The sequence below is a fragment of the Onychomys torridus genome, chromosome 12 (assembly GCF_903995425.1).
Source record: "Onychomys torridus chromosome 12, mOncTor1.1, whole genome shotgun sequence".
Lineage (NCBI taxonomy): Eukaryota > Metazoa > Chordata > Mammalia > Rodentia > Cricetidae > Onychomys > Onychomys torridus.
This window is the reverse complement of record NC_050454.1, coordinates 17,771,219-17,843,307: the sequence shown is the minus strand read 5'-3', so window position 1 is coordinate 17,843,307 and position 72,089 is coordinate 17,771,219. Positions and strand designations below refer to the sequence as shown.

General features: G+C 42.3%; 2 protein-coding genes across 3 annotated transcripts; one reads left to right on the top strand and one right to left on the bottom strand.

Annotated features, from left to right (window-relative positions):
* Nucleotides 1-22,879: 22,879 nt before the first annotated feature.
* On the bottom strand, nucleotides 22,880-43,330 carry Lrrc58 (leucine rich repeat containing 58). The gene is made up of 4 exons (XM_036203518.1): nucleotides 42,701-43,330; nucleotides 29,381-29,509; nucleotides 28,027-28,304; nucleotides 22,880-26,001 (listed from the first exon to the last, which is right to left on the bottom strand). The coding sequence occupies exons 1-4, from the start codon at nucleotides 43,183-43,185 to the stop codon at nucleotides 25,793-25,795; spliced, it is 1,101 nt and encodes a 366-aa protein (XP_036059411.1). The 5' UTR covers nucleotides 43,186-43,330; the 3' UTR covers nucleotides 22,880-25,792.
* Nucleotides 43,331-44,941: 1,611 nt separating this feature from the next.
* On the top strand, nucleotides 44,942-63,070 carry LOC118594062 (butyrophilin subfamily 2 member A2-like). 2 transcript variants are annotated; one of them, XM_036203847.1, is made up of 7 exons: nucleotides 44,942-45,187; nucleotides 50,211-50,322; nucleotides 50,749-50,902; nucleotides 52,628-52,680; nucleotides 55,701-56,102; nucleotides 57,539-57,823; nucleotides 62,743-63,070. In XM_036203847.1, the coding sequence occupies exons 4-7, from the start codon at nucleotides 52,629-52,631 to the stop codon at nucleotides 62,769-62,771; spliced, it is 768 nt and encodes a 255-aa protein (XP_036059740.1). In that variant the 5' UTR covers nucleotides 44,942-45,187; nucleotides 50,211-50,322; nucleotides 50,749-50,902; nucleotide 52,628; the 3' UTR covers nucleotides 62,772-63,070. The 2 variants fall into 2 exon arrangements, with proteins under 2 accessions (XP_036059740.1, XP_036059741.1); XM_036203848.1 differs by lacking the exons at nucleotides 44,942-45,187; nucleotides 50,211-50,322; nucleotides 50,749-50,902 and having other exon boundaries at nucleotides 52,577-52,680.
* The last annotated feature ends 9,019 nt before the right edge of the window (nucleotides 63,071-72,089 follow it).

Below are 72,089 nucleotides of genomic sequence, written 5' to 3'. Positions count from 1 at the left end.
CAGAGTGGTGTTGAGGATGAAGACTCCCTCCCCACTACCCAGCCTCTTATCTCTGGTTTCTCTCATGCTCCTTATTCTTTGAAACTTTTAAAAATAGACACAAAGCAGCGCTTTTATTAAATTTAAAACAAAAATCCTAAGTGCTTTATTGTACTAGGACATTAAATGAAGTGAGTTTTACAGCTCTTGGCAGTTTTCATTATATGAAATAAAACCACACACTTTTGATATTAAACCACAAAAGGGCCCGAAGAGAATCCTAGTTTAATTTTCTTCTAGACCTTGTATAGGCAAAATTTTCCTGTCCTAACCACCTGCTCCCAAATAACCAGCAGCTGCTTCCCAAATAACTGACTTGGAGACTTAATATTAATTATAAATTTCAGCCAATAGCTCAGGCTTGTTACTAACTAGCCTTTACAATTTAGCCCATTTCTGTTCATCTATGTGCTGCCCCAAGGGCTCGTGGCTTTTACCTCTATCCCATTTTGTACCGTCCAACTTGTTCAGCGTCTGGTTCCCTTGACTCACCCTTTTTCATCCCATCCTTCTCAGTTTGGCTTTCCCACCTAAAACTTTATCCTGTTCAGCTATTGGCCAGTCAGCTTGTTTATTAAACTAATCATAGCAACATATAATTGCATAGTGCACAGAAGGATTATTCCACAGCAACCTTGACTATTTACAACAATATCAGAATTAGCATTTGGCCACTGATACTCAGCTATGAGTACATGGAACCCTGGATCGTATCCGAGCAGGATCTGAAAGTACCATTCCAAGCTTTTTTACAATTGATTGGCTAATCTTTCTCTTTCTGTTTTCATTTTGATAATTTGCATTTTCACTAGGAAATTACCCACTGTCTTCAAAATTCCAGTTTGTTGGTATAGAATCCTTACAGTTTTAATCACTTCTCCCTGTGGCTCACTTTCATGGATCACTTTCACTCAGTCTTGTCCTGAATTTGTACATGAGAATCTTGTGTCCACAAATAGTTTTCTTCTTTTCTGCTATAATCACTTGCTTTGTTTTCCATTCTTTGTTGTTTTTAAAATTTATTTATGAAAAAACAAACTGTGTTTTATTTTCTCTTATTTAACATTGAAAACATTTATGGCACACATTTTTATCTTTCGAGTACAGTTTTCACTGTGGCCTTTGGATTTTGGTAAAAAAATATTTTCTTTCTGATTGATGACAAGTACTATTATACTTTGAATTTTTCCTCTTCACATGATTTTGATCATTTTAAAATCATAACTTTGTGTATGTATGCAGTTTTGTGTGTGGGTAGGTGCCTATCAGTGCCAGTTCCCCAGAGGCCACTGGATCCTCTGGCTTTGGAGTTACAGGTGTTTGTGAGCTATTCAGCCTGCATGCTGGGAACCAAGCTCTGGCCCTCTCTGAGAGAAGTACAGTATGAGTACTTAATGGTTGAACCTTCTAGCCCCAATTTTGGTAATTTCTATATTATCTAATTCCAACTTTATTTGAGTGAGATCAGGAACTATGTCTAAGGACATTTCCCAGTGGTGCAGAGAAAAGCAGAGAGCCTTGGGTGACAGACTCATCATCATAAATAAAGGACCAGAGAATGTAGCTGTGAGACTTTGTTAAGAATGTTTTTGTTTTGTTTTGTTTTTCAGGCAGGTTCTCACCATATAGCCCAGGCTGGCCTTGAATTCATGATCCTTCTTCCTCTGCCTTCTGAATGCTGGGTTTATAGCCTGATCACTTCAAAGATTTATTCATTATTAAATATATCTGACTTTTGTAAGTATTCTATGGATACCAAAATATCCTTTCATTTCTTTTTGTTTGTTTGAGAGATGGCATATTTACACATAGGCACCCATTATATCATGTTATTCAATTCTTTTATCATGCTATGCTGAACATAACATGTGCTCAAGGTTTGCCCAGTTCTGAAATCAGCATTTCGGAATCTCTGGGTATAATGATTTTATCTACTTCTTCTTGTGTGTCTTACAGTTTTGGCCTTATACATTTAGCCCTTGTGTTCTTTTTTGTGTGTGCTTATACATCCATGATCTGTCTTTTTATCTGTGTACCTCTATTTCTTGGGTTTAGTAGTTTATCTTTCTCTGAGGATTTCCAGTGGTAGGGGATGGGCATTTTTACCTGTTTTCTCTATTCTGAGACTCCTGCAGAACCCACAGCTTCATTTTCATTTATACACTTAGAGGCCTGGTGGCCACTGACTTAAGATGGGCATCCCTAGTTGGAAGGGTCTGTGCTCCAGTTACCATTTTCCTAGGATTCTAGTTACTGACTGCTGCTCAGCCTTGGAAGTTAAGACACAGCATTTCCTTTACAAGTAGTTGGGAGAATTGTGCTTTTTTTTTTTTTTTTTGGTTGTTTTTTGTTTGTTTTCGAGACAGGGTTTCTCTGCGTAGCTTTGGTTCCTGTCCTGGATCTCACTCTGTAGCCCAGGCAGGCCTCGAACTCATAGAGATCTGCCTGCCTCTGCCTCCCGAGTGCTGGGATTAAAGGCATACGCCACCACCACCTGGCTCAGATGTAGCATGAATCTTAAGTGTTCTTATTAATGAAACTCAAACCCGAGGCCAGTTATTGGGGTGATTGCTGGAAGATCAGAGACACAGAACAAGCCACAGCTATCTCACCTTGCTAGTTCCTCAGGTGATCCTGTTTCCTCAGGCTGGAAGCTTCTGAGTCCTCCTCCACATGTATCTCAGCTGAACTGTGTTGCTCCAAAGCCTGAATGCTTAACCAACCAAATGCTTAACTAACTGCATGTTTTACTCCTTTAGTTCCTGGTCCTCACGCCTTATATACCTTTCTCTTTCTGCCCCCACTCCCTGGGATTAAAGGTAGGGTTTCTGGGATTAAAGATGTGGGTCACCATGCTTAGCTGTTTCTAAAGTGGCCTTGAACTCAGAGATTCGGCTAGCTCTGCCTCCCAAGTGCTGGGATTAAAGGTGTGCACCACCACCGCCCAACTTCTGTTATGGCTTGCTCTTCCCATTTTCTAGCCACCATTTTTGGCTTTGTTCTAGTGGCTGTCTGTTCTCTGACCCCAGATATGTTTATTTCGGGGAACACACAATATTTCAGGGAACACAATAGCCACCACACTCAGACTTGTACATTCTTATCAGAATGTCAAAGAAGACAATGAGAAGGGAAAAAAGCAAGCAGGATAGCATGCCAAGAGAACTTCTGTGTTGTTGCTCTTTTGATGACTGGTTCTGAATTCCAAAAGATTTCTTAAATTAGAGTCTCCTCTGTTAAATTAGTGCCCACTCTGACCTGCCTTCAACTTTCTAAGTGCCCAGTTTTATGAGCATGTACACCAGTGGGGTCTGTATTTCTGGATTTAATGGTTTTATGGCAGATCAACCACTTGGCCTTTGTTCCAGGATGGCTTTGTTCCCTTACCTCTCAAGGGAGAAAATGGAAAAGCCATCTTTTAACACAGTGGTCACATAAGGGCTCCTGTGTCATCATTTATATCCTGAGACTTGTTGAGTGAAAGTGTCATATACATTTTGCTTTCTGTGTTCAGTAATTACGTTTCCATCTTTGGGTGTGCACACATATCTATGTGCATAGGATTCATGTATGTGTGCACGTGCATGTGCATACACAGACAGACAGACAGACAGACACACACACACCCCTACATAAGACTTTGGGCTTGTCTAAATGTACCTACTGAGCCCAATTTAATTGCTTTGTAAATAGTACCTGAAGCGATGATCTGACCTAAGAGTTCCTAATGATACCAAAAGAATGAGTGAAAGAATCCTCTCTTTGTGGTAAGATTATAATTCATGTGCACATAGAGTCAATCATGAAGACAGTTCACCAATGGGGTCTGGAAACCAGTTGGCCCCTTTGTCGTCCTTCTGGACACCAACCCCTCTGTCTACATTAGTCTGACAACTTAGTGTGAGGTTGAAAGCTTCAGTCAAGAGCTTCTCTTCCCAGTCATAGTTTGCCATTCAGTCATTGCAGCTGGACCTATGACTTATATGTATATAAGTGTGTGTGTGTGTGTGTGTGTGTGTGTGTGTGTGTGTGTACATATATATGTATGTATAAGTATATCATATATACATATATATGGTGCTGCTGTTCATGTTCTCCTCTTAGCAGGTGTACAGACACAATGCAGGAGCTCTGGGAACTGCCATCCCTGTGTGTGCCAACTTCACAGTGATGAGAAAGTCGCTGAGGTGTGGCAGTTTCATTCTGTTGTTGTGATAAGACAGGCTGACCAAAACAGCAACTCGGTAGTTGTGGGGAAGGATTTATTTGGCTTTTACTTCCAGGTCAAATCTGTCATTGAGGGAATTCAGGGCAGAAACTGAAGGAGAAATTTGAGGTAGAAACTATGGAAGACCACTACTCGCTGGCCTACTCCTTGGCTCATGCTCAGTCAGCTTTTTACACAGCCCCAGGACCACCAGCTCGAGAAAGAGGGTCACCCACACTGGGCTGGACCCTCTTCCATTAATTAATAAACAAGATAATTCCTCATAGATGTACCCATAGAGCAACCTAATCTAGGCAAAACCCTCAGTTGAGGTTTCTTCCGATGACTTCCGGCTGTGTCAACTGACATGTAAACAAGTAAGTACATAGGCTGTTCATTGTACTCTTGCTGACATATTTAAACTGGCCAGCACCCATCAGAAGAACCTGAGGAAACATGACATCTGAGACTCCCTGAAGAAAAAGTGTCTGAGCTGTTCAAACATAGGTGCTCTTCCTGATGGCTGGGCTGTCCCTTGCATATGTGAATACTAACATCTTCTCAGGCCCTCACTGGTAAATCTTTCATTCATTCTGTGATTTCTTATAATTAGAAATTTCCATTGCACACCAGAATAAAAAAAAATGTATATATTGGGGCTGGAGTGATGGCTCAGTGGTTAAGAGTACCAACTGCTCTTCAAGAGGACCCTGGTTCAATTCCCAGCACCCACATGGCAGCAAACAACTGTCTGTAACTCCAAGATCTGACACCCTCACACAGACATACATGCAGGTAAAACACCAATGCACATAAAATAAGGATAAATAAATTGTTTTTTAAATCTATATATCTAATATATATTATAATTATGCCACTGGCTCCCCAGAACCATAGGGTTCACTCCTAGCCATTGGTCAATTACCACATGCCTTTCTTTTATGGGATGCAGAAATAAAAAAAAAAAAAAAAGATGATTTGTTTCAAAGCCTCTCTCTGCCATCTGCCATCTATTACACAGACTCCATGGAAGTGACATAAAGGGTAGAATTTTAATTACAGATGAGGGTACTATTCTCATTAGCCGGCTGACTAGGCTCCTGGCTGCATGTGCATTGGCGTAGGAGGGGAAATTAAAAGACCTAAATAGGGGTGATTAACAGGGGCATCGTGAGGTGATAGAAGAATTTACAAATATTTGAAAGCCACACTCTCCCCCCCAAAATGGGAAGGAGCATTTGCACATGGGTAACTGTAGACTCTGAAAGTTAGGAAGAACCTCAGATATCATTGTTAAGGTTACAAAGGTTTTCAAACGAGCAACAAAAAATTCTAAAATTGTAGAAGCCTGACCGCTGTAAAAGTAAGCTTATTTTCTAAGAAGTTCAGACTAATTTTACAGACTTATTGACTTCAGCTTTTAAAACTACCAAACCAACATTTTAAATTTGGTCTTTATATGAAGGGAAAATACATATCAGTAATGACATTTAAGAACGTTTTCTTTTTTATAGAGTTCCCATGACATCACACACAACTTTTCTTTTCCATTTAAAACTTCCAAATATCCACAGAAGTCTTTTAAAAATAAGACCATTAAGAATATAGCTTATAGCTAGGTTTAGTGGAACATGCCTTTAACCCCAGGACTCAGGAGGCAGAGGCAGGTGGACCTCTGAGTTCGAGTCCAGCCTGGACTACAGAGTGAGTTCCAGGACAGCCAGAGCTACACAGTGAAACCATGTCTCGAAAAAATTTATGTATATAACATTTTTATTTTATGTGTATGAGTGTTTTCCTGCATGTATGTGCACCACATGTGTGCCTGGTTCTCATGGAGGACAGAGGAGGGAGTAGAATCTTCTGGAACTGTAGTTACAGATGGTTGTGAGCCACCATATGGGTGCTGGGAACCAAACCTGGGTCCTGTGTAAGAGCAGCCCATGCTCTTAATCATTGAGCCAGCTCTTCAACACCTATTTGTGCCAAGTCTTAAGAGGATATTATTGTTCTGATTTAAACAGTAAAAGAATTATATGACCTCATAGAGCCTAAAAGAAATGAAGGCAAAAACCAGGCGTAAATTTTTAGTTGAACTTTTCTTACTGTGTCCTGTCATGGAAATCTGTGATTATGGGTTAACTATAGTGGATAGCCATCCCAGCATTTGCCTGGAAGTTCTGGCGCTCATATGGGGCAAATTCCAAAGGCCTAGGTGGCTCCCTCCTTCAGCCTCCTCCCTAAATCCGCCTGCAAAGTTCCATTTAACCAGGGGATGCCTACAAAGTTCCATTCCCAAAAAAGGGAACAGCTAGTCTGGTCTCAGTTCCCTAGCTTAGCCCCTAGACCAGCGAAAACGCTGTGAGTGAGGCATTCCCACTCCTCCCTGAGTGCTGGCTCCCTGCTATCTTGGCTCCTGCCTTCAGCTGCCGCGGCCAGCCAAGGTCGCCAGCAGGCCCTGCTTTGGAACTATACCAATGCCTCCTGCTGCCTGAAAAGTGCTACTGCACCCCCCCAAACCACGGAAAGGTAAGCTTATTTCAAGTAAAAGTACTTGATAATTTTACACCTTAAAACTGACTAACAAATTTTGAGTAATTCTTGTAATATGGCTGACAACATTACCTCACAAGAATTTAAAAACCTTTTTGCCTGTATGATAAATGACATTTTCCTGGAAATATACAACCTCCCTAAGACAGATCTGGCCTGTACCATTTTGACATTCATTGTAATAATTCACACAGTGTTCAAACACTGGTTTAATAGTAAGAACAAAGATGAGTCATTATTGGGACTGATACAGGCTTTAAAAGATAGCAAAGAAGGCTTACAGAAAAAGATTCTCTTTCTGGAATCTGCCAACCAGGATTTACAGGCTTTAAAAGATAGCAATGAAGGCTTACAGAAAAAGATTCTTTCTATGGAATCTGCTGACCAGGACTTACATAAAAAGATTCTCTCTCTGGAATCTGCTAACCAGGATTTACAGGTTTTAAAACATAGCAATGAAGGCTTACAGAAAAAGATTCTTCTGAAATCTGCTGACCAGGACTTACATAAAAATATTCTCTCTCTGGAATATGCTAACCAGAATTTACAAAACAAGCTTGTACCCAAAATTGCTTTTATTGATAATAAATATGAGTATTTAATGGATAGAACTAACTCTCCAGAGTGAAGTTGTAGCTACTCAGACACTATATAAGGAAGAAAAATTATCATGATGTGATAAGATAAGGTCCATGGAATCATGTGTTTCAGAAGAAAATAAAAACTTCCATGATTCCTTGAAAAGTCTGGAATCCCTTACAAGAGAGGAGGTTTACTCCCTGGAACAGACCCTAGGTGCTCGTTTACAAGCCCTGGAGGAAACTCTCAATAAACATGACAAGGGACCTAATAAGAAGAAGGGCAAGACCATACAGGTTGTAACATCTTCAAATGGCTCTCATACAATGGCTTATCCTGTTATCATCCATGAGAATCCAGCAGATGACACATACCCCGAGCCATATACGACATATACATTACAACCAATTTCAACAAGGGACTTTAAAAATATAAAGGAAGCAGTAGTTACATATGGGATACACCCCACATATGTAAAACAGATGTTAAATTCATGGTCTACCTCACATAGAATCATTCCAGATGACTGGCATCAGTTAATTTCAGCTGTTCTAGAATATAGCCAGCAGTTACAGTGGAAAAGCTGGTTGAGAGAAGAGGCAAGAAATTTAGAACAAGGTAAACTCAGAGGTTTTGAGATCTCCCAAGATCAAATACTTGGTGAGGGATGTTTCGCTGACAGGAATGTACAAGCCATTTATGATGAGCATACAATATCCCTATGCTGTACAGCAGCTCTAAACGTTTGGGAAAAAATATCACAAAGATATTTCAGGGACCGCACGAACCCTTCACTGATTTTTTACAAAGGCTGAACACAGCTATAACAAAAGCTGTATCAGATAAGGAATTAAGAAAAGTATTAACTGAGTCCTTGGCATTCGACAATGCTAATGCAGAATGCAAAAGAATACTTACACCATTAAAGATCAGATCAGCTCCTTTGGAAGAATGGATTCAGTATACTAATAGTGTTGAATCTCTTAACTACAGTAATGAGGCTTGGATAGGAGAGACAAATCCCAGAGGTGAAAGAAGGCCCTGTGGTACCAAATATTTTAAATGTGGTACACCAGGTCATATAAGTAAAAACTGTACATAGGGTAATCCTAGAAGTAATACTCCTTCTAGGAATAGCCTAAACAGGAGACCCAAACCACCTCCTGGATTATGTAGACGATGTGGCAAAGGCCGACATTGGACCAGTGAGTGCAGATCAAAGATAAATATACAAGGCAACCCTTTACTGGTGAGAAACTCCTTGGGGGCCTCTTGCAGGCCCCCAAATCAAATGTGGTAAGAACATTCCCAGCCATTGTTGAAGACATTCCTCTCCAGGACAACTGAATAAACCAATGCCTAATGTAAAAACCAATACTGCAATGGATGATAAAACAGCTCTGATAGATGAATCACAGTTTACAAAGAACACAATAAAACAAATATTTTGGCAGACTTCCATAAATGAACAAAGCTTAGAATTCAAATTAATGGCTTGGTTCTGGAGGGCCTGGTAGACACAGGTGTGGACGTGACTATAATTACACCAAAATCATGGCATCCAAATTGGCCTCTTCAAGAGGTAAATGTCCAACTTTTAGGAATTGGCACCCTATCTCAGATAAAACAGAGTTCAAGATGGGTTGAATGCATAGGGCCAGAAGGACAGAAAGGAAAGCTGAAGCCATATGCAGCAAATGTAGCAGTAAATCTATGGGGCCGAGATCTGTCACAACAGTGGAATACCCAGATTAAAATTCCTACACTCTCAGAAAAGGAATACAGGCCAATGCATGTTTCTAGGAATAATATCATAACATGCTATAAAAAACAGTCACCAACTATTCTTGCTCTACACAAACAGAGTACAACTGCTCTTGAACTCTCAGAAGTACCAACTGCCTTACCTTTAAAATGGCTAACTAATAAACCTGTCTGGGACAGTGGCCTTTGACAAAAGAGAAGCTACAAGCTTTAGAACAGCTGGTTCAAGAGCAGTTAAATGCTCAACACATTGAAGAATCTACCAGCCCTTGGAATTCTCCTGTATTTGTTATTTTAAAAAAAGTCTGGTAATTGGAGAATGTTGACAGATCTGAGAGCTATTAATAAAGTAATTCAGCCAATGGGCTCCCTACAGACTGGGATACCCTTGCCCTCTCTGCTACCCAAAGAATGGCCTATAATAGTTATTGACTTAAAAGACTGTTTCTTTACCATACCCTTACAAGAAAATGATAGAGAAAAATTTGCCTTCACAGTTTCTAATTATAAAATTCTCAGCCAGTCAAGAGATATCAATGGACGGTCCTCCCATAGGGAATGTTAAACAGCCTTACATTATGCCAATACTTTGTGCAAAAAACATTGGAGATAATTCGTGTAAAGTTTCCACAATCCATAATTTATCACTATATGGATGATATCCTATTAGCTGATCCAAAGTTAGACACATTAGAAAGCATGTTTGAAGAAGTAAAAAAAGTTTTGCCTTGCTGGGGACTGCAAATTGCTCCTGAAAAAATACAAAGAGGAGATTCTATTAATTACTTAGGATAGAAGATAGAGTTACAAAAAATTAGACCCCAAAAGGTACAACTGAGGAGAGATCAATTAAAGAATCTTAATGATTTTCAAAAGTTGTTAGGAAGCATTTCCAACTTATTGGGTATCATGGGAATACCCAAAAATGGACTACAAAATTTGGCTAATACTCTAGAAGGGGACAAAGAATTAAATAGTCCAAGAGAATTATCAGCTGAAGCTGAGAAGGAATTGGCTCTAGTAGAAAAGACAATTCGAGAAGCACATGTGGATCGTGTGGATCCAGAACTTAAATGCAATCTTGTCATATTCCCCTCCAGACATTCCCCCACAGGTATTTTGATGCAGAGGGAAGATATTATATTGGAATGGATATTCCTACCACATAAACCAAATAAGAAATTAAAGACTTATATAGAAAAGATTTCTGATTTGATTCAAAAAGGTAAATTAAGACTTCGTCAGTTGACAGGAATGGACCCAGGAGAAATTGTAGTACCTTTAACTAATGAGGAAATTTCATCACTATGGAAAGATAATGAATACTGGCAGAGAGCCTGCAGTAACTTTTTGGGAGAGATTAACAACCATTTTCCCAAAAGCAAGAGGATAGAATTCATAAAGAAGACTGAATGGGTCCTTCCTCACATTGTACAACACAGGCCAATTTCTGGAGTCCTCACATTCTATACTGATGCAAATAAATCAGGGAAAGCAGGATACAAATCAGGAGACTTAAGTAAAGTGGTACAAAGTCCATACAGCTCTGTACAAAAGGCAGAACTGTATGCTGTTCTTATGGTACTGATGGACTTCACAGAACCCCTCAATATAGTCACTGACTCTCAATATGCAGAGAGAGTTGTTTTACACATTGAAACTGCTGAATTTATTCCTGATAATACAGAATTAACTTCATTATTCATACAATTGCAGGAAACCATCAGAAACATATCAGATCCCATACAGGTCTGCCAGGACCTCTAGCACAAGGTAATGATGAGATTGATCAGTTACTAATAGGAAATGTGCTAGAACCCTCAGAATTTCATAAGAAACACCATGTAAATAGCAAAGGTTTGAAGAAGGATTTCTCCATTACTTGGCAACAAGCTAAGGATATTGTGAAAAAATGTCCTACTTGTTCCTTCTATAACCAGACTCCATTATCTGCAGGGAGCAATCCAAAAGGTATACAAAGAAATGAAATTTGGCAGATGGATGTGTTTCATTTTGCAGAATTTGGAAGATTAAAGTATGTACACCATACCATTGACACCTATTCAGGATTTCAGTGGGCAACTCCTATGAGTTCTGAAAAGGCTGATTCTGTGATTACACACCTATTAGAAGTTATGGCCATCATGGGAATACCTGTACAAATTAAGACAGACAATGCCCCAGCATATGTCTCCAATAAAATGAGACAGTTCTTTGCTTATTACAATATAAAGCATGCTACAGGTATACCACACAATCCCACAGGCCAAGCAGTCATAGAAAGATCCAATCGAACTTTAAAGGATATGCTAAATAAACAGCAACAGGTAACAATGACTCCTAGAAATAGATTGCATAGTGCTTTATTAACCTTGAATTTTCTCAATGCTGATGAGAAAGGAACAACAGCTGCAGAGAGACACTGGACGACAGACAAAACTCCTGAGCTAAACCAACCGGTTTATTTCAAAGATGTGTTGACCTCAGAATAGAAACCTGGATATGTCCTACGTTGGGGAAGAGGTTTTGCTTTTGTTTCCACAGGAGAAGCAAAGCTATGGATACCAACAAAATTAATAAAAATTCGATTTGAACAGGAGAAACCCCTTGAGGAGAAGTAAAAGATCATCCACCAATGTGTCATCTCATCAGGTTGTAAGAAAAATTTAACAATCAAAGGTTGGGGTAGGGTTCTGTTTTTGTCTTTCCAGGATAATGGAAATACCCATCTTCCAGAAATCATAAGGCCTTGGATATCCGGATGTTTATAGCAGAAAGAAAGAATCTATTGGTACCAATCTACACAGGGTAAGATATCACTGTCTAACATCTATATCTCTATCAATCTAGAATAGTTGTGGTTCCAATTTAATTATAAACCAAGCTGGCTTTGGAGATGGAATTGGCTCACTCCTTCTCTAAACCCAAGCATATTGATAAAAGAAAAGGTTGAGAGATTCTTCAGTTCCATAACAGAAGAGCCCTCTGGTGTGAGACAGAAGGAAATCAATTATAAGGGACCATTATTTTCAAGATTCTAATTCTCTCCATGCTTACTCTTGATTTCTTGGAATCCTTGCTTACATGTCATGACATCTTTAAATCCAAACCTTTCATTCTGATAAAAAATAAGTTTTTTCCAATAGCAATCTCTGAAGTCTCCAGAAATCCCCAACAACAACAACTCTACCCAATCCAGAATGATGCCACGGTAATCATCATCATACTACACTTCTTGCCAGAATTTCAGACAATCTTACCCATTACTCTGAGAGTTGCTGCAGAATCTACAGTTAGTCTAACTGAGATTTAACTATCTGAGCTTTCTCACAATACCCAACAGAGATACCATCGCCCTCTAAACAGCAGGAAGCAATTCTAAGAAAACGACACCCCTTATACCTAAGGTTTCATATTTCTCAGGGTTATGGATAATGGTTCTAGGGTTGGGGGGGTGGAAGAAACTGTTAAACTCAGTACTCTCCTTAAGGAAAGAAAATATGTCTCAAAAAACAAAAAAAGGGAAAAGAAGAAATGGAATGGATAGGTATAAGATATTATGGTAGACTATCATATACATTAGTAAACAAATTTAGTAATATAGCAGCCTTTGCACTGTTATGAATTCTTACATGTTGATACAAATATAAACTTTTTATATTCCTATTTAAGATAATTTGTATATTGATACAAATACAGAACTATGTTTGTTATATTGTACATATATTTTTACTCTTATGTGAAATATTTGTATATTGATACAAATGTGAATTTATATCTGTCATACTGTATGTATGTTCTACTTCTGTTTAAGATATTCTGTATACTGATATATATTTAGGATTATTATCATATTGCATATTGCACTATACATTCCTACCTCTGTTAAAGATATTTTGTGTATTGTCACAATTTAAAGTCATTGTCCTTTTACTGTACATTTGCTTACAAACTGTTTGCCTTATTTACAGGAAGCCTTAGTCCTTAGGTTGTTTAGGTAGATAAGACTTATAGAGTTATTGTCACCTATGCTTGTCATCTCTATAATTATGTTAGTTAGGTTATCCAGATTTATAAATACATAGGTCAGATGGACAGGTAATCTTCAAACACTTCATGGACCTAGAGAATATGGCATTTAAATAACTTAGAATTCTGTTGACGTGAGACACAATTGCTCCTGGCAGCACCAATTTGATCCTGAGAGAATGTTGGGCTTCTAAGACATTTCCATTTGGAAGTTTGTCTTCTTGGCACAAAATGGCCTACTGGGCAAAGAACTGCCCTTGCCTCAACTGCTGACAGTACAAATGCTGTCCTTTCTGGGCAAGCAGGACACAAGGAAAGCGACCACCATACTTTGCCAAGACAGGGTAAGATGGTCTTTCAGAATTCCTGCTTCTGAAAATGGTCTGTCAGATACTCTAGGCCTGTAGCCAATTTGAATGCACCAACGATGCTGAGAAACATTAGGTGACTGTCCAGGCTGCCAGCTGTCTCTGTCTATTCTTGCAAGATTCCCGAAAGTTGCTTGCGTCCTTCTCCCATTTCTCAGGTCTTTGATGAGGTTGAAGATTAGCAGTTATAGTTACAACTTAGTATATATACATATATAATATCTTAGATAGAATATATTATGTATTAGACTCAGGTTCTTTAGGATAGGACACCTTTTGGAATGATCTTTGTAACATGCCACCTACCCATGCTCTAGACTTCCCTGGATTTTACTATGTGTTTTTTGCTTGATATTGTTTGCATTTATTATAATTCCAACTTATCTAGGTCATTATCTCTCATTACTCCTGGACAATATTTGTTAACCATCTCTTTGTATATAGTCTTGTATTAGGTTAGAACTTTCTTATTTAGACAAAAGGGGGAGATGTAGTGGATAGCCATCTCAGCATTGGCCTGGAAGTTCCAACCCCCATTGAGGCTTTGGTAATGGTCACGCCCACAAGGCAGGGCGGAGGAGGAAGCAGAAGACCCAGGATCGAGAGGAGGTCTCTCTCTTGGTTCTGGGATGCGGGACGCAGGAGGTAGACCGAGCAGAGTTCTCCAGAGAACACCGCCAGACTGCGCCATACCTTTGCCAGACCCTACAACCTATCCCTTCATTTGTAAGTTACCCCACAAAATAAACCTCCCTTTTAACTACGTGGAGTGGCCTTAATAATTGCACCAATAGTTAACTACAATGTCCACTAGGCAGATATATTTCCTATGACTTTATGGCTTTAAATTAGCCATGTAATATTTTTATATGCAGTCATCATAACCAGTGGATGATTTGACAATGTTTTTCTCATACAAGGAACGGTCACCTGTCTTGTGGCTAGAACCTGAACATTTAAACAAGCAACTGTTTCTTTAAAGTTTCTGACCAATCAATCTGTTAGCTTACTGTTAGTTGCAGAAGGTTTCAATATGGCCATTCCACTTGAATATGACCTTTACAACCTCAAAACATTTTCAGTTCAGAAAAAAAAAAGTGACAGACAAAGAGAAACATTAGATTAGCAACCAGTGCCTAAAAAAGGCATCCAATTTTAAAGTTTTTAAAAAGATTTATTTGTATGAGTGTTTTGCTTGCATGTATGTATGTACGTACATATGTATGCAGTGCCTGCAGAGGCCAGAAGAGGTTGTCAGATCCCCTGGAACCAGAGTTACAGATGGTTGTGAGCTGCCATGTAGGTGCTGGGAACCAAACCTAGCTCCTCTGTGAGAGTAGCAAGTGCTTTTAATCACCAAGCCATCTCTCTAGCCTGATTTTTAATTATGTGTATGGGTGTGTGGGCTTGTGTGTGGGTATGTGCACATGAATGCAGGTGTCTCAGAAGCCAGAAGCTGCCTGAGGTGGGTTCTGGGTACTGAACCTCAGACATTCTTAACTGCTGAGTCATCTCTATTGGGGAATAGTATTTTAAGGTGTTGTGTTACTTTTGTTTGTGTTGCATTTGTTTAACTCTGTGAAGCTGTGTTACCATACCTGTGTAAAACACCTGATGGTTTAATAAAGAGCTGACTGGCCAATAGCCAGGCAGGAGAAAGAATAGGCAGGGCTAGCAGACAGAATAAATAGAAGGAGAAATCTGGGAATAAAGAAGGAACAAGAGAACTTGGAGAAGAGGAGGACTCAAGGTGCCAGCCATTCAGCTACCCAGGCAGTCGTGGAGTAAGAGTGAAAGTAAGATATACAGAAGTAAGAAAAGGAAAAAGCCCAGAGACCAAAGGTAGACAGGCTAACAAAGTTAAGAACAGCGAACAAGAAACAAGCCAAGCTAAGGCCAGGCATTTATAACTAAGAATAAGCCTCCATGTGTGATTTATGTGGGAGCTGGGTGGCAGGCCCTCTAAAAGAGCAAAAACAATTAACAACAATCTTTTCAGTCCCTAATGTAGGTTTTGATAGATTCTAGTGCCAGCTCTGTAACTATCTAGGGGAACTTAGGCAAATCACTTCATCACTTTGGTCCAACTTACATCATCTCTTAAGAAATACCTTATTCCTTCAACCTCAAGTTGTCATAAGGGGAATTTTACAAAAGCATTACCTGTTATCCTTGGTAGGCAACCATACCACTTACAGAGAATGTGTATAACTAAAGGGACCCAAATCTACCACCCTCAGGGATCAGGATTAAATTGTTCCAGGGATGAGGTCCTGCATGCTCCTATTTTCACACTTCCCCCTGTAATTTTATGTAAGAACAGCTGCCCAGGGGAAAACCCTTTTTCTCTCTGAGAAAAGGATGGAAAACTAGCCTGTTTAGATGGGCAATCTAGAAGTTACTGGTTCAGATTTCCTCACAGAGCAACACTTAGGGGTTTAAGGTTCAATCTGTTCTGTTGACTGTCTGCTCAAAGCAATCTATTTTCATCTTCCCAGTAGAATACCATCCAGGGATAGGTGTAGCTAGAGATTTCTCCAGTCCCACCGGGGCCCACAGTCAAGACAAATCTCTCTCACTTGCCAGTCCTGCAGCCACTCAGACCCAAATAAACACACACAGACCAATATTATTTAAAACTGCTTGGCCATTAGCTCAGGCCTACCACTGACTAGCTCTTACACTTAAACTCAGGCCATTTCTGTTAATCTATATGTTGCCACGTGTTCTGTGGCTTTACCTGTGTACCTTTTACATGCTGCTCCCTGGACGGTGGGCTGGCATCTCCTGACTCAGCCTTCCTCTTCCCAGAATTCTCCTCTCTGCTTATCCCACCTATACCACACTTCCTGCCTGGTTACTGGCCAATCAGCATTTTATTCATCAATCATATCAGAGCAACACCTTCAAAGCATACAGAGCAATATCCACAGCACTTCCAAACCTTTTCTTTTTTAAAAATGAAGGTTTTAACCTTAACATAGTAAAATGTTGCTCTGTATGCTGTAAATCTGTTGCTCTGATTGGTTGATAAATAAAATGCTGATTGGCCAGTAGCCAGGCACGAGGTACATTATAGGCAGGATAAAGAGAGAGAATTCTGGGAGGTGGAAGGTTGAGTCAGGAGAGGCTGCCAGCCACCACTGCCATGAAAAATAAGATATAAGATACTGGTAAGCCACGAGCTACATGGAAAGGTATAGATTTATAGAAATGAGTTAATTTAAGATATAAAAACTAGATAACAAGAAGCTTGCCAAGGCCATACAGTTCATAAGTAATATAAGTCTCTGTGTGTTTGTGTCTGAGCATCTGCGAGCCTGGGCGGAACTGGAGATAACTCCAGCTGCAGATAGGGGAACTGTAGAGGAAGCCTGAACTTTTGATCAGTTACAGTCTTTTTAAGAATGTAAGCAGCTGAATTCTCTTTTCATAAAGCTGGTGTTTAGTAGATCTCTATTTTAACTACATGTCAATTCTTTTCATTGGTTTCTAGTGTTAGCTTAGTGTCAGGTAGATTAAATAAGGCAGGCTCTTAATGTCTTTATAGTTATCCATGTTTCCTCTTCTCCAAGGTCTCCCATCAAATTTCAAGTCATGATTACATTGAGATATAGTGTAGACAGCAATCACTTCCATACTGTAGCCCAATTGGAATGCAGTTCCAATGCTAATCTCCTACCACTGCATACAAAATGAAGCAGTACTCTACAGTGGAAACTGTGTTTACTTGCAAGTCCAGAAGCTTAAGATCAGTCCCAGGGAGTCTTGAGAAAGTTGAGATGAGAGAATGGAAAGGGGAAATTGCGGGGGCCCAAATTACTGAAGGTCAGAGAATCTGAGCTTGTTTTACCCAGCAGGGCTGCATAATGGGATACTTGGCCATGGGCCTGGTTACCAGATGTTTTGAAGAGTCTACACTTGGCTGTATGTTGTACTTTGATCTTGAAAAAGGGAGGGTTTTTTTTGCCTCTCCCCTTGGCATTGTATAAAAAGCCTTTTGGAATAAACTTTGAGGCAACTAGGTATTGACCTAGGGCCTTCACGAAGCTATCCTGTGTCTCTGTCTTATCATCTCTTTCTATCATTTCCTCATTAGTTATCCTATGTCTGTTTTTCTTATCATCACTATCTTTCTAGCTATCATTTCCTCATTCCTCTATCCTCCCCCCAAGAACCCTCTGACAGGTTGGAGCTGGATGCACGCAGACTCCCACAGGAAATTTAACAAGTCAGTATGAAGAAGCCATATGGGTACTTATAATCTGGTAACCCAGTTAAACACTGAAGAGAGATACAACATGCACAGTTTGATAATGCAATGCCTAGAAGCAGTGGGTTACTAAACACAATTCCCAGTGTTAGGTGTGGGATACATCTGTAAGAGTTGATCAGGAAGCTTCTCAAACAATATAGGCTCTTCTCAGTTCTTTTGATTGTTCACCTAGAATTAAGGTAAGACTATATTGCCTGTGACTTCAAGGCCAGCCTGGTCTATATAGCAAGTTCCAGATCAGCCAGGGCTATACAGTGATACTTTGTCTCAAAACAAAAACAATTCTATTGCTAAGACATCACATACTTTGGTTGCAAGATAGAGAGAAAACAAACTGGAACTGAGCTGGAAACTTCCTCCCTCATGGCTAGCTTTCAAAGAGTAGGAATGTGCAAAGCAAGATGCTGGGATAGTCTTAATCAGCTGTGATTGATTCCTACCAGCTACAAAAATAATCTTTCAGGCAACATGTGCAGTAGTGGCATGGCTGTTATGGGAGCGATCGGCATTTCAGATTGGATTTGAGGCCTGCTCCATAGGAGTGAAACCCATCTCTAGTCAACAATTCATGCCTAGGCTGGTCATAGGCCCAAGGTGTGTGGGGGTAGGGGAACATGGGGACTAGTTCTTAACTAAGGTTGACTAAATTGGCATACCACCAAACTACCTTCTAAATGTTTATACCATAGACAAAGACTCTCAGCTTTAATCAGAGAATCCTCTTTGCAGTGAAAAGGGCTCAACGCAGACTAATGGCTGTCAAAAATGCTCAGAAGTGATTGGACATCTAACCCTAAACATTTATAACCTCCTAAGGCTCAGGGAAGATTGCAGAAGTAGTGGGGATAATGTGGTAGCAGGAAGATAGGAAGAAAGGCTGTGAAATGCCATCCTGTAGGCATGACACAATCATTGCAATCATGAACTCACAGCAGCAGCTACTACTCACTCTGGGTCAAGGCTGGCCCTGTCAATGTGCATGGGGCCCTACTTACAGCTGAACTAGTTGTTACTGATAAGTTTTGTTTTCAGTTGTGCATCTACTGCTGAGCCCACCATGCTCCAACACATGGCATGTTTACATGTCACAGACAGCCGTGGAATTCTCAAAGGAATGTGAGAAAGATTTGTAGGAAAGATGAAGCTAGACAGAGAGGGAATCAAAACAGAGTAGATGAGAATAATTAGCATGCATTAATACAGTGTATGAAACTGTCAAGAACTAAAAAGGGTTTTGTGGTGGTCTAAATAGGTATGGCCCCCATACTCATGTGTTTAAATGCTTGGCCTATAGGGAGGGGTACTCTTAGGAGGTGTTGTCTTGTTGGAGGAAGTGTGTCACTGTGGTGGGAGGTGGGCTTCAAGATCTCCTATGCTCAAGCTATGCCCAATGTGGTACCGTCTCCTGCTACCTGTGGTCAAGATGTAGAACTCTCAGCTCCTTCTCCAGCACCATCCCTGCCTATATGCCACCATGTCCCACCACAATAACAGATTAAAACTCTGAAACTGTAAGCCAGCCCCCCAATTTAATGTTTTCCTTTGTAAGAGTTGCTGTGGTCATGGTGTCTCTTCACAGCAACAGAAACCCTAAGACTTGACTTCCAGCTCACTCCTGAAGTGATTGTGGTGGTGATAGATGGGACATATGTAACCTGATATACCCTTGAATGCTTTGGCCATCTGATGCCTACAGAATTAGGTGGACGATGTCTTCCTACCACTACCTCTAGGGAGTGTAAGTTTTATCCAGGAAAGGTAAGATAGACTAGAATTTCAAGTTTTTTTTTCCTTTCCTTTCCATTCCTAGGGCTGTTTTTGTAAGGAGGTTTTTCTAGATAGTAACCAGAGATGCAGTTTCTTCCATTTCAGCAAATTTGAAGCATTAGCTGGTTTGCAAATGTTGTCATTCCCAGCCAGTGTTTACCCAGCTCAGAGCCAACCAAAACATTCTTCCACATTGTGGAATTTAAACATCAGGTATTCTTAAGAGCAACATTATGAAAGCTGGGCAGTGGTGGTGCACACCTTTAATCCCAGCACTCAGGAGGCAGAGCCAGGTGGACTTTTGTGAGTTCGAGGCCAGCCTGGCCTACAGAGCAAGATCCAGGACAGGCACCAAAACAACACAGAGAAATCCTCTCCCCCTCCCCAAAAAAGGGACATTATGAAATGTGGGACCATAAAGTACAGACTGTATCAGTTTTGGATTCTGGAATAAACAAATGGAGATTGACTTTGGTGGCAAGATGGTTAGAGTCTATACCCACAGGCTGGGGTGGGAAGAAGCAACTCTCATGGAGGAACAGGTTCTAAATCTATTTTCTCTTGTATCCAGTACACACAATAAATGCTAATTCACACTTAATTTTTGGAGTTGTTTATTCAGTAAATTCAATAAACAGATAAGCAGTGATATACCAAATACAGGCATTATAAAGTTTTCTTTAAAATAAATGTTTGTTTAGAATAAAATGCTGTCACAAAAACCAGAATTGGAGTCTAATAACACAATTTAATAAAATGAGGCACAATGTTTAAGGCAAAATTCATGAAGAAGGTATATAAAGTTAATCTAAGATCATATTTTTTCATGTCCTTTGGAGGAGGAGGCACAAGAATTTAAATAGTTTAAACATTCTTTTTAGAATATTAGCCATTATAAGGTAACATAAATTTGATACAATAGGACTGTATCTTTTCCAGAAAACAAACTCCATTATTAATTCATATTTCTGAGTTACATTTTAATTATGTATATACTTATACATATATTTCTAATACACAAGACTTTAAGTACTGAAAATTAAAGAAGTCAGAACATACATAATAATTTGACCAAAGTAACATCTTTTCAGCATCTTTTGTTGGTATTTGAAGTCCCCAACTTTATGAAAAGCTAAGGATGGTTATGCAGAAAGTCTTTCCCAATATGTCCTGTTTCTAACAAACACCAAGTGGGCTCAAAATGTAACAAACATCAACGTAAGTCTGCTATGACTGTTAGAAAGTGACTACTGGGTCAACAGTGTTTCTCAGGAACACCAATGCTGAGCATGTGAACTGTGAGAACAGGGACTCAACCATCACTGTACACAACACCAATCTAGTTATGGTTCCAATAACAGCAATGCCAACCTCCTCCTAGTTTCTTTCCCCAGCTTAAGTTTGAATTATACAATTTTATTCAATTTATTTATGGTCAAAAGAATCAAGTATGTTCTAGTGAATGCAGACAGTTCTCTGCATGTTAATAACCTTCACTAAGCTACTAGATTTCATACATACATAATACACACGAGACTTAATAGTATACCAATGACTGAGGCTGACTAGTGCTAAATAAAAGCCTAGCAGCACCCATCAAAACCACCTTCTACGTGTTCAACTTTTGAGTTAGTGGAATGCTTCTGAATCCAATCCTTAGTAAGTACAGATCAAAAAAAATGTAGTAAGAATGGTGGCACTTAGACATATTCAACTACCCCACTTTGGTCTATAGGAAAACTAGTGATAAAACATGCTAAACCTCAGTGACAATATTTTCCTACGATGATATAAATATGACAGCAGTGGAACGTCTGCTGTCCTTTGTGGGAGCATGTACATTTAAGTAAAATACTATATAAACGGCACACCTTTCTTCTGGGGGCAGGGTGGTGGTGGTGGTGCTTGATCCTTGGTTCCAGAGGGCTCTCATCTCCTGGCACAGTATGATTAAGATTCCCTCCCCAGAAGCCCTACACACACAGTAGGCCCTGTTGTGGGCAAAGGAATCCCTCAGGATTAGTTTTTCTCTTCAAGTCAATGCAGAAGATCACACAGCCATCACTGACAATTTACCATATAATATACGTTCTTTCCCATAGTTCGGGTTAAATGGAAAACTTAAGGCACTTACTTTCAGACCACAAAGGATATTGCTACCCACTATACTATCAAAAGATCACACTATGATAAAAATATCAAACTGCATGCTACTGAACTAATGTTATATAACATGAAGTGCTCAATATACAGACAGTGAAGGCTAACCTAGACACTTTTCTAAGCAACGGAACAGAACTATGTGCTACATGTCACACTGCCCAAAGCGTACACAGGGGTTACATGCCTAGTCTAACTAAAAAATTCAGTATTTTGGACTAAATGGAGAGCAATATTTATAATAAAATCTCTACTTTTAGATGAAAGGCAAGTCATTTAGGTAAAATTAGGCACTTCAAAACTAAATGCAGCTAAATAATTTTACACATATACTTTTACTAGTAAAGTTGTATCTACAAGTACTCACATGGAAACTCACATGATTTTTTATGTAAATAGTCACTACTAAATACTTGAATTGCACTAAAATAAACAAACAAACAACCCCCCCCACACACACACACAACAAAAAAGGTAAACATTTACCAAGGCTACCTGCTGTATTATAAACCAGACCAAAGAAGAAACACTTTGCAACTCTGGGAAAGGCAAGGCTGAAAACAGGCCTACAGCTTGCTGGCTCTGCTTTCCCGGGAGCAAACTGAACGGCAGAATAGTAACAATAACAGTGATAAACTCGGTGATAAGGTTTTTAGACGGCAGCAGTAGGCCACTTTGCAAGTCAGTTGTAAAACAATTCCTTATTACTCTACAGGGCTTCACTGGCTCAGGGATTCCCTGGTGCCTATGACTTATCTTTCCCTCTCCTTTGCTGCTTTTCAAGATTTGTTTTACATTCTAGCCAAGAGCCTCTTCTCGAGTCTTCATTTAAACCCAGTATTTCCAGTGTCTGTTAGAACTGCAGTACCTACGTGTTGCACTATTGAGGGCTGCCTTTTATTTTTATTTGTATCATACCCAAATATCTCGTGTTTGAAGTCAACTTACAATGTATGTTTATTTTTAATATTGGCAACAAAATTTTAACATGGAGATTTTTAGGCCAAGAGGCACCTTTGGCACATTTCCATGTAAAATACTGAGCTGGGCTCGTGGTTTACACTTATGATCCCAGCAGCTGGGAAACTGAGGCAAGAGCATTACAAGCAGGCCAGACTGGGCTACACAGTGAGTTCAAGGCTAGCCTAGGCTACACAGCCAGGCCCTGTCTTAGAAAACAAAACAACCGTATTATGAAAATTAGCGCTTGCTGATTCTGAAACTCGAAGAGTTCATTAGCTGGATATACATGGGGCTTATAACTAGTGACATAGACTACCGCTTACAATACATTCTGCTGACTTCAGAGGATGATCATATTTCTAGATGGTCAATTCCTATCTCACCAAGTGAATGTCTATAATTGGTTTTTTTAAAAAAGGAAAAGTATGAAAAAGAAAGAAGAAAATTTTTTAGCAGTCTCTGGCAGTAAAGCAGAAGGCCAAAGATGAGTAAAAAAGGAAAAACAAAAAAGGTCAAACAGCTACAAAAGATTTCATTAAGAGCTATACATGCTATGCATGGACTATAGCTTGCTCAGCATGCACAAGGCCCTGGGATCCATCCCTATAATCCCCACCCCTGCCAAAGAGACAGCTGCACACTGATCTGATATACTGTTCACAGAGTTTAACTATACACATAAAAAAACCACAATAAACACTTTGTTGAAAGAATATCATAGGATACATCTATATGCCACAGGCTGGAATATTTACATTTATGAAAGATGAAACAGTATACCTTCTTTCTAGAAGGCTGGAAAGGGTATGTATGGTTAGATGCTCTATTTACAAGGCTATTTACAACAAGTAATTTCTAAAGGGCTACTCAAGCTATTACTTAGGTCAAGATAACTATTACAAGTATTTAAACCAGAAGAATATGGTCCCATCAATTTGAATGTTTTCCATGAAAACATTCTATGTTGTTTAACTAAAGTTATCTAATTACAAAGATTTACAGTTTGATACTTGGGTACTGCCCAAGCATCTGTGCCTTTCCTAATCTTGCAGTCTACAGCTTACAGTTGCTCACTAGGTAAAATATAAACTTTATAACTTCTATTATACAATTATGTTAGCAGTAGAAACATCACTTCTATAAACACAGGAAGAAAATTTCTAAATCAAAAAAGAAAAAATAATCTTACTACACTATTCCGAGGGAAAGGTAAGGGGACTCACTATAGCAGTGTTTCACAACTGCAGCCACGAAACTCTCGTGTTTCATGACGTAACAGAAACACACACAAACCCTGAATTACCCTATAATCTACTAATATAGTTTACTAAAATAATCTACTAACATAAACATGATATATACAGGAAAGCTAACATGCGAATATCTTCAGCACACGGCTGGCCCCTAACACAGCACTCTCTAAGAGACCACCTGACCCCCTAATAAACATGATATATACAGGAAAGCTAGCATGTGAATATCCTCAGCACACGGCTGGCCCCTAACAAAGCACAAAGAGGCCCCATGACCTCTAATGCAGCAATCTGAGACTACCTTTAGCACCTTACCAACCAGCCTTCACACTGTTACAGGTTGCTTACTTAATCATCAGTAGTGAGAGCTAAAGATTTTCTAATGTCAATTTAGAGTTTTCATATTAGTAGTTTTTATTGCATCATCAACTAGTTAGTGAAATTTGTTCATTTCCAATGACAATAATTTGTTAATATTTTTCTCCTACACCTTAAGGATGCAACGTTTTATTAGGGCTTTCTTTTCTGTTTTATTGATACCTTTCTCCATGTTCAATGGTTACACCAACTTTGTGAACTAGTCTATTGTGGATGAACAAAATGAGCTCTACTTCTGACTCTCTTCAACTGTCATGCTATCTAGTTGTAGTTTGTCTTTCAAATGCAGAGAAAGTTTTGGTTTAGTATACAACACAAGCAAAGGTGACACATTTGACAGTTAAAATCCACCCCACTCTAACCCACCCCCACTATGAGACAATTTCATGTATGTAGCCCAGGCTGGCCTCAACTTCACTATGGTGCCTAGGCTAACTTTGAACTCCTGACCTTCTGCCTCTACCTCCCAAGTGCTGGTGTGGAGGTGTGCACAACCATGTCCAAATTTTCCTCATTTAGTCCATTATTAAAAAGCAACTTTTCTTAGATTATTTGTCATCTAGATTTTTCTATCAAGAATGATTATTCTATCTTTTGGCAGATAGGTGGATCCTGACTGTAGCCTTGCTTACATGAGATCACTACAGTTAACAAAATGAAGTTAAGATAGCCATGGAAGCAGGTGGTGGCGAACACTTTAATGCCAGCATCAGGAGGTGGAGGCAAGTAGATCTGAGTTCCCGGCCAGCCCATTCTACATCAAGAGTCCCAGGCCTGCAGGACTCAGGGATTATCTATAGGGTTTACTTAGTCTGTGAAAGCGCATTTCCAAGTGTTTTGCATAGTGTCAGGTTGTAGGTTGCTCTGAAGTCATTTCTAGAATAAGCTTCCATATCCTTGCTAGGATTAAGGCACTGTAACACATCACAGCTAGACTGCATAAGGTTAGTAACAATCACACAAAACAAGAGCTAAAGTTTAAACAGTCCATTGGAAAGTGATAGTCCTTATACTGTACCAGTTAGTTGGTCAGAAAGGCTCAAGTCAGGGGTGACACAGGGAAGGGCTCATTCTACTTATGGCAGAGTGTTCAGCACAAACCAGGACAACTGTCATCAAGCCTTACTTTAGTCAACCCAACTGCCCCAAGTGACACCACTCCAGGCTGATTATGACTGCTCTTCAGGGTTTACCATTCTGCTAGTGTTTCATTAAAGACTTAAGTGAAAATTGTGACCAACCAGCTGAACTGAATTTTGAACTGCTATTCAGAATAAATTACACTCAAAGAATCTAAACATGGAACTGGACTTAATCTTGCTGAACATATGGAATGCAAAACCTTTTACATCATTGCAACTCTTACACGGACATTCAAGATGAAAACACTAAGGTTTCCATTTTCTTTTTAAGTATCTTTGCGTAGTGTTCAGTATTTCTCAACACCCACTGCTGCTCAACCAAGAAGAACTTTCTGCATTCTGTGTGCAGCAACACTGGCTTCATCTTCTGAGTCGGACTCACTCTGGGATGTGGAGCTGTGTGAAGCAGAGCTACAGGGGGAAGAGCATTCTGGAGAACATAAATAGTGCATCAGGGGGAGGCGATACTTCCCACAGAAGTCCACAAACTTAATCTGTCTGACACAGCAGTCAAAATAGACTCCTAGAAGGAAGAAGAACATAACAAGTCAGTACAAGCAAAGAGCCATCGTTTTTTCTAAAACAAAACCAGAACAGAACAGAACAGCCCTTCCCAGCATTCTGGAGAAGCTTGACCTCCTGCTCCTCCTGCCTCCACCTCTCCCAAGGGCTTAGGATTAACACATGTGCACTACTACCACTGGGAGAGCAAAATGTCATCTTACATTTTCGCAGGCTCTAAGTCTGGGATTAAGCTGATGATCTCACTCAGCACATACAAAATCAAATACACTTTGGTAGATTCAAACTGGTAATTCCCTTACTTGTTCTTAATTCAGTGCTCCTGAACTATTCCCTCAGCAAAGCAGAGCTACAACCAGAGCTGAGAGGAAAGCAAAGGTCACTGTGTCACAGACTCTAGCTGGTCCTTTAGAGATACCTTACACATCCCAGTCCATCCCTATGGCTGCAGTGTAACCAAACTATGGAGATCTGGGCCCATTGTCTCTATAAAGAGAAATCTCAAACTTCAAACCTAAGTTTCCTAATTACTCTCTATCACACGATGGACCAAAGCAAAGTGATGTGGTCTCATCAAAGGAAAACTCCCCAACAATAAGATCCCCTCGACAACCTTTTTACTTGTCTACTGAATATTTAAAGGCAGGCTCTTACTGTGTAGCCTTGGCTGGCCTGGAACTCTGTGTAGTCCAGGATGGCCTCCAGCTCAGAGCTCCACTTGTCTGTGCCTTCTGAGTACTGGAATAAAGGCATGTGCCACCAAGCCTGGCTTTCCCATAACCCTTTATGGTTTACTACTCTGAACAACTTAGAAGTAGATGCATTCAATAGGTTTATAATAAATCCTCATAACTACATTAACTTCCTGTAATACTAGTCATCTCTAAGCTTTCAAACCATACAAAGAGAAAATGTTTCATAAATGAGATGATTTTTAACTTGTATTTCAATAAGGAACCTGGGGTGGTGGTGGTAGGAAAGCATGTAAAATGATTGATTTTTATTTTATTGATTTATCAATGTTATCTGAAAATTTAAACTTGTAATTTTTAAGGCATTATTCCTAAGATAAACAGCTCTTTAGAATACTAAAGAAGTCCATAAAAAAAAAAAAAATAGTGAAGAGAAGAGAGTACTTTTCTCTTTAGAGGCCCATTTCTAAGAGGAAGGATTCTGGGCACACTGGATTTCACAGGAAGCAATGATGTGAATGCTGCCTAACACCCCAGTTTCAACAGTCCCCTGCCACTGCCAAAGCCACTTCAAGACAGAGGCCCACAAAAACAGCAACCCTTGCTTCTGAGCAGAGGTGGCCAAACCAGCTCAGAGAATGCTTTTCTTTTAACCTTGCAACAATCTTTGAGAACGTAACTTTTGTTTTCCTCTCTTACCTGCAGAATAATCTTAAGACAAGATGACACTTTCTGGGAAGTATCTGACCCGGCTTTGATAACATTATGCAACATTTTCTAGGTATTTACACTCATCCTCCTCACACTAGTTCCTTTCTATACTCATTAAAAATGGACTTACTTAAAAATAGTTATTTGTCTCCAAATGTCCTAAATGCAAATCCTCAACCATGGATTTACAGAATATCAAGTTCTTTAGTACATCCAGAAATGGGCATACTCTCAGTCTGCTCATGAACATCTTTAAGCATACCCTAACTATATCTGATACAATGAATAGTGAACCTTCAAATAAACATGAAAGATGGCCAAACATTTCAAAACTCTTTGAAGAAATTAGAACCATTTATACTCTTTATGTTTCCTTTCATTTTGTCATCTTGCTTCCAACAGAATGTTCCAAGACAGGATGAGATTTCCTGGGTATTTTCCTTGTGTTTGAAGCCAAATTTAGTATGAAAATAACTTTTAAGAAGGAAGGAGGCTCAGGGGTTAAAATGTCTTATTTTCTAGTAACCGCTTGTATGAAAGAAGCTTTAGCTAATATAAACAACATAACATCAAAGTTTAAAAACAGCTAAATGAATGAAGAGGCCAACATTAGATTCACTTACCACCACACTTTGGGTTTGGGCAATTGCTGGCTGAACCCAAGTATCTAAGAAGATTCCCAGGAAGATCATAGGGAGTGTAAGAAATACTTCGGATCTTAATGGTCCTTGCAGCTAATTCCAGAAGAGTTGGAGGGTCATATGTTAAATCTCTAACAAAACGAACAACCAATGGATTTCCTCGCAAACTCAACTCTTCCAGATGAATGAGGTTGAGGATCTCTCGAGGCAGATACGTCAGCAAGTTATTGTGGAGACTGAGGGAACGAAGTGAATGCAACCTGGATCCAACACAATGCAGAAGCCAAAGGCAACCAGTAAGTAAAGCCGCTTAAGAAGTTACATTCACATTCATTTCTGTATGGACACAAACACGGCTATGTGTGTATATACAGGGTCTGAGCTTCCCACATGAACCAACAATTAGGACTGAGGTTAATAAAATAAATCCTCTAAACCAGCTCAGAAAACAGTTTTGCAAATGCTATCAAAGACTTTCCCTCTGGGACCTTAAGAGTACTTAAAACATTTACAAAGTATTCTGATGTCCTAACTGAGATAAATGATTGATTTAAAGACACTGGAGGGCATATTTTATCACTTACAAATCTAAAAGATTTTACAGGTAAAAGAGGAAAATGAAAGATTGTGTTTAATATCAAATACACATTGCCAAATTCCATAAGACCCAAGGAAAGCTATGCCAAATTACTACTCTTTTTTTTTTTTTTAAACACAAGAAAGAGGTTGGGTCAGTGAGTAAAGCCTCTGCCTTGCATAAGGACCTGAGTTCAATCCCCGGCATCAATGTGAAAACACCAGCAAGAAATGTCAGGTGTGGTGCATACTTGGAATCTCAGAGGTAGTTTCCTGGGGGCCTTCTGGCCTAATTGGTGAACTCCAGGCCACTGACAGACCCCCATCTCAAAGGTAATGAATGGCATCCAGGTCATTCTCTGGTCTCCACATAAGCATGCATACCTGTTGCTACCTGCACATGTGCACATGTGTACACACACACACACACACACACACACACACACACACACACGCACACACTAAGCTGAGCAAATACACTTAAAATAAACCAGAACACTTAAAAGTAAAATTAAAAATTACTCAGCTCAACAGACTTTTTTTTTTTTTTAAATACCTCTTTCTTTTCCTTTTCTATTTGAATAAAGGTCTCACTATGTAGCAGCCCAAGTTGGTCTTGAACTTAAGACACTCCTGTTTCAGCCTCCCTAGTGCTGAGATTATTGGCATACTCTTAATTCTTTTCATACAAAGCACAAGGGAGCTCCAGATCGTGACTGCTAACCACAGATGCCTGTGTCTATAAGCCGAGACTACTTACTGTGAAAGCTGAGGAGGCACGCTTTGGATTTTGTTGTCACATAACACCAAGTAATTCAAAGAAGGTAGATTTGCTAATTCTGGTGGAATTTCTTTAATGAAGTTTCCTCCAAGGTATAAACATTCTAAACTGCAAAAGCAAATTTTAAGAAAGTAAATAAATACAAGCTGGTCAAGATACTTCACTGTCTCCACTAAAATGGACACATTCCATCTACTCATTTTCCTACTTAGGATTGCTAGAAGCTAGCCAGGGGTTCTCAACCTTCCTAATGCTGCAGCCCCTTAAGACAGTACCTCATCATGTTGGGCTGACCCCAACCATAAATTATTTTCATTGACAAGTTATAACTAATTTTGCCACTGTTATGACTTGTAATGTAAATAAATGTCTGATATGCAATTGGTCTTATGCTACCCCTGTGAAAGGGTCATTTGATTAAAGGGGTGGAAGGCAACACCAGGTTGAGAAATACTATGCTAGGCAGTCTCCAAAAGGAGACTGCAATCTCCAGAGAGCTTATACCTTATCTTGCCAGACAAGACACTGTATGACTGAACTGCAAAAGCACGAGGCACTGACAGAGACTAGGAAGGGTCACACAGGCTCCCGTTGGAAAAGCTTCCCCAGAGTATTGTGACCCAGCTGAGCTATGAACTTAGCCCTTAGACAGAGGAAAGAGAAGATTCCCACGTAGAGGAGGGGCTTTAAAGACTCAACGGGTACACCTGTTAATAAAAGAAGAGAATTTTTCCTGACGAACCCAGACAAGACTGCAGGCGCCAGTTTATGGGCAGCCTGAGATTCCATGCTGGCATGTTTGTGTTTGATGCAAGCACTAACAGGCAACGGGAAAACCAACAGTCCTGCCCACCCTCCAAAATGGGCAGAAAACCATATACGAACTTGCTACATTTTTCTTCCTTTGCTCTTAATAAAACAAGCACATTCTTCAGAGGCAATCTGAGTAAATTATGTAAAACCAACCATGAGCATGAAGTTAAATGTTCCAGGTAATCCTGTTTACTTTAACAAACTAACATCTTAGATGTAGGATGCATTGTGACAAAATGTAATACCATTCTTTGGTTGACTACAGAAAGGCTCCAAAGGGCTTTTGTAGGGAGGTGGTAGTCACCTCTTACACTAGTCATAAAAATAAACAGAATGCACACACACAATGTATTTGGAACTTTCCCATTACTACTATTGGTTTTGCTATTCTGCTCAGAACTATCATTTTTCCAAAGACTTTCAAATAAAACACAAGCAAATAACAGAACAACAGCTCTAAAGTGGGGGGAAAACAGGCTACCACACTGTTATCCAAAATAGGAATTATCTGGAGGGCATTTCATCTTTTGCATGTATGTGTGTGCAAATATGCCTATGTGTGGAAGCCAGAGTGGACTGAGTCTTCCTCCACTGAGCCCAGAGCGCGCAGATCCACCTGCTCATTAGTCATCTTTGGCGATCCCATCTCCACCTCAAACCAGACCCCCTTGCCACACTTTAATTTTTTGAAAATAATTTGATGGTGTGAAAAAGGTACTATTTTGCACTTTCCACCCACAGAGCTGCAGTTTTGTTATTAGTGAAATTTAGTATCGTCTTTTTGTGTTTCTGGTCATTCGCATATCCTCAGAGCAGTTCCTGTTCGTACTATTTGCTCATTTTTCTCACGGGTTCGATAATGTCCATGACTTTGTGGAGAGCTTGGCTGTGAAGTATGTGTTCTGCATAGCTTTGCTCCTCTGTTTTATATGTATTACAAGAATTCACGCTGACTCTGTGGAGGGGCAATCCACAACCTAAGTTCTGTCATCTGCCTTCTTACTGGATGCTAGTCTCCCACAGAACCATGGCCACGTTCCCTTCAGGTCTGTCACTTCTGCTCCCGAGACACAAAAGCTACACGGCACAAACATCCAGGTTTCTGACTCCTACCACTTCCTGTTAGAGTGTTACTTAAATCATACAAAGTATTTCTCTATTCCTTAAACCCATCTTGATTTGAAACCCACTTCCCGATTATCAATACTGCTTCTGGCTTTTGTTGTGGCTGTTAGCATTTATTTCATTCAATTCTACCACTTATTGGCATAAAACTCAGGGCCAGTTACTGGATGCTTATTAAGGACTGTGGAGAATTATAAAGCACATAAAATGCCCAGTCAACAAATATGAACACCTGCCACGTGCCAGGCACTATTTCAGGGACTACACTGTCAATCGGCTGAGATGTTGATGAGACAAGTCTCTTAGGGCAGATAATACTCAAAAGAAAAATGGAGTCCATCAGGTGGTAATGGGAGATGACTACATGGGTGGCCAGGAAAGCTTTCCCTTAAGAGATTCTGAAGTGTGAGCAGAGCTGAGTGAGCAGCTATGAGCCCCAGACGGAAGGTGGTCAATGCAAGGCAAAGCTGTGGCACAGCTGGTGTGAGCAGACCAGACTGAGGGGGAAATGAGGTGCTCAGAACCTGGTAGTCAACAGGTAATCCGGGAAGGTCAGATCACAAAGCCTCACAAGGACTTTGGATTTTATCCTAGGCATGGTGGGTGGGTTTTAATATTTAACTTTATGTGTTTATTCATGTAATGCTCAGAGAAGTCAGACGTCACTGGATTCCCCTGGAGCTGCAGTTACAGGCAGTTCTGAGCCACCTGACCTGGGTGACGAGAATCTAACTCCAACCCTTCCCAAGCCGACTGTAAACGGAGGAGCCATCTCCAGTCTCTGGTGGATGGGTTTTACATGAAAGCTGGTTGCATCATCTCACTCCGTTTAGAAGAATCACAATTAGCTGGAGGAGTGCGTCTGACCAGAACCCAGTATAGTTCAGCTGAGAAGTAATACAGCTGCCAGGACTAGCTTTGCACTTTAGCTTCCTAGTGTTTAGAAGTCCTTTCGTGTACAAACAGGGAACAACTCGATTGCCGACATGTTAGGGTGGAGGTTCTACAATGGTTGATCTCAGGGGACTGTCTCCCTTCAGTCCTGCCTTTTCTTATTGGCAGTTTCTTTTCTTTCATTCATTTCCCTATGTTCTGAGCATAGATGATACTTCTATTTGCTGGCAGACATCCTCCAATCTCCTTCCACATCTGGCCTCAGTACCTCTCACAGTCACTGACTGCTCTTCCTTGGTGGCTGACCTGTTTCCTTCTCTCTAGCAGCCCTATGGTCATCTGTAGTGGCTCCTACGTGTTCACACTGTGAATGCTTGGCTCCCAGCTGGTGCTGCTATTCTGGTAGTTCTGGAAACTTTGGGAGGGAGGTGGGGCCTAGCTGGTGGAAGTGGGTCACTAGTGGCAGACCTCCGAAGGCTAGACTCGTCCCCTGGTTCTTGCCATTTACCATGTAATAGCCAACCTCTGCCACACATTCCACTGTGAACTGAGCTGACATTATCTGCAACTGTGAGTCAGTTCTTTATCAAGCTGCTTGTGTCAGGAATTTTGTTCCAGTGAAGCAAAAACCATCATCAAGGCAGCTACTAAGTAATTACTAGGCAGGTAGGCATACAGAGTGAGTAAGGTAGATAAGGTGGTCCAGGCAGCAGACAGCAAGGCAGGAAGGGAATCAGGGGACTGGGTATTACCTTCAAAGGCCCATGCAGGTTTTGGATGGGGCAATTTGAGATTTCATGATACTCAGAATGAACTGCAACCTAAAAATTATGAAATGTTTATTCCTAGAATTCTGCATGTAATATTTCTGGGCCACAGTTGATTATAACTGGAAGCCAGTAAAGAAAATCATGAATAGATTTGGGAGGCTACTGTATACTTTTTCCAAGAATTTTAATTGTGTTTTTCATTAATGTCCATTTCAAAACCCCCCTTACTGTTCCACTGAAAAGTTTCTTCCATTCCTTCTCTGAGTTAGGAAACACACTTCAAGTCCTTTACTGGTAGCCATCCATCAGATATTTTCTGAGGTATAATCGCTTCCATCTATTAAATTCCATCTGCTTTTAATAAGCTCACCTTCATTTGCTATGTGGTGATTCTAACAGTTAACCTGAATCCGAAGTTGTCTTTTAACTGTATCAATGGTATATTCTTCCCTATTTCTGATTATGTAAAGCTTTTCAAGCTTGCATTTCTCTCTACAGACATGTTTATAGTTTTCCCTTCTAAGATTGCTCTGTAGAGAAAATACTATACAACAACCTAACCACCTAAACAAAGAACCACTTTGGTGCTAAGGCTCAACTTTTCTAGCAGTAAATGTCTAAGTATTGATGAAGGTCAGGGGGCAGGGGCTTTGAGTCTACCAAGTATGGCTTAAGTGAATGCTCCCATTCTCAGAAAACCCTACTTTTCAATGACAGAGCTACAGGAAAAGAACAGAGTACTGAGCAGAGCACAGAGGCACACGCCTTTAATTCAGCATACTGGGGCAGCAGCAGGCAGACCTTTGTGAGTCCCAGGTAGCCAGGGCTACATAGTGAGACTATGTCTCAAAACAAAACCCAACAACAGAACAGTGTTCGAATTCAGACAACCAAACTATGCCACAAGAGGAATTATTTTAACAAGAACACTACTGGGGAGAAAAATTTACCAAACTTGTAAGTTTTAAATAAAGGATTCAACAGTGAAATGGCAACATGCTCCAGGGCAAGGGTGAGTGTGTCCTATTTACTTAGGGCAGTGTTAGGAACTGAATGCTGTCTTCCCAGGCTGAAACCCTAACCCTTAAGTGGTGTCATTAGGAGGTGGCTGTCTCTGGTGATTGATTATCACAAAAGCTCTACATGGCGGCTGGGGAAAGATGCACACAGAATAGATGCCATCCACCAGTGGCTACTATGACTTTGCCAGAGAAGGATCTGAAATCCTAATACATAACCAGGCCCATGATTCTGAAATGATGTACTCACTCATCAATTCTTTTTTGCAACTCATAGATATCACCAATCAGGTCACGATCAGAATACAAAACTTACACTGTCAGAATTATTTCTCACTTTCAAACTCATATAATCCCCAAAGTTCTAGGGACTTGAAATCTTTCAAAGGTTTACGAGAATTAAGCTTCTAAGCAAACAACTGTTCCAAATATGCTTTTCTATAGTTAGAAAGGCAACTGCTGAATTTAAAGCCAATTATAGTGTTGAAAAGTTTTTGGGGGGCTGAAGAAACAGCTCAGCAGTTAAGAGCACTGGCCGCTCTTCCAGAGGACCTGGGTTCAATTGCCAACACCTACAGAATAGCTCACAACTATCTATAACTCTAGTTCTGGGGACCTGACACCCTCACAAAGACATACATGTAGGCAAAACACCAATGCACATAAAAGTAATTATATATATATATATATATATATATATATATAGCTCATATATATGTCATATGTATAAAAGTTTTTACATCTGTCAGCCTTGACCTATTCCATTAGAACTGGAGTAACCTATTCTTCCCATGTTGACATACGCAGAAAACAGGAAAACAATGCAACAAACTTATGGAATGAATCTTCCTTTCTTGCTGTTGAATACTAATATACCAATACTAATATACCAATCCTGAGTTTGTCCCTGAATGGTTTATCATCTTTTCAATTATTAGGGATAGTGAGGTGGGTATTTTTTCTCTGTTGAGGGTGAATGACTCACTGGAAAAACACACTGGGCACCCCCTGTGTGTAGATGTATCCTGCTTGTTAAATAAGAAACACAGAGCCAGTTGCAGAGTTAAAAACCATGAGGTCAGAGCCAAAGCGGAAAACCTTACCCTTCACTGCTTCTGCGGTTCCTCCTCTCCGCAAGAGACCTACTTTTGTGCGTCCTGTCTATTTAAAGACTTTTTGTTCTCCTCCCTCATTGGTTGTAACCCAGCCACATGACCTCCTCATCACTGCCTGTTTGTACAGACCTCCAGGTCTTCTATGGTTGGTATTGAAATTAAAGGCGTATGTCTGCTATGCTGGCTGTGTCCTTGAACACACAGAGATCCGCCTAGCTCTGCCTCCCAAGTGCTGGGATTAAGGGCGTGCCCCACTACTGCTCGGCTTCTGCTCTGGCTTGCTCTGACCTCAAGGCAACTTTATTGACATACAAATAAAATCACATTTCAATACAAATAAAATATCACTATACCTGTGCCTATTGTCCCTTTAGCCAGTTATATGTAGGAAATGCTTTTTGCTTCTTCAGTAAAATAAAGACACACTAACTATAATTAGAGATATATTAGCTCCATATTATATGGCTGGTTAAAGAAAAACTGAATTAAAGTGAAAAAGAAATGTGCAGAGTTAGAAAACAAAGAGAAACACACACATGCGATCCATACATCAAAAACAACAAAACACCCCAGGCTTCTTGAAGTCACATCCCTGTACTGTCATAGATCCTCAAAGGCTATCACCTTCAACAAGTAGATACAAAAGTAGCTACAGAAAGGGAGGGGACTAGCACACAGTGACACTGTAGATGATTTCCTAGTCATTCATTTCTCACTCCAGCTGAGCAGCACTGATTGTCCCAACACAGCAAACGTTTCACTTTAGTGGCTTTTAACTCAAAATATCCAACTGCCTGGATGTAGTTTTTAAGGGACTCTCAAACTTCCCTCTGCAACTTCACAAGCCAGGCCTCTACTGTCTGCACTGTTCTCAGTTTTATCTTCTTAGTTTCTACAACAGCTCACTGAGCCCTGAATATTCAATGGGTTTTCTAGTTCAAAGTTCAAAAGTCCTTCCACAATTCTCCAAAAACCAAGTCAGCTCTGCCACAGCAATACCCATGATCCTGGTACCAATTATTTCCATCTTAAGTAGGGTGTCCATGGCTGTGATAAACATAATCAAAAGTAACTTAGAGAAGTAACAGTCCATCACTAAGGAAGACAGGGCAAGAACTTGGAGACAGAAACTGAAGCAGAGCCATGGAGGGATGCTGCTCATTGGCTTGCTCTTCATGGATGGCTCCACCTGCTTTTTCTCTCTTTTCTTTTCTTTTTCTTTCTTTTCTTTTAGCTTTTTAGGTCAGGGTTTTTATTTGTAACCCTGGCTGTCTTAGAAACCATCTGTAGACCATGCTGGCCTTGAACTCAGAGATCTACCTGCCTCTGCCTCCTGAGTGCTGGGATTAAAGGCAGGTACCACCACCTGGCCTTTCTTCCTTTTTAGTAGGTTGGTATTATAACATTTATTAAAATAATGCTATGGGTTCGTAGAAACAGCAAAGAACCCAATTCAGCCTGCTTTCTTGTAGCACCCAGGACCATTATCTCAGAAGTGGCATTACCCAGTGAGCGGGGGCCCTCTCACTGATGTCTGCAGTCTTGTGGGGGCATTCTCTCAATGGAGATTCCCTCCTCCCAAATGAGTCTAGCTTGTATGAAGCTGACATACAACTAGCCAGCAGAATACCCCAACTAGAACATACTGGGAAACAGGTGCTCATGAATTGTTTTCTTTCTTTCTTTTTTTTTTGGGGGGGGGGTTCGAGACAGGGTTACTCTGTGTAGCTTTGTGCCTTTCCTGGATCTTGCTTGGTAGCCCAGGCTGGCCTCAAACTCACAAAGATCTGCCTGCCTCTGCCTCCCGAGTGCTGGGATTAAAGGCGTGTACCGTACCACCACCGCCCGGCTGTTTTCTTCTTTTTGAGTTGTGGTCATCGGTGTCTTAGACCCCTAAATATTACAGGCCATTGTCATTGCTTTTGACTGTCCTCCAGATCTTGATGGTAAGACCATATTGCTGAGGACAGTATATATTTGAACCATAAAAAATGCAGAAATCAAATGGGTACTGACCTGGAAGCTTCCTCTCTACTGGCTGGCTGGAAGGTGTTATGTTCACTACCAGAGGAGAAAAGTAATCATCAATCTCACGCTACAGTAACTGGCCTGGCAAGCTATGCCCACTGGTGCAGTAGTGGCATGAAGGTTACAGGAGTAAACCAACCACTTTCTGACTGTATGAAAGGCCTCTTCTATAAAATGGAACCCATATCTGGTTGTTAATGGGGCAGAAAACCCCATGGTTAGGTATGTCATAGGCTCTAAGGCAGAACCAACAATTATTCCTCTATTAAATGGACACAGCAATTATAACAACTCCTAATGACTTACTGCTATACACAGAAAAGTGCATCTCTCAATCATCATCAGAGATGCTTCTTCTTGAAGTAGACGGCAACTAATAAGAGACCCACAACTGGTCGACATGCAGAGAATCAGAGACTGAGGATTGCTCAGCCCTACATGGGACATCCATTTCTCATCCACAGCCCAAGGCTCAGGGATCTTTAGGAAGGGTGGAAAGGTTCTAAGTGCCAAAAGTGGTGGGTAACTTCAAGGAGGCAGTCTTTTCTAGACACAAGAGGACTGTTGCAAATACTAACTCATAGCAATTGTGGCGGCATGCAAATCCCAGCATGGGGTGGAGGATGTGGATACAAAGTCCCACCTGTAGCTGGAGTTTTCAGGCCTGCTGGTGGTTGGGACAAATCTCTCTCTCATGTCCCCCAAGTAAACACACAGAGGCTTATATTAATTTTAACTGCATGGCCATGGCTCAAGCCTTTTGCTCGCTAGTTCTTATATCTTAAATTAGCCCATAACTATTAATCTATTAATGTTCTGTGGCTTTACCTGTGTCCCATTACATGTTGCTCCTTGGGCGGCTTGCTGGCATCTCTTCCAGCCTTCCTTCTGTCTCTCCTTTTGCATTTCCCATCTACCTCTAAGCTGCCTTGCCATAGGCCAAATGGCTTCATTTATCAACCAATCAGAGCAATACTTATTCGCAGTGTACAGTCTAAACAAAAAGGTTTTAACTTTAACCTATTAAAATAAGTTAGCAAGCAAGAATTATAGTTATAATATCTAGTCTATTTGTATTTTGTAAAATTAAAGCAAATATTTTATCTATCCTATATTTGTGAGTCTAACGTTTCATATCTATTTTATCTTTTATCATAACCAAGGAAAATTACAACTCTCTAGTCTTCAACTACATCAAAGACCTCAGAAGGATACAATATTACCTAAGTAAGCAGGAAGAGCATTGTAAGCAGCTTCCAAAAATCTAGAATGACAAAGACAGCTGCCTGCCATGTGATCGGATTAAGGGCCTGTGGATTAAGGGCCTGTGCTACCACCGCCTGACTTTTGTTTATGGCTCGCTGACCTCTGATAGCCAGGCAAACCTTATTTATTAACATACAAATAAAATATCACTACACCCACCAGCAGCTGAGGAATTACTTAGACATTTGATGACCACTAGAAGGAAAAAGGTCAGTTTTCTTTAATGGTGTAACCCCCAGTGGGCCAGCCACACTCCAGGACGGGCTCCACAACCAAGAGCAGCAGCAGGGTAACATGAACAGGGAAGTGGGTGGGTTTAAATGAAAAACCAAACCAAACCAACAGAAACAAAACAAAGAGAGCTTGAAATTGGGTGGGTAGGGAGGTAGTATCGATCCTAGGGGTGTGTGTGTGTGTGTGTGTGTGTGTGTGTGTCTATCATCAAAATACACGGCATGAAATTAAAGGCGATCAGGACAGGGAATCTGACACCCACAAAATTCAGTATAAAGTTTTAACTGGGCAAAGTGTTTTACTTAAAATTTAGCACATTTTCCTACTGCTGAGTTTCCTCATTCCTAGAATAACCACTGTAGACTAGCTTTAACATTCCAGGGGTTATTTTTAGCTTTTCTTCTGTCACAATCCTCATATCTTTATCTTTGAAAACCACATTAAACAGACACCAAGAAAAGGTCACTAAAAAAGAGGACACTGCTTTTTTAAAAAGATGGGAAAGAGACCCATGAAACTCACTTGGCTCAGATTCAGTCTCCAAATAGCATCCAGGATGCCATACAACCCATTTACTCAGTTTGGTGCTCAGGGAGTAGTAATAAATTCAACTCTTCCTCAACTAGTTCTGAACTGAGAGGAAGGAAAGCGAAGTTCAGAAGAAAAAGTTCAGAAGAATCGGCAAAGTGTTAACCACGCCCACCTTTTCAGCACTGCAGGAAAACAAGCCTGCCAAGACAACGCCAACATCTTATTTTCAGAGGAACCTCATCTTTAACGAACAGAATTTGTATTCATATAATGGCCTGACATATTCCAGGGGAATGAAGTCAGTGGTAAATAAACAAGACTTCCAGCACCCATTTACTTGTTTCTAAAGTCATCTTACAGAAACTTTTTTTAAAGTTTCACAATGTTGCCACTAAGGGAGAATGAGAAGCAGAATGAAGACATGTCTAAGACCAGGAAAACCGGAGAGGCCGACGGCTGGTGAGCCAACATCTGTCATTCCTTCCTGGAAGGTGACAGGTAGAGAAAGGGGGGGTTTCTGTGGACCATATCCTGTGTGGATTTTTAAAAATTGTTCTTCTTAACTGTTCTTTAAAAGGACAGAATCTTCTTCATGTGCCAAAATATTAGACTTGGCTCAAGAAGCGGCTCTTGCCTACCACGTGGAGGGTCATGTGGTCTCCCCTCAGCACAGGAAGGGAGGAGAGGAGCAGGGCTGCTTGCCACAGCACACAGGACATGCCAGCTTACAACGAGGGTATTTACAGATCTGAGGAACATCAAGAGCTACCGTAGGTTCAAGGGACTGTAACACACTGCTCCATTTTGCAGCCTTTCAGAATAATTCGCCGTCCTGAGAACAGAACCACAGAGCTCACTGTGGCCAGGATTTCTCTCCAAGCAACTCATTCACATGAAATCTCGGCTTCCTCATCCGTGAAAAGAAGGAACTGAACTAGGTCATGGTCAAAACTAATTCTTTCTTTCTCCAGGAGAACAATTCTGCATGACCCTTTGGCCCACATCCAACTAGAATTCATTCTCTAAACCTCTGCTGATTCCTATCAGTAGAGAAACAGAGCACAAGACTGAACAACAAAAATCCCACAATTTATCAAGTCAAAACCATAATGACTAACTGACCACTGTGAGTGGCAGCTGTCAGGCCAGAAGATCAGGTCAACCAGGTGTAAGTGACCTGAACCAGTCCTCTGGATCACATATGCCATCACAACAGAAGCCAGAGACTCAGGGCTGGCTGTCCAGCCACTGCGGGAAACTTTGGATTTGGTATCAGAGACCTCAGAAGTCAAACCCAGGTCCACTACTTAATGGGTTTGTGATCTTGAGACTTCACCTGAGCCTTTGTTTCTTCCTCTGAAAACGGAGAACCTCATCTTAGATTCACAGAGAATGTTAGAGCACCTATGACAGGGTCCACCGCACTGCACAGTTTGAAGTTTTCCATACATGGAATCTTGCCTACTTCTTTTTCCATGTGGAGATAATACTCTCCCTGGGTTCCTCTTAATAAGCTGGCATTGAAATGAAAAGCTTGAACTACATAGTATTACAATTAAAGCCCGTCAAATTAACGTAAGTCTCTCCTTAACCGTCCCACACCCCATCTTTTCCTAGGATTCCTGTTGTAGACCACCATCATTTCTATTTCTCTACATACAATGACCTCCTCAGCAGCCCCAAATTCCCTCATCTCTCCAGCCTCTCCCTACACCACAGGAACAAGACTTGTGTGCACTCAGAAGGTAACTCACACTCTGTGGAAGCCTTCAAGCTGTAATGCAGCCTGAGCGGCCCCAGTTTTTATCTGTCACTTTCTAGTACAATGCTCATCTTTCAGCAGTTGGCAATTATTCTCCTCCTTGCCTCTGGCTTTCACATACACTCTTGGATTGACCTTGATGGCTCACGCTAATTAATCTTCACCGTTACTTCCTTCCAAAGCCCAGACTCAAACAGCACTTACTCCAGGACCAAACTAGGTCAAACCCTGTTATTCCATCTCAAGGTGCTCTCACATCCCAGGACTTATTTCTATGCACTGTAATTTAATAAGGAGAGCTATAAATCCTTAGCATCTCTACCCTTTGCCAATGTAGTTTGTTAGATCCACGCAGGCAGGACAGGCTTACCAAGTCTCCCCAGAACCTAAGAAATGGACGACACATCAAGCACTCTGTAAACACCAAGGAGCAAATTAAGGGACACGGTGGGTGGCCTGCCTAAGGCTGAGATGTTAATTTTTATTCCCAGGTCAATGTTTTCCCTGTTAACTCAAAGGTTCTTTCCTGCTCCACATTCTTTTATCCTGACTTATCCAATAAACAAGGAGCTGAAAATATTTAACAAATGGAAGATTCTTTGTTGTTGCTGTTTTACTTCCAACTCCCCTGAAGGGCACCCTAGGGAACTTTCAATACCTTTTCTGTAGCTCCTCATTACATTAAAGTCTACATTGTTGAATAACCTACTAGGTGAGATACACAATTCCTGTAAGGAAGAAATTACAGTCAACAAAATAAATACAATGGTGTGAGTGAGACACAGAAAGTCGTTCGGCTGTTAATTGTCCAGGGAACAGTAAAGAAAGGAGTCACAGCTGGGTGGTGGCTGCGGCGCATGTTTTTAATCCCAGGCAGAGGCAGGGAGATCTCTGAGTTTGAGGCCAGCCTAGAGTGAGTTCCAGGACAGCCAGGGCTACACAGTGAAACTCTGTCTTGAAAATCCAAGAAAAAAGAAAGAAAAGGGGGTGGGGAGAGTGATCACAGAACCAACTCCTAGGACAAGATTTTGAAGTGTGAATAAGTTCCCCAGGGTCTTCCCCTGTGAAGAGGCTTTGCGCCCACCCAATCCGATCCACATTTAGCAAGTGACAAGCTGCCTTTTCTATTCGGTGGGGGAAGTGCAATGCTCATTAACTCCGCAAATGGTACTCTGAGTAACGCAAAAGAGAAAAGGGAGCTGGAAATGGAAAAACAAGGGAGTAGGTCAGAGCACCTCCTACGTCACGAGCCCACTTTGATGCAAAGGCATGGAAAGTCATGGAAGGCTTTCCAGGAAGAAATGGACCCCCTCCGTTAATGGGTGCCCACTTCGCTTCTCTAGACTCAAGAAATAAGGCGAAGCCGGATTTCGAGGCCCGCACCTTTAATCTCAGAACTTGGGGGGTTGAGGCAGGTAGATCTCTGTGAGTTCGAGGCCAGCCTGATCTACACCATGAATTTCAGAGCTTACTGTGGTGTGTGTGTGTGTGTGTGTGTGTGTGTGTGTGTCTCTCGAGGAGGGGGGGCGGACGAGGACGACAAAAAGAATGCTGCGAAACTGCTTCGGAAATCTGCGCAGGCCAAACCCAATGCAAACGCCATGATCCACTCCACCTCAGTTGTACGCTACCACTGGCGACCGTCGTCTAGTCCTTTGGTACCACGGAGCTCGGGCCACCGCCCTGCTCTCCATTCCCCCCACACACCTCCCCCCCCACTCCGTCCCGCAGCCTCCTCTCACCTCTGCAAGTTCTCGATCTCGGCGGGGATGCTCTGCAGCTGGTTGCCGCCCAGGCTGAGGGTCTGCAGCGCTCGCAGCTCCAGCAGCGAGGGGGGCACCTCCTGGAAGCAGTTGCCACTGAGGTTGAGGACCTGGAGGCTGCGGCAGAGCGGCGACTGGGCCAGGCCCTTGGGCAGCGAGCCCGGGCCGCCGAGTCGGTTGTTCCTGGCTAGCAGCGTGCGCAGGCCGCTCAGCGTCAGCAGCTCGGGTCCCAGCGCCGTGAGCGCGTTCCCGCTGACGTCCAGGAGCTGGAGGTGCGGGAAGCCGCTGCCCAGCGCCCGCGGCAGCGACGTCAGCCGGTTGTAGGGCAGCAGCAGGCGCAGCAGCGCCTCCCGAGAGCCCCGCCGCTCCTCCGCGCGCGCCTCCAGTTCCGACTCCAGCGCCTCGGCCGACACGCTCAGGCGGGACCAGTTGAGTTCGGCATCTCCGATCGCGGCCTCCTCCATCCCGCCCGAAACCCAGGCCGCGGACGACGCCGCCGCCGCCAGCGGACGCCGCGGCGCGCCCCGGAACCTCCAAGCGAACGCTGCGTCGGAAGTGGCGCGCGGCCCGGGGGCGGCCAGCCGCTCACCCCGCGCGCCGGCCCCGAGTCACGCGATGCCCAGCGCCGGGTGCGCGCGCCGCTCGGGGCGGGGCGGGGCGGGCTCCGGCTCACGTGGCGTGCGGCGCGGCGTCCGCAGGGAGTCAGCCGAGGCCTGGCGACCCTTCCCGGCTCCCGTCCGAGGGAGGCGTCCTGGCTCCCGGGTGGGCTCCGCCTCGTGTGGCTTCGGGTGCGGGGCGAGCGGAAGCCGGTTGTTCTCCGGAGCGTGCACGCTGCGCGGCATTTATAGTCGGGCGGCCCCCGCGGCCTTGGCCGCTTGAGTAAACAGCTCCGGGGCTGGACGAGCCGGCCCGAGGGCCTGCGCGTCACGGGGCGCCGCCTCCTTTGTTCTCGCTGGAGACCAGGCCCCCAAATGGGCCGGTTCCGGAGAGCGCAGCCATGACAGGGATGGAACCAGAGAATTTAAAGTCTGCGGGAGAACCGGGCTGGTGGCGCACGCCTCTGGTCCCTAGATTGAAATGTAGAGTCGGGTGTATTGAGTTCGCGGCTAGCCTGTCCCGCATAGCAAGTCCCAGCCAGGGAACAGAGCCCTCTTCGAAGCTAAAGCCAAAATCAGAGATTAGCTTGATTGCAATTGCCCCATCCGGAAAACATGCTTCAGGACCTTCCCTACTTGCCCTTCAGGATTTTTTTTCCCCTTTACCTTTTAAAGCAGCATTGTAAAAGAAATATGTGTCGAATAAGAACTTTACCCACTTCAATGGTGGGCTTTGGTCTGTTCTTGTGGTTGGGAATGAGTCTGGGAACTGGGTTGAGGAGATCTCTTGATTCGAGCTAGTTTACAGTGAGCTCTCTTTGAGAAAGCATTCAGAGTCCAAGCTAGTGAGAACCAGTTTAACTGGGAAACTCTTGACCTAGGCTTAGATTTCGTAATTCCGGTTCATGCATTTTCATCCTTATCCCAATTCCAATCTTTTCGGAAATTACACTTTGTAATTTTAATAGAAAGGAGAAAAATACTTAGTTTTGTTTCTTACTAAGCTTAAATACAAGAAAAACGAATGACATTAAATTGCTTTCCTAAAAAGAAAAGAAAACAAAAACAAACAACCTTATCATCAGTCCTGTAGGTGAGAGACTTCAAGCTTCTTCACAGTTAAGCTTTTATAATTGAGTTGTCATAGAAGGATATAGTTTGTCAGTTTAACAATCTATGGGTGGTTTTTTTTTTTTTTTTTTTTTTTTTTTTTTTTTTTAAGTCTGTGCTGGGCATAGGGAGGCAGGAGAATCTCTTTGAGTATGAGGCCAGCCTGGTCTACCTAGTTTCAGAACTGCCAGGATAACATGGAGAGAGTGTGTATTAAAAAATAAAATTTGCCACGCCTTTAATCCCAGCACTCAGGAGGCAGAGGTAGGCAGATCTCTGAGAACAGCCTGATCTACAGAGTGAGTTCCAGGACAGCCAGGGCTACACAGAGAAACTCTGTCTTGAAAAAATGAAAACAAAATCTGCAAGTGTCTTGCAGGCATCTGATGTGAAAGTTTCTTTTTAAAAATGGACCTTATTTCAGATCAAACATTCTAGAAGGAGATCTACAGTAATCATCAAGAATAATGCAATTTCATGCTTTAAAAATGTGTATCCTTGATAAAACAAAACAAACAGCAATAATGTAAAATGAAAAAAAAAATGTGATTCAGAAAAAGAGCTAAGATTACATACACATCAGGTACTGGGAAAAGATGACCTCAGTAGTAGAAGATGAAGCTACATAGAAAGTTTTGAATAGGACAGAAACTAACTTTAAAAAAAAATAAACAGTGAAGGAAAGAGGGCAGAAAATGGAGCTTTACCAAAGAAATGTGCAAACTGACAAAATTTTGAGGACACTGCTTGCAGAACTGAGGTATGACCCATTTTAATAAATATTTGAACTATTGATCTATTTGTTGGATTTAGGATAGATGTAAACATCATTGGCCAGAAACTATCTTCTAAAAGTTGAACATGGTGTTTTTGAAGCTATACCAGGCAAACACTAAATCTTAGTGGAAACGGTATAGCTCTTCAATCAGAACAGGCTCCCATACAGAGAAAAGCTCTTTATTTCTTTTGTGTGCACACCCCAATATTCAACTCCCTACCATTGCAAGTATGATTGCTTTTATGATTAATTTTTATGTAAATGTACTATGTAATGGGTTTCTTCATTACTTTTTCATACTTGTGTATCATTGTATTTTGCTCCTTCAATCCATTACCTTCCCTTGCCCCCCCCACCTGTCTTCCCTCCAAACTATCCCTCTGCTTTCTTGTTGTTTGCACGTATTCTGCATATGAGGGTGTGCAATATGTCTCTTCCCTTCCCCTCCCCTTCAAAACAAACCTTTCTTCCACTCAGTCTCTTGTCTATACACACACACACACACACACACACACACACACACACACCCCTATCTATATATGTATCTTATCTACATATGGAGAGAGATTGATTTGAAAATTCAGATTCATGTATGAGAGGAAACACGGGACATTTGTCTTTCTGATCTGGTTTATTTACTTTTACACAGTGCTCTCCAGCTTCCCTACTTTTGTTGTTGTTTTGTGTTTTTTTTTTTTTTTCAAGACAGGGTTTCTGTGTGTAACACTCCTGGCTGTCCTGGAACTCAGAGAGATCTGCCTGCCTCTGCCTCCTGAATGCCGGGATTAAAGGTGTTTTTGCCACAGTACTTGGCTAGGCTACCCATTTTTACAGGTGTAATTTTTTTAAACTTATTTTTATTTTGCGTTCATTGGTGTTTTGCCTGCATGTATGTCTGTGTGAGGGTGTCACTTGGAACTAGAGTCACAGACAGTTGTGAGCTGCCATGTGGGTGCTGGGAACTGAACCTGGGTCCCTTGGAAGAGCAACCAAAGCTCTAAACCTCTGAGTTATTTCTCCACCCCCCAGGTGTTATTTCTTTCAGATAATTTTCACTGATTGGACTAGTGTGTCTGACTTACCTGGTTGATTCTTGGTTTTTAATGATTAGGTTAGATCGAAAGGTCCCCGAGAGGAGCGTCTTCATTTATGAATATCTCTCCAACCCCCACAGTGCCTAAGCTTTTGAATAGCGGTATATTTATAAATATTTTTAGTTGAAAGAGGACTGACATTAAAAATCCGCACTTCTCAGGAACTTGACATTTAATTTGATTTTCCCACATCAGATAAACTACATTTCAAACAACTTGTAAGTTTAATGTAATTTATTAAAAGGAGCTTTTGTCCCCACTTTAAAGGGGAGGAAACATAAACTGAGAAATAAAAAGTACATGCCTTGCATGACATAGATGGTGACAAGCAAGGTTGAAGTTTAGCATTACGTCTGTGTAACTCCAAAGTCCGTGACCTTTAAATTACGACACATTGAATCACTGAACCTAGTCTAGTGTGCCCTTTTTTCTTATTCAGAATGATAAGATTGTTCAAACAGTGAGTCGACATGATTTTAAAAGGTATCTACCCATTTGTGGGATTTCAAAAACTATTGTGATTATTAGAGTTATAGGGCATTTGTTGAGGCTGGAGATTTTGTGGGTGTCAAGCACACAGTCAGAGTGGACCACTTAGCTGAAAACAAAGTTTGAGGTGATGTGCTTTTGCTATGTGACCATACTTCACAGGACCACAGGCCTAGTGGGTGCTGAGCCAGACAAGCCCATCTGTAGACTGCCTGGAAACTTTTCATTTGTACAACAGTGCCCCAGGGAAGAGACTCAGAAATGTGTAGTTGTGTGTATGTGCAAAGACTTGCTGAGGTCTAGGGTTATTGCTGCCTGTCATATGAAGATCAAATACTCAGATGGGCACATGGGGTTTTGAACTATTTCCGAGGCAGAAGGCAGAATCTTTTTCACTTAGGCTTATCTACATACCCCTAGGATGGATTAAAGTTCTTTCGTCTTCTATCACTGTGATTCAGGTCTTAAAAAAAAAAAAAAAAAAATCGCCAGGCGGTGGTGTCGCACGCCTTTAATCCCAGCACTTGGGAGGCAGAGGCAGGTGGATCTTTGTGAGTTCGAGGCCAGCATGGTCTACAGAGTGAGATCCAGGACAGGCGCAAAGCTACACAGAGAAACCCTGTCTCGAAAAACAAAAAACAAACAAACAAAAAAAAGTAACTCGGGTCAGGCATGGTGGTACATGACTTTAGTCCCAGCACTCAGGAGACAGAGACAGGTGGATCTCTATGCATTTGGAGACAGCCTGATCTACATACTGAGTTCTAGGTCAGCCAGGGCTGCATAGTTATCCTGTCTCAGCAAACAAACAAAAAACACCAGACCACTAACTCCCTATCTGAAGCAGAATTAAAGGTAGGCTTTAGTGGGTTTTTTCCTCCTTTTTTAATTATTATTTTTAGTAAGTATACAAAAATAATGGATTTCTTCATGATATCGTGCATATCATTGTACTTTGCTGTAAGGTGTGGTGTGCCAGATATTGTCCTAGCTTTGTGATCATATCTTACTTAATCCCATCTCCAAACTATAAAGTAGGTAGCATTATCCCCATTTTACAAACAGTAAAATCAAGATATGGGAGAATTAATTAATTTTCCAAGTCACAAGAAATGATGGAGCTGGGTGCCAACACAGAGGAACTTAATTATAGTGGTCATTTTTTTAAACATTCAATCACTGCCCGGCTTAGTTCCTTTTCTGTTGCTGTGATAAAACACTATGACCAAGGCTACTTACAGGGAAAAACTGATTTGGCCCATAGTTTCAGAGGGATGATAGTCCATGTTGGCAGAGCAGAGGTAGCAGTGGGTAAGTAGCCAGAGCCAAGAGTTCACATCTCAGGAACTCCCAACAGGAAAAGTAAAGAGCACACTGAAAAGGGTGCATGACTTTTGAAGCCTACAAACCCACCTGTTGCAGGATATTTGATCACACCGAGATACCCTGAGACTGTTAATAAAGTTAACCTTGAATAAGGGGGCGGAGCCAGTGACTAGCTGACCGGAATTAGCCATGGAGAAGTCAAGAACATGGACAGAGAAGATGCGCAGGAATGAGTAGGGAGACACTTGGAGATTTTGTGCTCTCTTCCATCTGGGAAGTGTGGAGAGAAGGTCAGCTGGTTGCTCCTCTGCTGCTTCTTTGATCTATCAGGTTTTTCACCCCAGTATCTGACTCCCAAGTCTTTATTGGCCATAGAACAAATTAGATAAACACAACACCCACCCCTGGTGACATACTTCCTTCAGCAAAACTACACCTCCTAGGCCTACCCAAATAATGTCACCAACCAGAGACCAAGTATTTAGATGCCTGATATTATGGGGGAATGTCTTATTCAAAATATCACACTGCCTTTAAGGGGCTTCCTTGTATGAATAGAAAGAAAGTACGGACCATTGAAAATTGCAATTTTAGAAGGGAAGAATGTACATATCACTCAAGCATATGGAAAGGTGATAAACATTAGTTATTTGGGAAATATGAATAAAAGCCACAACCAGCTACTCATATGTTGTTTTCTGTCAGCTTAATGGTTGCACCTGAATCTACTGGTATTTTAACTACCATCTGTACCCTCTGTGGCCCCACAGTTAGCACCCTGCAGCTCAGGCCTTGGCCTGGTGGGATTTCTGGTCTCACTGGCACCAGCTCTGCCTCAGCTGCCAAATATAGTTTTTAACTAAGTCTCTATCATTCCATTTACCAATAAAGACTCAGGAGTCAGATGTTGGGGTGAAAACCTGCTAGCTCAGAGAAACTGAGAAGCAGCCAGCTGACCTTCCTTTTTGGCTGGAGACACAACAAGAGAGGGTCTCTTCAGCCATCCAAACCAAAAAAGACCACCAAAACTCCAAGTCCCTCCCTCCTCCTTCCTGTGTGTCTCTCTATCCATCTTCCTAGTTTCTCCATTACTCTCTATGGCTAATTCCTGTCAACTAGTTGCTGGCTCCGCTCCCTGATCCAAGGTTGATTTTATCAACACAGTCTCAGTTTTCACAGTGTGATCATATATCCCGCAATACTCACATCCACCTAGAAAAGCTAAAATAAAATGGTGATTAGTGTTGGTGCATTTGTGAAGAATAGCAACTAACCCTCACAGGCTGATGGTGGGGATGGAAAATGGTGTAGTCACTTGGAAACCTGTCTAGATGGTCTAAAAAGGTTTAAAACTGGAGTTGTCATATGATTTAGTAATTCCCCTCTCAGGTACATACCAAAGAAAAGATGAAAAAGTCATCACAAGCATGTACACACAAATGTTTGTAACAGCATTATTCATCACAGTTGGGGTGTGTGTGGGGCGGGGAGAGACAGATGGAATTAACCCTAAATCCCTAAACTGATAGAAGATAGATAAAATGTGGTAGATCCATACAGTGGAACACTGTTCAGCAATACAAATAAAAGAAATGCCGCCGGGCAGTGGTGGCGCACGCCTTTAATCCCAGCACTCGGGAGGCAGAGCCAGGTGGATCTTTGTGAGTTCGAGGCCAGCCTGGTCTACAGAGCGAGATCCAGGAAAGGCGCAAAGCTACACAGAGAAAGAAACCCTGTCTCAAACAAACAAACAAACAAACAAACAAACAAATGCCAATATATGTTACATGGATGACTCTTGAAGACATTATGCTAATCTCTTTGCGAAAGAAACCAGCCATAAATGAACAGGTAGTATATGATCCTATATGACTCCCAGCTGAAGGCTGCCTACGGTTTTGTCCTCATGTTATTTGACCTGCTATAAAGAGTCTGTTGACTGACAGGTGAGGTCACTCCCATCGTGGTCTGTAGTTCTGAGGGTCAGAATTCGGTCAACCCAGTTAAGACGAGATAGTAGTTTATGTGCTGTGTGGATGGGAAAGGAAAGAGATGTCTTAATAAAGAACTCCCCACTAATGAATTTGAGTCTGTAGGTTAATGGATGAGGCTTTGTAGAACACAGACCGTCTTAACAACAAGAGGAGGAAACTGAGGACGAACTCTCCTTTACTCATTCTTTTCTGGACCCTCATTCTCTATGCCACAGTAAGTGTAAAAGTCTGCCACTCTGCTATTGTTCCCCTTACAGCCTTTGTTATAATGTAATAGAAAGGCCACCTCTTCAGGAATAAGCAATGAAAATACCAGAATTGCAATCCCACCATCTAGAAATAATCTGTTATTATATATGATACATTTGTTTTCTTCCTCCATGAGCACACATTTTCCCTCACAAGGCTGACATTGTATATCATGTGCATATAAAGTTTCATACTTTATTTTTTATCAATATTATATAGTAAGCATTTACCACATGCTATTTTATTAGTCTTCAAAATTTTGATTAAAAAAAAAAATGAGTGCAGAATAATTGCCCAGCAGAGGTTTAGAGTTTTCTTTTTAGTTCTTGACATAACACCTTGAAAGACATTTTAAGCTAACAACTCTGACTGTAAAAATATCATCTCACAGTTCTGTACTGAGCATCTGTGGCAACAGGTTGGTAATAGCAGTATCTCCCAGCTGTCTCCCTGAGGACTGCCACACAACTATCCCTTCAAAGACGTGCTGGCTCTGCTTCACTTGCTTCTGAGCTGGCTGATCAAAGAAACCAGCTGGCACACAGGTAAATGCTTTGCCTGAAGAGACTATTTGGGAGGGATTGCTGGCCAGTCAAGCGACTCACAGTGTGACTGAAGTGTTGAGGTGTCTCTGCCAACTGTGTCTTGTCCCTTCACGCTCACATCACCACAGCCATGCTTCACAGACTTCTCTGTGATTTTTCCGCAGATCAGACATCAAGAAGGTACAACCCCTAGAGGCAAGGCCTGGCGACGTGACTGGAATTTTCTGTTTTAGGATAATTTGCTCTCATTATTATTTGTGCATAAGTCTCTTGGTTTGGTTGGAGTTTTGGGGGGGGGGGGAGATTGTTGGTTTTTTTCCCCTTTATGCAGCGAAACTTTGGAAAATCTTAAGCCAGATGCATTTAATTCTATTAATGAGTACTTATTGAATCTAAAATATATGGGTTACTTTGATGAATATTTAAAGTAAGAGGAGTTCCTGGTCCTGTTCTTGAGGACTGAGCAGCCCAGTAGAGCTGTAGTTAAATGTGAATGTAAACAGCTGTCAGACAAAGTTGATAAGTTGAGGTGACTTTAGTGTTCTTGTCTATTACAATGATTTTTACACTAAGCCTGTGATACTGTTAGGACCATTGAAAACAATCTTTATTAATTGTGTAAGAGGATCACACAGCAGTGCAAAGGGCAGATGAGTGGGTATTCTGTCTGACTGGAGTTGAAAGGGATCAGGAAAGCCTTGGAGTTTCTGTCTCTCCTAAAGACAAAAAGCTTTCATATCAGCAAGAGTTGACCAAATTCTGTGAGTTATGAAAAACACTTGTTGTATTTTTAGAACCCTTTTCTCCATGACATTTGCTTATCCCTTTTCTCTGTTAACTACAATAGCCCTAGTTGCTGTTACTGGTCAGATTACCCCTTAAATTTTTATTAATTTAGGTCTGGTTTCAAAATATTTTGCTGTATCTTCCAAGGAGAGGTATTTGACACAGAGTTATACTTATAATGTATCTTAAGTAGCCCTGGGGGATAGTGGTGGGATTTCCCCCTGCTTAACAAAAGACAGGAAGTAAGGAGGCAAAAACATATACTGACAGGGAATCTTTATCCTGCCTTTCTTTGAAATAGAAAGAGATAAAGAACATGTGAAAAAATAACAATGTGATTTGTGCAATACAATTATTCTTAGGGTGATGCAGAAGGAATGATTAACTTCAGGAGGACTGCCTTAAACTGTGTGTGCATGGGGGGGTGACATCAGGAATGGTACAGGCGATGATGGGGGTGGGGTGGGGTGAGGTGGGGTGGGGTGGGGTGGCACCATGATGTCGGGATGTATTAGTAGAACTTAAAGTGTGGAGAACTAGCCATGGCAGTGGCGGAGCACGCCTTTAACCCCAGCCCTCCAGAGGCAGAGGCAGGAGAGCTCTTAGGTCAAGGTCAGCCTGGTCTATAAAGTGAGTTCCAGGACAGCCGGAGCTACACAGAGAAACACTGTCTTGAAAAAAACAAAAACAAACCAAACCAAGACAAAAAAGAAAAGGCGGAGTTGTCCCTCAAGACATTGGCACATGAAGTACAGGAGGGTACCTCTGCTAGGTCTGGAAGGTAGAGGCGGTGCAGATGAAGAACTGCCCCCCACCACACACACACACACACACACACACACACACACACACACACACACACACATACACACAGCTGTGACTATGGGACCCATATCATCTCTTAGCCGAAGTAAATGTCTGCCTTTTTGTTTCCCACAGAATGGCTTTCTTTCTGATGTGGGCCAACCTGCTTCTACTTCTTCTCGATGCAGGTGAGTTGTTTTTCAGAAATGTTGTGTTTCAGAAACCATTCTGGAGCTAGTGAGGACGACGATGGAGAGATAAGAAACAAAATCAAGCAAGCAAGCCACCACACATAATGACCAATCAAGCAAGTGATTTAACCTCCTCAAAGCTCAGTCCTGTTATTTATTAAATGTGAAAAGCAAGTACTGTATTTGCATTACAAAACATGAAGTGTGTGGGAGAATATAACATACATTTAGTAACATTAATTCTATCTGTCCTAATGAGAAACCCCTCCCTAGAAGTCATAGTCACATGACTAACTTGATACCTGTGTTCATTGCAAACTTCCCAACAGAAAAAGAAAAGACATCCAGAACCCCCACCTTCAAGTGACTTTGAAAAGTACCAAATTTTATAATTTCAGAATATTTGAAATCAGCCCTGTCCTAAAAAATCTGGATGGTCACACCACACAATTAAATTTTTTAAATTTAACTTTCTGTACTCAAGTCTGCAACACTGTTAGTGGTGCATCAGGTGCAGGTTTTGAAATTGTTAATGTAATTGAGCTAACATGGAGCATGTAATCGAAAGTTTCTAAAAAGCTACTGTGCAGGCCAACCCTGCAGTATAAGTACTCCACTCAGTGACCAAACACAGTCCTCAGGGACGTGGCATCTCACAGGAGCCCACAGCAGTTCTCATCTCTGATGGGCAGCAGCAGTTTGAGAGTGTCTTTAGACGTCAGAAATAACTCGGAAGTTAGTGCAAGTCTTGGTCCACTGGGTGATATTTCTTGGCTCTTTTCACTTGATGATTGAGGGGTGTGTGTGTGGGGGGGGTATAAAGGCACAAAGTCACTCATAAGTGTTACCAAAAACATTAAAAAGAATGAGTGTGAATGTAGTTGAGAATGAGAAAGGGACATCACTTAGGAAAGTCCATCTAATAATATTTTATAACAATATTGTCAACCTGGTATGATGTGTCATGTGCTATATAGCAGTGCATTAGACAGCCATCATATTTCTCTATACTTTTCCAAGTATTTTTCTACATTTTTGGCCTGTTTTTGTCCTAGGCTTTTAGACCTGGGGGAGCTAAAGACACAACAGTTTAGAGACAACAGTTTGAAAAGGACAAAGGATGTATTTACACAGGCATGGGGCCAGTTAGACACTAGTGACTTCCATCCTCAGCCGATCCTGTCTCTTAGATTCCAGAGTGTGAAGCCTTTTCTTCCAAGACCGTAAATGGTTCAGCTGTAGCAAGAGCTCAGAGGTGGCACTCTAGATGATAAAACTGATGATCCATCAAAGAATAAAATTTTCCTATATTCTATTATATAAATATAACACGTTCCTATGAGAGAGGCTGGGATGGGTGCAGCTGTACACATCTGTTCCCTTCCCCTGTGTCCCTCTGGAAGATGACTGAGTCGTGTCACATAAAAACAGTCACCAAAATCCCAAGGTGTTTCACAACCACCTGGAGCAGGTGGTGTCCTAATTACAACGGACAGAAATAAATGCAGAGAGATGAAGTGGCCCGAAGCCACATGATTAGCCTGGGGTTGCTTAGCGCTAGAGCTTGGATTTGTAATTTTTCAGACCAGGACTTTAGAAACCACTGTTGGAAATGTGCAAACCCATCCTTCTAAACATGGCGTAAGTTATCTCTTCCTGTGCTGTTCCTTCTATATTGCCTTTCTTGGTACTCATTCATCCGTTCCCTCGGTAATTGATTTGCTTGTCAACTTTAGACAGAATGACTACTATTATCTGAAAGAGCACATTTCAGATGGAGAGCTTTGGAACCAGAGTCCTGAGACTCAAAAGAGTCCACTACCTCCCACAAAGTGACCTGTGTGTCCCTGAACAGCCCACCTCCTGGTGTTAGATAATTTTTCTTCTATTTTGTCATAGTTTGTTTTTATAACAAGCCACACTCTTACTGAGGCCCCCACTCACCAATTCTTCCTCCTTTTTGGAGAGAGACAGAGACACAGACAGACAGACAAACAGATGGGGGAGGACAAGCAAATTGAAATCCTACTGTTACAGTCTTCAACTGTTGCTGGTAGCAACCTCTGGGTGGGTTCTGGGGGAAATAGTTTGAAAACATCCAGTCTGGTGACCTGCCAACCTTCAGCTATCACATGCCAGGAATCTAGATCAAAGCTAAGAACCCACGAGTGATATATAGTCCATGGCTGTGGTCCCCACAGCCATCAGGTCCCTAGTGAGAACTCTGCCCAGGCTGGGAGGGATTTGCAGCAGGTAAGATAGGTTAGTTTACTGAAAGATTTTTCACGTATAAACTGTCTTTCCGCCATTCCAATGTGCCTTCCTGGGTTACTGAAGCAGAGAGTAAAGAATGTTTTCAAGACTGCCGCGAGGTTGAGGTTCTGGAAATGGTGCCTGCTCCGTCAGTCAGATATGTTTACAGAGGGGCTGAGCTGGCAGCTGCCCGAAGAGATGGAGAGGTTATGGTGCACGGTGCATGTGCCAGTTTTCTCTCGCCGCTGTGAATCTGGCAAGCACGGCTTGGGTTTGGAGCCAACACCTGCGTAACACAGCTTCCTGACAGGTCCTCTTGACAGACCCACTCTGCTGTGTCATTCTGGGCCTAGCCGAACGCAGGGGCAGGCGGGACACACGTTGCCAGCTGCACGCTCCCTGCACATCTTTAGGCTCATTTCCCCAGCCCTCTAGTGGTGTTATACATAACCAGTCTCCTCCAGTAAATCCTTCTCTGTCTCATCTGTTGTTGTCCCTTACCCACTGCAGTGGTCACTGGCTGTGTGTGTGTGTGTGTGTGTGTGTGTGTGTGTGTGTGTGTGTGTGGTTTTGAGACAGGGTTTCTCTGTGTAGTTTTTGGAGCCTGTCCTGAATCTTGTTCTGTAGATCATGCTGGCCTCGAACTCACAGAGATCCACCTGTCTCTGCCTCCCGAGTTGCCTCGGGAGTGCTGGGATTAAAGGCGTGTGCCACCGCAGCCCGGTCATTGGCTTTTCCTAACTCTTTCTTCTTTGATAATCCAGTGTCAACAGAAGAGGTTCGGGCCCACCCATTCACTGATGTGACCCTGGACTGCGAGTTCTCCTTTATAGAAAGCACAGAAAACCTTGAGTTTTACTGGGAGAGAGAAGACATAATAGAGGAATATGATGTGGAAGACCGTGACTTTTATCGCTTTTTTAGGTATTACGACTTCTTTCAAGTCTTCACAAAGGTGGTTTACCAGTTCTACGATAATGCAGAGCAACTTGAAGAGCAGAATGCCTTATATGAGGGAAGAGTCTCTGTGGATCAGAGTGAAATCTCTGAGGGGATTCTGTCCCTTCTGCTACGAAACGTGGATTTCATGGACGAAGCTTTGTACAAGTGTTCAGCCATCTCCCCCAATGGTAGAGGGGAGAGTACGGTCAAGCTCATAGTGGAAGGTAAAGGGACTTTGTGGATGAACTTGGCTTCAAGTTTGGCCTCTGCTCATAATACACTCTAAATTTTCTCTCTGGTGGTCTCATTTTTCTAACCCAAATGACTTTATTCCTATTGTAAGAGTAGCGGAATATCGATTTACTTTAGTTAAAACTGTTCCTCTGAACAAAAGGTGTTACGTCTGTCCCAGGATGCATCACTCACTCATTAATATGAATGAACTGAAGGGTAGCCAAAGGTGCACTGGTTGAATCCCAAATGTTACACATTGTAACTGCCCCCCTACACACACGCATACACACACACACACATACACACACACACACACACACACACACACACACACACACACACACACACACACATACCTGATACAATAGTCCCACAGAAAACGCTAAGGTCAGACATAGTTTAATGTGAATGGCGCTGAACTGGGAATCAGGAGGCTGGAGTTGTACATCTGGATGACACTGGGCAATCCATTAGCTTCTCCAGGCTTCACACTCTTCTCACTATAAAGCATAGGTTTCAGATGAGAGAGATGACTCCTTAGTTAAGCACTGGTTCGATTCCAAGCACCTCCATGGTAGGTAATCATCTGTAACTGCAGTTCCAGGGTATCCAACCACTCTTCTGGCCTCCATGAGCACGGGGCATGTACATGGTACATAGATATATGTGTAGGCAACACACACACACACACACACACACACACACACACACACACACACAAAATAAAAAATTTAAAAATATAAAAAAAAAACGGTTTGAAAAAATTGATTGGATTGAATCCATTTTCCCCAAGTATTGCACCCTTACCTTCCAGTGTTGCATGGAAAACTATGTCCCTTTGACAGAGAGCCCAGGGTGCTGAGTCCTGCAAGGCAGTCTCCCTCCAAGGGTAAGAATTGAAAGGGATGGGGAGGTGATGAGAATTGTTTCTCATTTTTTTTGTTTGTTTTTTGAGACAGGATCTTTCTATGTAGGCAAGTCTGGGCTTGAACTCACAGCAATCCTCCTGCCTTAGTCTTCTGAGTGGTGGAAATTACAGGCATGTACCACTTCCCAGCTTTATTACTTCTCCGTTGTGATTCCCCCCATCTAAGTACTAAATAGGCCTGGCTCTGCTTAGCCTCCGAGATCAGATGAGATTGGGTTCGTTCAGAGTGGTGCGGTCATAGACACTTCTGTGATTCTCAATTGGGGCATCTGAGGTCAGTGGAGAATCTGAAGTGAACCCAAATAAAGACAGCATCAGTAGGGGCCTAGGTGTCAGGAGAGTCCTGTTTTTCTCTCACTATACTTGGGCCAAAATTTTAGCTCCAGTGAACCCGGGAACATGTTTTCTCCATCAGGTTAGCATAAACATGGAGAGCTTGAGCCTCCTGGGACTAAAACCAAAAAGGAACTAATTATTATTAATTTTTTTTCCAACCAGATTCTGAAATGCCCCAGGTGAAGTTTGAGAAGATTGATGAAGAAGATGTGGTCACATGCACATCCAAGGGCTGGTATCTCACCCCCAACGTGACCTGGTTAGACCGGGGAGAAAGAGACCTTAGCAACCACAGCACAGTGGATGTCCTGGAGGAGCAGATGAATGGTTTGTACAGAGTGTACTCTGTCCTCAGATACCCAGTCAAGTTAAATGAAAAATATGTCTGCCACATTACAGAGACAAATGAAAACAACCGGCCCATTAGATCCATCCGGCGGTACCCAAGTAAGTGCAGCTTTGAGGCGGGAGAGTGACAGCGGGCTGCTCCTCACCACACAGAAGCCACCACTCATTAATATTTACTGAATGCCAAATGTAGCAGGCACTTTGGAGCACTTTGGGGATTTAAAGATGCATCAGGAGCAGGAGCTTGTAGCCAGGGGTCAGAAATGGTAGTGAGGTGAGGTCTCCCTGGGTTTGAAAAAAGACTATGCTTCTTCGGGAAATGACAGCTCTTGTCCTGACAGAGGTGGCTGCCCCTCCCAATGAGGCTCCTGTTCCTCTGCTAGATACTCAAGCTTCCTGGTGTGACAGGCTGAGCAGTATTCATAGCCATCTGTGAGCCGATTACCATGTGCCTAGAACTTTACATATGTGTTGTGTGTGTACATGTGTCTGTGTGTGCATGTGTGTTTGGGGTACATGTGCGCATGTGCAAGTATGGAGACCAGAGGCTGATGTTAGTATTCTTTCTCGGTTGCTTCTCCACTTTATTTTTTGAGATAGGTTTTCTCACTGAATCTGGAGCTACACCGACTGGGCACTGAGCCCCAGGCATCTGCCTGGCTCTGCTCCCCCAGGGCTGGGATCACACATGGGCACTGCTGCACAAAGTCTTGATTTAGATGCTGGAGACCCACACTCAGGCCTTTGTGCCCATACAGCCATCTTCCCAGCCCTCATCCGCTATTTTTATGTTCTTAACCTAGCCCTGCCATATAATTGTTATTACTGTTCCTTTCTATATGAAGAAATTAGAACACTAAATAATTTGACCAAAATCTTGACTAATGAACACATATTTTAAATTTTTGGTAACCAATAATATCATCTATGTCAGATATTATATATCTGAAATTTATTGATATTACTTATCAAATTTAACTAGATGCCCTATTTTGTCTGATAAAATATAGTAATAGAAACATTTAGTAAGAGCAGGAAAAGTTGACGCTCAGGGATGATAGGGATGGAGCATTCATACCTTTGGAAGAAGAACAAGGAGACATGATAAAACTCTTTGCCTGGTTTAGGATGCGGGCAGGTGTGCAGGGTAGTGATTGCCCAGGCCAGCAACACTGTCACCACAGGGAACTCAAGGACAAGTCGGTTCTCGGGTCCCCTTGTGACCTCTGGAAAGTAAATCCTGGGGGAGACTCAGTGTTGAGTTTTGATATGGCCTCAAGGTGATTCTGACCCACGCTCAAGTCCAAGAAGTGCTGGTATAGGATATAAGCTGTCATGGGTGGTAAAGACACCCGGAGCACCTCTGTCCTCCCTGTGTGTGTGTGGGGGGGGGATAGGGTGTGGTCTCCTCAGAGCACTGTCTATGAGGTGAGGAAGGCCGATCTCTCACCGCCTTCCCACAGTCCAGCAAAACAAGATAAACCAGACAGACTCATGCATTTCAATTTCCCACATGAACTGGCCTTTCCTTCAAAGGAGAAAGGGGGGGGTGTCACTTATCTGCCAGACTTCTAAGTCTTCCCCACACATTCAGATGAACTTGTTATCTGTGGACGTTACCGAGGGCCTCAGACTTTCATCTTCAAACACTAGGATGCATTATTAATGAGTGGGCTTCAAAAGAAATACTGCTGTTTTTATCCTCTGAAATTTCAACATTCTTAAAACGTCCCAGAACTATCTAAAAAGTCTTGTTATTTTACTGCTTTCTATACCCTCTCATCTATGTCTTTATACGAGACCCTTGAGATCCGGCATCGGCCTGTTTTCCCAGCTCCGGAGCTGCACTGTCTCAACGATAGCCATTGCTCATTGCTCTGGGCTTACCACGTCCGGTGGCTTTCAGACTGGATCTGTCCCCGTCCCCGTCCCCCCCCCCCCCCACACACACACAATGCCAAGCCCTTGTGCAGACTCTGCCTCTCCTGGAATACCTCTCTTCTCTTGGTCTGCCTCACACGCTCCTGCCCATTTCCCAAGACTTGCCTCCCATTTGGAACCCTTTTTTTTCTGTTCCTTTCTATTTGTTCAATATTTTGTTTTGTTCATTTGCACATCAAATATTTGTTGAGCTTCATATCTTCTTTGTAGGTGCTAGATAACACCAGTGAATATAATGAGTTCTTACACTCTTGAAACTTCCCTATTGTTAGTGGGAAAGAGAAACATTGTAAACAGGTCATTAAAATGGGTTGTATGTCACCATGTGAGTCCATTTACATGAAATTCAATACCGGGTGGGAGGAAATGGAAAAAAAAAATCATCTATGCTGTGTGAAAGAGATCAGAAGAGTGGTATCCCTTTGAGGGGAGAAGATTTCTAGGGTACAGATATTGTTCCACTTATTGGTGTGGGTGCTGGTTATATGGTAGTATTCAGTTTGTAAGAGATTTACATTTACAATGGTGCTGGACACTTACATACTTTTCTATATGTATTTTTTTTTTTTTTTTTTGAGCTGAGGATTGAACCCAGGGCCTTGCGCCTGCTAGGCAAGTGCTGTACCACTGAGCTAAACCCCAACCCGTATTTTTTAATATAAAGGAAAGTGTATATTATATCATATGGTGACTAGTTACATAAAGGAAAGCAAAACATTGGAAGCAGATCAGAAGGAACAGAGTAGTGAGGGAGAGTTGTGACGTTAGACTGTCTGTAGACAGCCTCACTTCCATGCGAAGTTTCAACAAAGGCTTGAACAGAGATGTGGAAGCCAAGTGCAGAGGTAGGCAGGGATGGTGGGTTTGAGGAGCAGCGTTGGAATGGAAAGAGTGCAGGGCTTCAGACAGTAGAAAGACGAGAGGCGGCTAGTTTCTAGCGGAGCACTGTAAGATTTTTGATTTTCCTCATCCTGTGAGAGGGGATGCAGAGCACCTGGTGGAGTGAAGTGCTCTGGCCGGCATTTCACAGAGCTCTGGCCTGTAACTCTTGAAAGTAGACACAGAGAGGCAAGGGTGGGACCAGAGTGGTCAGTTAGACTGTTAGGCTGCTCCAGGCAAGAGAAGATGGTGTCTTGCCCCCGGGTGTTAGGAGTGGAAATGGCACAGAGACTGGGTCCTGTTTGCTCTTCTGGAGGCAGAGTGAACAGAGTTTGTTGAAAGAAGACGTGAAGGGTGTAAGGGAAAGAGGGGTCTTCTCTCAGGAAGAGCACGAGTAAATCCGTATTTGTCTAGAAAGTCCTGGGGTTTCTTTGGGGGGCATCTTTAGTTAGAGAAGCCCATGGGAGCCATTGGAGGGGAATGTAGTCACACATTCAATTAAGAGAAAGAGGCAGCCTAAGCAAAACCTGGGGACTGTGAACTACAGATGGGATTTGAAATTCTGAGACCACATGTGCTCACTATGGAAACAGAATGCAGAAATGTAAAAAACAAACAAAGTTCGGGTGTTGCAGCTTGGGCCCCTTTTCTCTGCCCTTTACTCTCTTCACATCCTTTGTGGGTGAGGAAAATGAAGGGAACACAGTAGAGGAGGAGAAGAAGGCGTGATGAGTGAAATAAATTGAAAACCAAGAGAATGTCATAACCAGAAAACCAAGGAAAAGGCATTTCAGAGAGGAGGGGATGTTTAACTATGAGAATACGATTGAGGAATCAAAAAAGATGAAGATGGAGAATAGGTTATTTGAGAGAGGAGAAATTAACTAGGAGTCAGCTCATGAGCTGAGAGTCAAGTTAGCCATGCCAGTGTTGAGAAAGAATAAAGCAATCATCTAGAAGAGACTAAGTAGAGAAACAGAACAGTTTTTTTTTTTCCCCTAAAAGCACTCTGAAGTTCATGATCATTACATGAAAATGAGGACACCGGGCACCATTGTATGTTTTTCTCCAATCTCAGTTATTTGAGTGTAGACACACAGTGGTAATAAAGTTGGGTCAACCAGATGTTAGAGTTTTATCATGCTGCATGACAGATGGAGACAGATGGGTGTGGAGTAGTAGTGTAATGGTCAGCAGTGGAATTTAAGATGATCTGGGAAAGATGAAGGGTGGAAGTAGAAGGGCAGAGAAAAGGTGGTAGGAGGGCTGGGCTTGCATCTTGGTGGTAGAGCAATTGCCCAGCATTCACGCAGCCCTGGGTTCTACCCCCAATATCTCCCTCAAAGTGGTAGAGTCACTGGATTCTAGGTTCTGGTGGCATTCAAAAATGGGGGACTTGAGATGGTGAACTGGGAAGACGCAGGCAATGTTTAAAGAGTAAGACTCTTGAAATTGAGAAAGGGGAGAAGTCATCATGAAAGGGCTGACCGTGGGGAGGGTGACTAAAACAACATAGGCAAAGATCTCACAGGAGAGGGAGTTCAGGCTCACACAGACGGCGTACACATGGGCTAACGGCATTGACTCCAAGAAGAGAGGCATCACAAGGCTGTAACATGGAAGGGTAGTGGGCAGTAACGTTGAATGATAGTCGAGTCTAAGCTAGAGGTCTGTAGAGACAGGAGGAGGAATGTTCCAGTCTGCAGTCTTTCCTTGTCTGGGATGATTTTTCCCCAGAGCATCCTGGAAAGTGATGTGAGTTGCTGACCTATGACATCAGCTTCCTGGCCTCTGCCCCAGTCCCACACACCTAACAGACAAGGGAGGGCCACCCTGAGGCTCCGGTCTATGTTGCTCTTTTCTCTTTTTATCTCTGAAAGTTGATAGGAAATAGTATTTTTTCCCTTCCTCTTTCCTTTTTTTCTTCTCTAGTTGTTCTCCAAAAATATTTGTTGAGTGAATGAATAAATGAGTTAGTAAAACCAAATTTCATCTTCTAAATGGACAGCAATTAAGAAAATACTCTTAGAGTGTTTTTAGAGTCCCCTTAGAGGGCTACCATTCTTAGAGGGGACAAAGAATTCATTGCTACAGCTTTTCCTTCTTTGCGACTCTAAGAACACATTGCAGCTGAACTGCTTCCCATACAAAATTAACTTATATTATTTTTCTCCTTCCACCCCCCTTTTTTCCTCCAGAGAAAAGGTTTGGTGAATATGAATATTGAGAGATCTGAATGCTCTCTGCCCAAGAACCCGCTGTGCCCTCAGTCAGTGGAGTTGCTGGTTTCTCTTGTGAGTGATGTTCTTTTTGTTCTGGACACTTACTGATCATAAACCACAAACAGGAAACAAGGAGTCAACCAGTCCAGACTGTTACATATTAACAGAGTCTGGCTTCTCATCTCTGCGTCTCTCTTTTGTTTAAAAGATTTGTTTTATTAATCTCATTCTCCCAACATGTTAAATTCTGAGTAAATTTCCAAAGTCTTCAGTGCAAAACGAAAGGGGATTAAAATCCTGGTGGACTGAGTGTCACGAGTCAGTTTCGTGTGTGTGTGTGTGTGTGTGTGTGTGTGTGTGTGTGTGTGTACACGCACTTTGGTATTGAATGACTTGGTGCGTTCAGAATAGAGGAAATATGTTTCCTCTACGTCAGGTTTTTGTTTCCGTTTGGTAATGGGGTTATTTGGGTTCCTGGCCAACCAGGGAGAGCCTAAGAGGTACTTTCCCCTAAATTATCATGAATATGTTTGCTGAAGTCCTTTTATGCATTACTGCACAAAGGCTGTAGAAATATCAGACATTCTAAGGTGAGCCTAACTCTTTTCTATTTGTCTAGTGATTTTTATTTTCATTATTCTCATTTAGACACACATTTGCTGATTTAATCCTCAAAAATAACTAACTAAATAAATAGGTACATACTACTATTATGCCAATTTAAAGTGGAAATGGAGACACAGGAAGTTGAAAGAACTTCCAGAAGCCTAAATGTAGGAGAAGCAGGAAACCCAGTGGAAGAGGGAGAGGAGGGACTGTAGGAGCCAGAGGAGTTGAGGACACCAGCAGAGTGTAGCCCACAGAATCAACTAAGCAGGGCTTACATGGGCTCACAGAGACTGACATGGCAATCACAGAGCCTGCTTGAGGCTGTGCTAGGTCCTCTGCACATGTGTGATGTTGGGTAGCTTGGTGTTTTTGTGTGGGTCTTAACAGTGGGACTAGGGGTGTCTCTGACTCTTTCGACTACTCTTGGGACCCTTTTCCTCTTACGAGGTTGCCTCATCCAGCCTTGATATGAAGTCTGTACCTAGTCTTATTGTAACTTACGTCATGTTCAATTGATATCCCTGAGAGGCCCACTCTTTTCTGAATTACAAATGAATCTTAAAAAAAAAAAAAAAAAAAAGGCTAAATGGGGGCAAGTGAGATGTTTCAGCAAGTAAAAGTCCTTGCCTGGAAGCCTGGAAGCCTGAGTTCATTCTTGGGACCTACGTAAAGGTGGAAGAAGAGAACAGATCCTATTAAATTTGTCTTCTGACCTCCACGCATGCACTGTGGCACGCATGCTCACACACGTACATAGTGCGCATACACATGTAGTGGGCAGCTGTTCCAGCTTTGACCTGGAAGCACTACCCCTAGCGAGGCTTCTGGTAACTGCCACGCCTACCTATGACCTGGGGGGGGGCCTAGACTGGAGCCCTTAAGACCCGAGATAGGGACATGCCAGGCTCTTGGTTCCTGGTGATCCTGGATGCTAGATGGCAGACCCGGCTGGACTGCACCTCACCTCTCCCAGATCCTGTAGCCAACCCCTTTACTGGCTGTAAGTTACCACGAAATAAACCTCCTTTTTAACTACGTGGAGTTGCCTTGATAAATCCCCACATTATACACATACTACTAATATTAATAGTAATTATTATTTTATTAAAAGAATGATTAAATGAAGCTTGTTACTTTGTTTACTAACTTATGAAATACAGAAATGACAAAAAAAAAAAGGTGCCAGAGATGGCTCAGCAGGTAAAGGCACGGAACCCACACGGGGGAACAAGAAAACAGACTTTCATAAGTTGTCCCCTAACATCCACTGTGTGGCATGGCTCCCCACCAACATGTACACCAAATAAATAAACAAATAAATACAAAAAGATACTTAAACAGTACAAAACAATCATCCCAATGAAATGCACCAGGAGTTACAAGAAGAGAGAGAAAGAAAAGGCATTTGTGAAAGAGAAAGAATATAGAAAAAATACTTGTTTTCTCAACACTTTGGAAGCTGAGGCAGGAGAATTGTGAGGTTGCAGCCAGGTTGGGCTGCAGGCTTAGACTCTCTGTCTCTCTCTCTGTCTCTGTCTGTCTGTCTGTCTCTCTGTCTTTCTCTCTCTCTCTCTCTCTCTCTCTCTCTCTCTCTCTCTCACACACACACACACACACACACACACACACACACACACACACTTCATAATCTGGATACGGACCTAGGGAAAGAATTTTAGAGTAAGCACAGCTGCCTTGGCTTCTTTGAAAAGGAAATTCCGATAGTCTGTGTATTTAAAACTAGGTCAAGAACTGGGAAGATAAAGTCCCTTTTCTTCTGTAGACAAAATTTTCTTCTCCCACATACTTCATTCTCTTGACAGTTCGTTCCTGCTTCTAGATTAAATAATGCATTCTTGCCTGGCTCCCTACCTTGCTGTTCTTATCTGTCCTGGCAATGCATTCTTTTTACAGACCTGCACAGTTTCAAGTTTCTATTAGTTTCCTAGTTTTTATTATCCGACCACAGCAGGTAAGAGCTATTCATGCCGATGCGAAGCCTCAGGGTATGTTTTCCTCTTTGTTTGATCTGTTTGGCAGCAGAGTTGTGCTATTCCATTTGATACACGGGTGGTGAGGCTTCCATGCCAGCTTTGACCTCCCAGTAAGTCTCAGAGGTTTGCTTTCCTATCTGGATTCTCTGCATGGGATGTTCTTAAGTATAAATCCAATGAATTGCATGATGTTTCTGTGAGTGCTTTTTGTTGATGAAGCTAGGAGGATGCAGGAAAAACATATCTACAGTTTCTCAAGAGTTTGTTTTTTTTTTTTTTTCCTGATAGTCAGGAAGCTGAGACACGAATATCTGGAGTTCAAGGGCAGCCTAAGCTGTACAATGAGACTCTGTCTCTAACAACGAAAGGTACAGGAATTTAGTAATTCGTAGTAAGCCTGCCCAATTCAACAATGTCCTCTCTTGATACATTTTCCATGGCTGCCATCTTGTCCCCACCCAGGAATACTGTCTCTAGCACCAGATCTAGATGGGCAGCCTAGATCTCCTAGCACCTTCGGATCCAACTGCAAGATGTGTCCATCAGGACATCTCAAGATAACTCAGATTCAGCATATGGGAGACTCCCATGACTTCTGTCCCCAGCCAAGAGTCTCAGAAAATGGCACTGTAGTCTACTGAGCCGTATCCACTTACTAGCTAAGAGCCAGTTCCTACTGAGGGTACCTCCTTAAACTTCTGTTAACCCCGAGGCCATTATCATAGTTGAAATCACTATAATTTCCTCCTTCATTTCTGTAGTCTCCCGACTGATCTGCTGGGACTTGCCTCTTCCTATCTCTGCTACCTCTAATAGAAAGCTGAATCTGGCCACGCCCTCCTCCGACCATTCACCTCCATTAGTTTCCTGCTGTCCACAAGAGACATACAGGCTGTACAAATATCTATGCCACAGGGCCAACCACGACTCCTTTTCCCTTTGGCAGCTCACTGTCTGCCGAGGCTGTAACCTGTTGGCTTCATTTAGCTTACACGGCAGAATTGTTATTTTCCTTTCTACAGGAAAGGGTAGCTGCCACCACAATGAAGAACACCAAATACTTAGCTAGCATTCAGCACATCAGGACTTTGAGATTTTCTGGATACTATATATTTCATTTTCTTCTCATAACAATTCTATACAATACAGATGATCATTATCTCCGTTTTACAAATGAAGAAACTTAAAGCACATCTGTTTGATGTAGTCCAATAACTGAGTCAGAGTGGGATTCAAACCCGGGACTGAACCTGTAATTCCTCTTGCTTCTCTGTTTTCATGTCTCCATACATGCTGCTCCCTCTGAGCAGACTCTAGGAAAATTCTACTTGTGCGGAGTTCAGCCTGTGGTTTGTGGCGGGTTTCTTTTCTTTTTCCCATCTTTTGAGACAGGCTCTCACCCTGTAGCACAGTTTGGCCTTAACTTTGTAATCCCATTGCCTCATCTTCCAGTGTTCTAGTGTGTTGGGGCCCTGGGCAGGAAGAAAGGGACTGGACAAAGGACCTCTGTAGCTTCCCGGGGACTACCGGAAGTATGTCAGGATCAGTGGGCCAGAGGTTAGCCTTTGCGGATAGTATTCTGTAGTGCAAATGACAGAATCATCCATGGCCTTTGATGTAGACAGCAAATGCTTCGTGTGTCTGGACAAGGTCTGGGGTCTCCTTTCATGTAAAAACTCTATTGCCGTAGAAGTAAATTTCTCTTTTACAACCAGCCTAAGCCCAAAGATGAGAAGGAAATGACACCTGAGCACAGGATACAGAAATGGGAAGAACAGTTGTCCCCAAAGTCCCGCCCCTTGGAGTAGTTTCTCAAGACGTTTACTGCTGGTTCTGCCTGCTTCCTTTCCTCTCAGAGATCCTTCAACCTCCTTCTCTTGCAGCTGCCAAGGTCAACAGCTGCCTGCTCTGTTGCTCAGGTCCCTGTCCCTCTGACTCTGAGAAAGTGTCCTTGAGTGGTTCACTGTGTTCATTAATAAAACTAATCTGTGACTATGAAAATGACTAGGACTCCATGTGGTCATGCTGATTCCTTCAATGCCCCATCCCCCACCCTTCCCTGCATCTCCAGAGCACTGGGAAAGAGGCTTTCTTCATTCACCACTGTGTCAAACCTCAGTTTAGAAAACTCCACAGAGCTGATTGCTGTCTCCCAAACAAGATGGGTTTGTCTTTTATCTTTGTTACAACGCGCTCACAAGATAACACAGCCTGCTGACATAGTTCCCTAGGAGAAGGGGCTGGTGTTGATACTTGCCATCCTTATTCCTTTCTCAGTGCCTGATACCAGGGACTACAGAAATGTTCCCTCAATTCTACGCTTCCTTCCCAACTGTCATCTGTTAGCGATGCATGTATCCACCTTTCTCTTCTACAGATTCAAATGATGTCTATGGACCTTGAGCTCTTCTCAATAGGAATCCAACACTCCTCACTCTATATCAGAATCATTCTAAGATCCATTTCATGGGTAGCTGAATGTGCAAACGTGTAGTGTAGGGAGAACCGTTCAGGTGGACACAAAGATACGGAAGGACTTGTAAGGACTGGGCATACACAGCGTGGGAAGCACCCACTGTTTCCCCATCCACTTCCCTGTAAGTGCCCTTAGAGTCTTTACACGGACTTTTCATGTTGTCAGAAACACTCTCCTCTTCCTCAACTCCTGCCCCTTCCTGTAACTTTGGGTGTGTATTCACCGATCTCTCGCTCTCTCTCTTCCCTTCATCCAGTCAGACCGACACTCCCCTTCTGTTAACCGTCACCCATCTAATCTCCTCCAATTCCTTTCTTTACATTCTTTCCCAATTAGGCCTGCCTTTATCTTACTTAAAGTCTGAAGTTTAAGACCAGATGCTCTGATCTCTCAATCTCCCTGATCACTTTCTAACATATGGAGTCTACTTTTTATTATGCCTGTTATCCAGCTCTCCTTACTAGTGTATGGGCGTCACAAAACAGATCATCACACCCTCCCCCGGCCCCCCCCCCCTCCCCCCATCCCCCCCCATCCCTCCCCGCACCCCCCCCACTGGTCCCTGATGCATCCAAGCACTTAAAACAGACACTTAGAAAATGTTTGGACTATGATAAAGACACACAAAATAATTACAATAATTACTAAGTGAACATAGATGGTATTGATCTTAGCCTCTACTTTATCTCACAAAAGAACTAGAAATCACTATTCATGAGTCATGAAACAGAGCAGATCCGAGGATGACGCCACTCAGTTCAGATCCTCTCCTAAGCTTCTCATACTCCATTCTGGAATGTTCCCGAGATGGCAATTCTAAATTAAATTTATGCACGTCCCAATTCTGGTAATGACCGCATCACACCGTGTTCTGATTTCCCTCCAGGGGGCATTTTCTGTCTCCATTCAGAGGGCTTTTGAGTTGTCCTGTGTTTGTTTTTCTCTTCTTGGGCTTCTCCAGTGGCACACATTTTAAACTTCCTTTGTTTTAACAACAACGGGAAAGATGGATACGTTGGCTTACACAAGCAGGGAAGTTTGTGACAAGATAAAGAATAGCCCACATAATGTCAAAGCAGGAAAAAGTAATTGCTAGTGCTAAGGACATGTAGAGATGCACAAAGGAGATTGATTTGCCCCAAAGGGACGAAGAACAGGAAATAAGAAACAAAGACAGGAGACAGAGGACAGGGAGAAGGGACAAGAACAAAAGAGAGGGGGAGGAATATTTGTCTCAGAGGGGGACAGAGGACTCCTCTGGGTAGAGAGGAGACAGATGTGACCCATAGACAAATGGCCATTTATAAAGGTAAAAGGGGAGAGCCTGTGTTAGGATGGGGTGTTTGATTTTGATTGGGCATGTTAATTAGGGCAGCCAAAGGGGGCTTCTGATTGCTGGACTTCATTGGATAGTAGTCAGCCTTAGGAGAAGTGTCCAAATAAGGGACTGGACCTTGGTGGTGGGAGGTGGCTTTAGGAATGTAATCTAATGGTTTTCAGTGAGGAAGAGGAAATAGTGGAGAAGGGCAAGGCCTGCCACTGCCATGTTTACCATGCCCCAGCCTGTTTGAGTCCCTTCACTTTCGGTGGGAATGTGTATTGTGTGACTTCTTTGAACAAATGCACGTGTTCTCTAAAATGGTGATTTTATCTGTTATATTTTCTTTGAGAGACTGTAAGAAATATTTTTATCAGGCATACATATCTTATTGACAGGAAGACTCCTCTATTTAGACAGCAACGTTTTACCTGCTACATCACACCATGCGATTGTGGGGACTGGATGAGGTCCTGAGTGAGTGAGTGCGTGCTCTTGACATGAGCACGGCCATGTCAAGGATGGCAAATGTGGACACTATGTGCAGAAAGTATCTACTGAAGCTTCCTCTTCCTCCTCCTCCTCCCATATAACTGTGGCCTGAGACTCCCCTGCCAAGGTTAGCAGTTAGCCTCCTCCTTCAACTGTATACAATAAACCTGCCTCCTCATTCAGACCCTCTGAGTTTCTGGATCGCTAGTGCATCTCTATCAGAGCACATGGCTTACTCCACTGAAGCATTTCTGTATGTATTTCTTCACTTCATGACACTCTATACAGGTCAATCCCAAAGCCATGCAGGATTTGACATGTGGTGCCTGAACAGGAACCTTGATATGGGACACTTACATTGGTCAGGCAAGGGCACATGAGAGGGGCACAGATAAAGATAAGGAGAAGGCATTTTTTATGTGTTGGGTGTAAAACATGGGACAAGCATAATCTAGAGAGAGGCAGCTACATGTTAGTACTGAAGGAGATTTTTGAGGAAGCATGGAAATAAGGTGTTGCTGGAGACTTACTTGTTCGTATGGCTATTCCACTGTGCCAATAAAGCCACCTTGAATCAAAGGATGGAGTCAGCGATTGGCTGACTGGGATCAGCTATAGAGTTGCTGGAGGCCTGAGGAGAGACAGAGAGGAAACAGGAGGTACAAGATGGAAGAAAGGTAATGCCATGTGGTAGACTATATATTTTAAAATATGGGTTAATTTAAATTATAAGAGCTGATGGGACAAGCCTAAGCTAAGCCGAGCTTCCATAATTAATAATAAGAAGACTCTGAGTGCATTCCCAAGTTTTACTTTTGGTTTATGGAGTTTTAAACTCTGGTTATGAAGGATTGACCCTCTGTCCCCAAGAGACAGCCACAGATAGTGACGGTACCATAGCTGCAGCTCTTACAATGCCACCCAGACCTGTAGAGACAGAGAGGCAACTTTGATCCACATGTCCTGCTTGCCCTGACCTGCCTGACACCCCAGATGCTGATACTGGGGGCAGTGATTACAAGGATGGGGTTACCCAACCCACGGCGCAATTTCACCTTGGGTCTGGGCCACCGAGAGATTTAAGGTAATGTAGACTCGCTCCTTTACAGCAGCCTTGTCTTTGGGGAAGACACTACCGGTTTTAACTACTTTCCTGTGTTTGTGTGATCTGACCCACAAAATCCAAACCAAATGGTGCGTTATCAGGAGACATTGCTTTTCAAATCCTTAAAGGAAATCAAACACGCCTGTACAGCCTATGGGCCGATGGCTCCTTGTGCACATGGATTTATTCAAAGTCTCCTGGGTGACAATACCTAGCCTTCTTCTTATTGGCTAAGCATGGCAAAATATTACCTCAACTCAGGGGATTACCTGTTATTCAAGACTGGGTTTGCGGAATTATGTCAGGACCAGGTGCAGTGTAATCTAGTTCATAGAGCAGACTTGCTCCGTATGGGACCTTCGGAAGGGACTAGCAACCAATCACACTGTCCTTTGCAAGCTTACCAACAAATTAACATAGCTGCCTCAAGGGTATGGAGAGAGAGAGACAGAGACACACAGAGAGAGACAGAGACAGAGAGAGAGACAGAGACAGAGACAGAGATTGCCCACTAAATGAAAAACAAAACAAAACAAAACAAAAACCAACCTAATGGGATTCAGAGTTCGTGGCCTGGCTCTTACAAACCAACGGCTAACCCAGAGGCAGGAACGGTGCTCCCCAAACAACTGGCTTTTGAAAATGCTAACAGGAGTTGAAGGAGGTACTTAAGGGTTTGAATAAGCACTCACATTTAGGAGAGGTTAGATTATATGTACAGACATGGATCCTAGCCATCTTCAAGGTACGGCTCTGACAAGCAGCCTCCAGAGAGGTGTGTAGCTGTGGGAGAACCTCACTGGCTTTCAAGTTTTTCCTGTTTTTGAGCAGAATGATCCAATTAACCTAGGCCAGAGATGGAGGGTTTTTTTTTTTTGTTGTTGTTGTTGTCCTTTGTTTTAGTTTGTTCTGGACACCACATAGAACTCCTGTTGGCTTAGAAGTTGAGCTGCATCGGGAGAATTTAATAGCTAAATGGGGAGACATGGGGAACAGATGAAGTTCCTGAGTAGACGTGTACTATTGACATGAGGCCACATCAAGGACACCTATGCCTCAGACCTATGAGAGAGTCCAGGCCTTTCCCTGGTTTCTGTGTAGATGGTGACAGTATGGACAGAGAGTATCAACCAAGCTTCTTCTTCCCAGGTGACTGTAGCCTGTGACTGCTTCCCTAGCAGAGGTCCTCTGCCAAGGTTAGCTAGCCTGCCTCCTCCTTCAGCTGTACATAATAAACACACCGAGTTTTCAGGATGCTGGTGCACCATCTTCAGAGTGCACGATCCACCCCACCTCAGCTTTTCTGTTTATGCATCTGTTGTATCTACA

Bases quoted from the DNA above. Each gene is read 5' to 3' on its own strand.
- Lrrc58 (XM_036203518.1), bottom strand. From the start codon at position 43,185: ATGGAGGAGGCCGCGATCGGAGATGCCGAACTCAACTGGTCCCGCCTG. The intron at 29,510-42,700 runs GTGAGAGGAGGC...TTGCTTTTGCAG, and splicing joins GAGATCGAGAACTTGCAGAG to TTTAGAATGTTTATACCTTG. The intron at 28,305-29,380 runs GTAAGTAGTCTC...TGTTGGATCCAG, and splicing joins GTGCCTCCTCAGCTTTCACA to GTTGCATTCACTTCGTTCCC.
- LOC118594062 (XM_036203847.1), top strand. From the start codon at position 52,629: ATGGCTTTCTTTCTGATGTGGGCCAACCTGCTTCTACTTCTTCTCGAT. The intron at 52,681-55,700 runs GTGAGTTGTTTT...TTGATAATCCAG, and splicing joins TCTACTTCTTCTCGATGCAG to TGTCAACAGAAGAGGTTCGG. The intron at 56,103-57,538 runs GTAAAGGGACTT...TTTTCCAACCAG, and splicing joins GGTCAAGCTCATAGTGGAAG to ATTCTGAAATGCCCCAGGTG.